We start from the raw sequence: 72089 nt of genomic DNA, 5'->3' as shown, positions 1-72089 counted from the left end.
CAGTGTTAGCACATACCTGCTGCCCTCTGCTTAGGCTGAGTGAAGAGTTGGTTCCTCTGCCCCATCTCTCCATGTCCTTGTCACATCTTCCAAATATAGTTATAGGACAATGTTATCTGATAGGGGCAGTGTGTTTGTCCAGCATGCATAAGGACCTGGGTTCAGTCTCCAGCAGTACAGGACAAATCAATGTCCAGTGTTCCCCTTGCGGGCCGGGGCTACTGCGTGTCAATTGTCTCCTTCCCCTCTACCACCTGTTTTCATCTCGCTTCAGAAGAGTGATTGGTCATTTTCTAGCACCAACCACAGTACTTTCCCAAAAATTGTGTAATAATTTTGGCCACTTTTTTCCCCCTTCCAAATGCTCGATCACGTCAAGTAACTTGTCCGCATCTCCCTTTCCCCCAGGGACTTGATGTTTATCTGGTGACTCTTTCCTTTGGAAGCTTTGCTCTAATATTTGAGGTTCTTGGCTGTTTATATTAAAAGTCCAGGAGCAGTGGGAAATCCAGACTTGGGGTGAGAGGTGACATCAGCCAATGAGAGCCTCTGTGGAGTGAGTGGGAGAAAAGCTTGCCCTTTCTTGGGGTGCTCCTTGGACCGTGTGAGTTTGAGTCCTGCTCTGCTCAGAGTCTCCAGAAACGAGGGCAGCCAACCTCTTCATGGGTGCACATCTGACTTCTGGCTTTCTCGAGGGACAGAAGCCCATCATCCCACCAGGGCTACCTCTGTAGATTTTGGAGCCCAGCACAAAATGAAAATGTGGGTTCAGTGTTCCAAAGGCAGAGGAAGTGCCACTAACATGTCACCAACACCTCCCTTCTCCTTCCCAGCCTTGGTCTTTTTTGAATTAAGCGTGGTTTTGTTATTGTTTGTTTTTGTTTTTACTACTTAAAGTTATTCTGAATAAAGTCATGCACAGTGACACATGTCTACAATCCTAGTTCTTAGGAGATACAGGAAGATAGAAAGTTCAAGCCAGCCTGAAAACCAGAGAATAAAAATTGTGTGATCCTAAGTGAATTTAAAATAATTAAACTCTTAGCATGAATTTTGGTGCACTAAATGAAAACAGAGAGGCATTTGGCTTTTTCTACAGACTCACTGAAATTATACTATCACTTTTCAGAGTCTGTATATTACCCTGCTCTTACAGGAAACTGTCTGCAGTGTCTCACAGGAAGAGCCTCAGGGAGCCCCAAAGTTAGAAAGAACCATGCGCCACACAGTCTTACCACACAATGAGTCTTTGATTTGTCCCTTGTCTTTTGTGCTAATGCAGTTCAAGAGCTGGGGGTAGAGTGGAAGTGTTGGACTCTTCCCCAGAACACACGAGAAAGCCTGTTTTCCTCTGGTCCACTTCCATCAGCTCTGCAGGAAAGTGAAGCCCTTGGTTCTGCCTCAGCCTTCGAAAAGGAATAGGAGGACAGAGGCAATGCTTGTCCAGGCGTCCTTGAGATGGCATGGACGCCTTCTTCACGCCCACTCCCAGAGATGGGCATTGCAGGCACCTCTCCCCCTCCCCCGGGAGAGAACACTTTGAACTCTGAGCTCGCTCAGGGCATCTGCAGAAAACACCACACTCCGCAGTGACTCCATTTTCCAGCAGCTTTGCGCAGGCCCGCAGCTACCGCTCACTTAGCAGACCAAAAACTGGCCTTAAACAGCCCTCAGACAGCATGGGACCTCAGAAACAGGGATGTCTCCAGGCCACCAGACAAGAGTCTTCCCAGGCACACAAGGGTCAGAATCACCCTCCAACTCCATTATCACTTCTTGCTTTCCTGGGACACTGGGCTATGGAGAAGCATGGCTCTTACTGAGTGTGAGTGTGGGAGGGTCCTGTGAATGAACTTCCTGTCTGTGAGTGTGGGAGGGACGTGGGAGGGTCCTGTGAGTGGTCTTCCTGTCTGTGAGCGTGGGAGGGTCCTGCGAGCGAACTTCCAGTCTGTGAGCATGGGAGAGGAGTGGGAGGGTCCTGTGGGCGGTCTTCCTGTCTGTGAGCGTGGGAGGGTCCTGCGACCCTCATCATCTTCATGATGAGCAAAACAGCTATGCTTTTCATTGCCCTCTGGATCTGCCCTTAGAAATCACCATCTATTAACAGTAGTTTAGTAATTTGTGTGTAAGTGTGCTTATATATGTGTGTATGTTTGCATATTTGCACGGGCATGTATTGAGCGTATGTGTATATATGTATATATGTGTGTTATGTGTATATGTGTATGATATGTGTGTATGCGTGCTTATTACATGTTTATGTATCTATACGTGTGTGGTGTGTTATGTACATGCACATACATGTGAATTTTCACATGTAGTCTTGTATTTGACTCCCTGGAACAAACAGCTTGTTTTCCTTGGTTGAAGACCAGATAGGAAATTGTGGTTGGTTTCTCAGACGCAGGGGGCTCTATTTTCAGGAAGAATTCAGTACTAGGGAAAAGAACACTGTTTTCTTAGACAAACCTGAGTCAGAAATACCTTTATTTTAAATCCCAAAATTCATCCTAAAATAAAAATTCTCTGAAAGGTTAAGTCAGTGTAACTGGTAGGACCGCCCCTTCCGGTCTTCCCTGTACGTGAGGAGGCCGGAAGGCAGCTAGTGAAGGTGTACCTGTCTGAGGAAACTCATGAAAGCCAGGAGAACGGAAAGCAACACCTGCAGGCGGATGAAGGGAATTATGATTCTTAGAACACAAATAGCCCCCACCCAAAGTGAGTTAGTCTTCCAGCTCCCGCAGAGACAGTGGCTGAGAGACATCACCCATTTTTTCTGCAATGAAGGCAAGGCACAAATGACGACAACTGGATTTCTGTCGCGATAATGAAATTGCAGAGAGAGGGGTGTGGAGCGGTGCTAAACCAGAATTCACTTTGCCTCTTTCAACCAGTGTTCCAGTACGCCTGGTAATAGATACGCTAAAGGATATGAGTCAGATCTCCACATGGAGAGTTTCAAACACACCAGAAGAGTGTCGCTGTGATTCCTGCACCCTCCCACTTATCGTGAAAACACGAAAGGATGGGCTGAGGAAGACAGGAGCAGGGGGCAGGCAGACAGCAGCTGTGCTGCTGCTGTGCTTGCAATGTATCCCCCAAAGCCCATCTGTTGGAAGCTCAAGCCCCCTGTCTGTGTCGTTCTTCTTTGCGGAGCTATCAGAACTAGATGAGATCACTGGGAAGGGCAGGCAGTCCATGATGGCACCCGTGGCTTTAGAAGAAAAGAGCCAGACACCAGTGCCAGCCTGCTTGTTCACCAAGCTATGTCCTCCACCATTTTATGATGCAGCATGAAGTTCTAACTGGATGTTGGAAGCAGGTTCTTGGGCTTCCCAACCTCCAGAACCACGAACTAAATATACTTGTAATTTTTAAATAAATTACCCAGTCTCAAGCATTTGGTTACCACAATGGTAAATAGACTAAGATCTATCTTACACCTGCCCACCTGGAAGAGAGTGGAGGAAGAAAGGTCTTGGCCACCTCAAAATTGGATAAGAGCTTTAGGGCTCTCTCAACGGCTAGGGATGGGTTTCTCTTGATGAGATGATACAGAGGCTGCTCCTGCTCCGCCATCCAGAGAGTTGAAGTGATCTCTGGCGGCAGGATCACTATTGAGAGGACCCTTTTCATTCTCCATCAAGGCCTATAGAAAAGTCTTCTATGGACCAGTTATAAGCTAAAGAAGTTGTCATTGAGCCCGCACATCAGACTGGACCGCGGAGCAAGATTCTGGAGGTTAAACCTATCAGAGCCACGTCCTCGTTTCTCTGCTATGAAGACTGCACACACACGCACACACATACACAGATCAGCAAGAAAGGAAATGCTGGTCGAAAACAGCAAAAGCAACCCTTAAAAGAAAAGGAGGCTCAGATAAGACTGGAGGGAGAGGAAACGGCTGACTTCTTCTCGGGGATGCTCGGGGCTAAACAACATGGGAAAAACAACAGTTGCCAGTTTTGAGGGAAGGTGCCATCCACTGCTAGATACAGAGAGAAATGAAGAGTTTTGAGGCGAGACCCAGCTGTCAGACAGGTAGAAAAAATGACATAGCTCTTGAGAGGAGACAACGCTCCCAGAACAGATGGGCACACCTCTGAGCTTTAGAAAGCATTAACTAGCTGTTTAAATAAGTCCTTAGCAGATGTTTTCAAGGCAATTTTGGAGGTGAAATGAAAGGGAAAACAAAAACCAAAATCCAAGGCATGAGCATATCACCGGGAGCTGCAGCCCTGTAATTCAGAGGGCAAGCATCCGACACGTTTTCTTTTCTTAAAAAGAGAAAACAAAATGAGAAACTAGCCACAGTGTTTGTAAAAAGGAAAGAAGAAAAAGGGAGCACACTAATGACTAATGACATTTGCAAATTGAAGTGCCATACATTGCAAAACCAGTATTTAAAAAAGAACCTTACTTAATGATATAAAGTAAAAAATAGTTTGCAATGGGATATATATATATATATATATATATATATATATATATTACAGTTGTTCATCTGAGACCAAAAGGCAAGCCAACATTCTTGTCTATGTGGCCAATAGGGAATTGTGTACTTTGTGGTAGTATCCTGCTGATAATAAGTCAATTCTTAAATAACTATTTTTCTTTTGTGTGTGTGAGTGTTTGGCTGTGTGTGTGGAGTCATATGTCTGCAGCATGTGTAGTACCTCTGGAGGCCAGAAGGTGCTTTGGATCCCCTGGAACTAGAATTACAGATGGTTCTGAGATGCCCTGTGGGTTCTGGAAACCAAACTCAGGTCCTCTGCAAGAGCAGCAGGTGATCTGAACTGCTGAGCCACCTCTCCAGTACCAGTAATGCAAAAAGGAAGGAGATATTAATAAATTATAAAGGACAAAATTTTGTTTCAGTCCTTTGAAATTTGTGTTGGAAGCATTGGTATCAATACTGTGTTTAAATACATGTTCAAAGAACAGGTTCATGCCATCAAAAATAAAGAAAATAGAGTTCTCTTATCCCGGAGTACACATGCACATATGTAATTAGAAATAGTATACATATATAATTAGAGCATGGAATGTTTATCAAGTGTCTCTTGGTGCCAGCTAAGGACCAGATCATCCAGGAAGGGAGATCAATGAACACCCATTCCCTGCTCTCATTAAGTTGGTGTTTCTTGAAATCTGTGGGAATAAGAAGGAAACAAATGAACCTGGAACATTACAACCAGAGAGAGAATGATATGTGTGTCAGACACGGATGCTTCCCATTAATTTAATTCTATCCCCTCCATTTCTCTGCCACTTTCTCTTCTCCTGACCTTCCCTGTCAGGCTTCTGATTCCTATCTTCCAGGAATATGTACTCCTGCTGGAAGGCTCCTTACTGAGAGCCCCATCACTTGCCTCTAAAGCTGACCCTGACAGAGACGCATCCAAACATCTCCTTTTTCAAACTGTGCAACATCCACTTGGTACCCAGAGGGTCCAACCCAATGGCTTCTCATTGCGGACAGAGCTGTCTGAGAATTACTCTTCTGATGCACCCGGCACGAGTACCAGTTCTTCTGCCAAAATTTTCTTAGTTTCAACTACTGAAAAATGTCAGAACTAGCATGTTGTTTCTCCCCTCTCTTGCCTTAGGCTAACCCCTCTGCAGAAAATGCCTTGACCCCGCCCCTTGCAGCCCTTTCTTTCGTTATCACTAATGCTGTTTAGATCTTGATTCTTTGAATGTTAGTGTTTTGTCGCTTTTGCATTGATTTTTGTGTCTATTACTCCAGTAAGTCCTCTGAGACTGAGTTTCACATTGCACGTTTTGAGATCTTTGTATCTGTGGTACTGTATAAACGCAAATCAGATGTGTGGCATCGATCTTTTGCAAAGATTTTTCATATGCATTATCTTATCTGATAATCATAGAAATTGTGTTTTTGGCCGGGCGGTGGTGGCACACGCCTTTAATCCCAGCACTCGGGAGGCAGAGGCAGGCGGATCTCTGAGTTCGAGGCCAGCCTGGTCTACAAGAGCTAGCTCCAGGACAGGCTCTAGAAACTACAGGGAAACCCTGTCTCGAAAAACCAAAAAAAAAATAAATAAAAAAATAAATTGTGTTTTTGGAAGTGTGTGGAAAGGTTTAAGAGTTTGGTTGCTTATCTATGGTTTGCACAAATAGAAATAGGCCCAGTTTCTACGCAAGTTCTCACATCTACTTTCTTCCAGCTGAATAAGACCTCTGAGGAATAAAAAGACAAACAAAAGAAACTAGTTGAAAAAATGAGAGTAGCAAGAAAAAGAAGCAAGCAAGCGGAAGGGTATGGTGGTTCATGTCTACAAGCCTAGCACTAAGTAAGCTGAGGTAGGTGGATTGCGATGTGTTTGAGGTCAGTCTAGGCTACATAGTGAATTCCCTGCCAGCCTGGGATACATAGTGTGAAACTCAGAAGGGAGGAACAGTGTGGGGGAGGGGAGAGGAGAAGGAGAGGGAGGAAGAGGAGAGGAAAGAAGGGAGGGAGGCAGAGGAGGGTTCAAATGGAACACAGTAATTGTTGCCTCTTCAAGGCCTCTGGTCATTAGTAACCCCAACCATTGACTTCAGCCAAATCATTTTCTAAATTTTACCCTCAGGCCAAACAAAATACCTCTCATTACTTAGGATCTGCTTATTATCTTACTATTTACAACCCTTAACTTCAAATTTACAAAATTGCATCAAGGATTAAATTTAATTCCATAAGAAACCCACATCCTCTCTGGGAGGTCCTTGAGAAACAATGCCTCCCTGAGGAGTCACTGTGGTTGATGACGCTGGAGGAAGGGCATCCCTTTCTTCAGTGGTGTAACCACAGGTAAGTGGCCATCCTCCCCACCCATGCTCATGCAAATGACCTTAATTAAACCCAATGGGTCCTACAGTCCATAACAGCACCAACAATGAAAATGAGAACACCTTGTGGAGGAACAAGAGGGGTTTAGTGGGTATAGGGGTGATAAAATGAAGGTAATGGGGGGACTGTGAATGTGCCTAGAATACATTATCTACATGAATGCAATGGCCAAGAAATACTACATGAAATAAAGAGGAAGAAACCCACCTCTTAGGGGGTCTTTATTCCCGTGGGCTCATGCTTGGTGATTCCTGGAAGCTGCCTTAGCTCTCTCTACTGTCACTGTCTGTGGTCAGAAAGGCACTTGGATAGTGTCGCAGTGGGAGCTAAGGAAGGGCTGTCCAGATGGCACCTGTCGGGAAGTGTTGACTCTTCCGACACCAGAGTTTCCTGGGAATGAAAGAGAGGCTCAGTAGCAGCACCCTGTATCACAGCCACATGGGAGTCAGACACCCTGCTAGTGAAAATAATCACACAGCCAGGCGTAGTTTTCCTCCTTTGATTTTGTTTGTTTTATCTAGAAAACGTAGTGGAGAGTCTTGCTGGAGATACAGTGATCATATTAAACTGCAGTGGACCAGTAGGAAAATACAGAAAGTGTCTATTGGGGTGCAGGGGGATGGCTCAGTAGGGAATAAGCTTGCCTTACTAGTGGGGGGAATTTAAACTCAATCCCCAGAATCCACATAAAAGAGTCATTTCTGGTGGTAGGAGCTTATAATCTCAGAGATGGGATTCTTGGGGCTCATGGGCCACAAGTCTAGTATACTTCATGAGCCAGAGGGCAATGAGAGACCCCCGTCTCAAAAATAAGGTGGACAGGCCGGGCGGTGGTGGCACACGCCTTTAATCCCAGCACTCGGGAGGCAGAGGCAGGCGGATCTCTGAGTTCGAGGCCAGCCTGGTCTACAAGAGCTAGTTCCAGGACAGGCTCTAGAAACTACAGGGAAACCCTGTCTCGAAAAACCAAAAAAAAAAAAAAAAAAGAAAAGAAAAAAAAAATAAGGTGGACAGCATTCCTGAGGAACTGTACCCAATGTTGGCCTCTGAGCTCCATCACATGTACATGTACATGTACATGCACCTGCACACATATGAACAAGTATGCACACACATGGAAGAGAATGTCAGTTAGTATTCTTAATTAGAATAGTGAATAGAATAAGATAAATGATGGGCAATAACGATAAATGATATAGCTAATAAGGGGAGGGGGCTTTAGTTGCTACACTCTGAACTAGAAGAAAAATAAAGGTTGAAATGCAATAGCAATCTGTAGAAGTTTTTGGAAGTCTTTTAAATTGGTCGTAGATTCTGGTAAGGCTATCTTGGTGTTCTCCCAAGCCCACGCCAGTGCCAGGAATTGGAGCTAGGGTCTCCTACATGGTAGACAAGTATTCTACCATTGGGCTATGTCCCTAGCTTTTGGCTTTTGAGGTGGAGTCTCAGTGTGTAGCTATGGTTGACCTTCAACGTCATGTATTTGAGGCTGGCCTCTGTCTCCCCACGTACCCCAGAATGACCTTGAACATCTGATCTTCCTGCCTGCACCTCCCAAGTACTGAAAGTGTAGGCACATACTTACCACTGCAGCCCCTTTAGTCAGTGCTGTGGATCAAGCGTGTGATTTCACACATGCAAGGCAAGCCCTCTACCAACTAAGCTACAGCCCCAACCCTGTTTCTCTGTCTTGACCGCAAAAAGCACTGTCTAGCCCATTCCACTAATCCCTTCTGACTTTTCCACCCCCGAGTTTGGACATTCTAGATTTGCCTTTAACCTTACATTAAGAGGGATTCTTTTTTTTTTTCATGGTTTATTTTTTTATATTTAAAAATTTCCATCTCCTCCTCTCCTCCTCCCTCTTCCCTCCCCTCCCCTCCACCCATACCCCCCTCCCTCCCTCTCCAGGCCAAGTAGCCATCAGGGTTCCCTACTCTATGTTAAGACCAAGATCCTTCCAGCTCCCCCCAGGTCCAGGAAGGTGATCAACCAAGCTGAGAAGGCTCCCACAGAGCCTGTCCATGCAGAAGAATCAGAGCCCAGCGCCATTGTCCTTTGTTTCTCAGTCAGCCCCCACTGTCGGCCACATTCAGAGAGTCCGGTTTGGTAGCATGTTCCATCAGTCCCATTCCAACTGGAGTTGGTGATCTCCCGTTAGTTCTGTCCCACCGTCTCCATGGGTGAACGCACCCCTCATGGTCCTGACTTTCTTTCTCATGTTCTCTCTCCTTCTGCTTTAAGAGGGATTCTTAATGAAGGAATAATTAACACCCTAAACACCCTTCTAGAAACGCAGAGAAACAGGGGTTTATCTTCCTCCTACCTGTCACGGGCCAACCACAGCATGAGTGCGGTGACAGACACCGACCCTGCATCCAAGCAAAGGGGCACGGAATGGATTTTTCCATCAGATTCCTCTATGCTCCAAGAATGTTGTGAAGGCAGAGTTTAAAGGACGCATTCGAGAGAAAGGCGTTCCATATTCCCAGGACTGACCATAATGTGTTATTTCTTTCTCTCTCAAATGTGATTTTTTTTTGATGTGTTTGGTTGTGAGATGTACATCAGATCACCTACACATTCTTCTTCGCACAAAGTCAGGCATTCATTCTGCCTCTGGCTCCTAAATTAGAGATGAGACAACTAGCAAGATGTGAAACAGGCTTTATTTTGTCCTTTTGTTCATGATAACGTTTTTTTTTCCCCCACAATAGATTCGCTGCAGTGGGATAAGCAAAAGAATGAGATATAGTTTCGATTCTATGTGTATAATAAAGGAAAGGAAGGCAGAAAGAATGGTGAAGTCAGGAGAGAATATTAAAGCTGATAAGCACACTCTGGCACCACAGTGGAAGACAATGAGGAGGGGAGATGCTGCCATTGTGCAACAGTAGGTTCAGCCCATCTGGAGCACAATGGGCAGTGGCCACTATTAACCACAGACTCTAAAAACTCACTGTGTCAATTGCAAAAAAAAAATTCTCTGGCTTTTAAAATTTGAGGGGTTTTTTGATTTGGATTTTGTTTGGTTCTACTTTTTGGCTTTTGGTTTTTTTTTTGAGATAATGTTTCTCTGTGTAACTCTGTCTGTCCTGGAACTCACTCTATAGACCAGGTTGGCCTTGAACTAAGAGATCCACCTGCCTCTGCCTCCTGAGTTCTGGAAATAAAGGCATGTGCCACCACCACCCAGCTTAAACTTGCCTAATTTTTGACTTAAGATATTCAGCCATGAGACAAACTATCCTTAATGTTGATGCTTTTTATTTCTGTGTGTGCAAATGTCCATGTGTCTGTACTGTCATGTATATGCATGTGTGTGCATGTCTATGTGTGTGTGCATATGTATGTTGAGGTACCAGGGATACTCTTGGTGTCTTCTTTATTAGCTCTCATTTATATTATTTTTTAAATATTTATTTATTATGCATACAATATTCTGTCTGTGTGTATGTCTGCAGGCCAGAAGAGGGCACCAGACCTCATTTACAGATGGTTGTGAGCTACCATGTGGTTGCCGGGAATTGAACTCAGGACCTTTGGAAGAGCAGGCTATGCTCTTAAGCACTGAGCCATCTCTCCAGCCCCCTCTCATTTATATTATTAATATAATTAATATAATTAAAAATATTAGTTTTCAAGTCAGGGTCCCTCACTGTACCTGGAGCTCACTAATATAGATAGACTGGCTGCTCAGCAAGCCCCAGCCATCTTCTGGTCTCTGCCTCCCTAGCACTGAGAGTACAAACATACATTGGCACACTGACTTTCTTACGTCAACTGAACTCAGGTCCTCCCTGTTCTGCAGCAAGCTGTTCACTGACGGGGCTATTTCCCAGTTCCTTTAACTCTGATACTACAAACTTAAAGTTCTCCTGAAACTATTGTGACGTTGCATTAGGGATCTTAAAAGAAAATGGTCTCTGAGCAAAACGACATAATATCAAATAGCCATGCTGGTGACCACTCGTCTTCCTCAGTACTGCCCTCTTATCTGTCACAGCATCCTCGGTGCAAGGCACAGGTGGTATTGAGTTCCAAGCAGGCTCAGCAGGCTTGGTCAGTGCCGTGCGGAAAGCAGGGTGTGGTTACCTGCAAACCAGCTGGCCTCCTAATTCTAACCCATTAGGTTTTTTTTTTTTTTTTTTTTTTTTTTTTTTTTTTTTTTTTTTTGGTTTTTCGAGACAGGGTTTCTCTGCAGCTTTTTTAGAGCCTGTCCTGGAACTAGCTCTTGTAGACCAGGCTGGCCTCGAACTGACAGAGATCCACCTGCCTTTGCCTCCCGAGTGCTGGGATTAAAGGCGTGCGCCACCACCGCCCGGCCCCATTAGGTTTGTCTGTATCCAGTAGTTGCCATTTTATGGAATTCAAAGAGCTTCCCCCCCTCAAAAAAAAAACCTTTGCAGATGATCTTCACCCAAACGTTTAGTTGGGGAAAACGTTTAGTTGCTTATTACGTATGATATGGCCACACAAACATAGACGGCACAGTGGCCCACACATTGTCAAACACAAATTGAAGTCTGGAAGCTCTTTCGTTACTTCCCGGACAACATTATACAATACATTTTGATCACATTCCCCCCATACCTTTTTCTACCTCCTCCCAGATCTCCCCCTTGCCTCTCTTCTCCCACCAGCTCCGTGCTCTTTGTTCTAAAATGCCTTCAGTCTGCTTTGTGCCTACTCATACACCCTGGGTGTGGGGTGACCTGCTGGGGCATGGTCAGCCTACCAGAGACCACACCCTTGGAAAGACACCTGACTCTCCTTTCCCTAGAAGCCATCAACTGTCTGAGACTCCTCACTCACTGCCCGTGGCTCCTCAGTTAGAGGGAGGGGTGCACAAACCTCTCCCCACTCCATCTCGGTGGTGATGGGCAGGACTTTGTGGGGGTCCTCGTGCAGACAGCTACAGCTGTCATGAGGTCATGAGGGCAGCTGTGCAGTCAGATCCAGAGGTCACTGCTTTGCTCCAGTCCTTCCTGGCCTCCAGCCTTTATAACCCTTCTGTTCCCTTCCTATATAAGGGGCCTGAGCCTTAGTGGGTGATGGTCATTTAAATAGCCCCTCTGTGGCTGAACACGCTGCTGACACTTGTTTTCTGCACCCTGAGTTTCTGCTTTAGCCACCGTCCACCGTCCACCACATGAAGAACCTTCACTGATGAGGCCTGAGAGCCGCACTGAACGACGGGTAGAGAGATAAGAATTTGGAGGGCAGTGTGATGCTATGTCCATTTAACAGAATAATAGTCATGAGTCCACCCATGGGGCCTGTGAACCCGGCAACCCTAAATTCTTGGCTAGATTCACAACACCAGGCGTATGTTTCTTCTTGCAGAGCAATCCTGAAATCCAACCAGAAAGCTGTTGGCTACATTTAAAGATGTTCTTAGCCCCTAATGGTCCATCCTCTCACACTGACACAAAACTACGATTTACTTGATCTTGAATTCCAGCTTTTCTTTGGGGAAACAACTTTTCTCCAGCTGGCTCCAACACCATGTTGAGAAGAGAAGAGTGAGAACCAAGATAGGAGCCGGGACCTTTGAGATCTAAATCCATGTCAGCTGCACGTTCGTCTTCCTCACAGCCCCTCTGCCTCAGGTGGCTCACTTGCCTTTTACAGACTCGGGTGAAGAAGAGCAAGAGAACCAGGAGATAATGAAGTTCGGGGGGTGGGGGGAACCTCAGGTCAACTGTAAAAATACATCATTAGCTGCGCGAGAAAAAACTAGTGTGCACGATTCACCATGGCCCATTAACCAGGCAATTTAAAAATGGGAAGTCATGCTTCACTATGATGGAGCCACTTACACTCAGGTAAAGTAAATGTTTAACTTCTGAGCCCAGCGACCTTGAGTAAATGTCCCTGCCCCCTCAAGCCTGTTTCCACCAACCTTCCCACTAAACCTCCGACTGTCAGAGATTCTAAATGCTTTTTTCCTCATGAAACAAAATTTGCTCTTGCAAAATGCCACTAAGAAAAGGGATTCATTGACTTAATCTTACATTAAGGAATAGGTTTCCTTACAGCCCCCTGCTTAGTGAAGCTTGCTCATTCATTCAGTTTCAGCACTGGACAGGGGTCTCCTAATGAGGGTGGGGAACAGGCCAGGACAAGGATCTTGATCACACTATTCTTTTTTTTTTTTTTTATGGTATAATAAAGGGTTCTTTATTAAAGGAAACTCACAGATCACAATATCCAGGTGAAATGAAACTACAACTAACAAGAACATCAAGCAAGAAACACATACTAAGTTTCCAGACTATATGTAATTTACAAATAACAGAGATTATTTTAATAGCTGTCTTATCCTGGGGAGTCTAAGTCATGTACCTAAAATGCCTTAGCTAAGATATGAGTGGATAGTAACTGTGACTACCTAGTCCTCAACCCATCAAAGACCTGAGAAGGAAAATAATATTACTGGAGTAAGCAGAAAGTGCAAGCAAGTGTCTTTGAAAAGATGTAAGAAATGACAGAAATAGATGGTTACCTGGATAATCACCAAAAGTCTATCTATGGTGTTGGGACAACCAACTTTGGCTATAGGCCTAGAGTATCTGACAGACAACTTTTAGAAGCAAGAACTTTTGAAAGACTGTCCTACCTTGTCTTGACAAGGTTCAGCAGTCACTTTTCCATATATCTTGCTTGTCCAGACTGGACAGGATCACACTATTCTTTACCAGAACTTTACCTCTTTGGGGGCAGGAGGTACAACCCTTGGTTACCATAACTACCTCCATGCTAACCATCAGTTAATATTCTGGATGCCTTTTATCATAGTTAATACCTACTGGAATGTTTATTTAGGTCCTGATTACTACAAACAAGAGCACAAAACACCAGTACCTCAGGGTCTCATGGCCCCTGCTGTGGCCTCCTCACAGTGTGGTGATACAAGAGAAGTCTCTGAAGATGGCTGTATCTTCTCCTTCCCTGAGGAGCATGTTGGGTCCATAAAGGAAGAGGAATACAGTGGAAACCATGGAAACCTGCAGGTTAAAGAAGGGGCAGGTTGGCTCTAGTCAAAGTCAGTCCCTGTCCCCTCTCTCCATTGAGATCATACTCCTGAGGTTCAGCAAAGACTCCCCAACTTCATGAAGCTTCTCCACCATCTTGTTAGAATCCAAATTTATACACTTTCTAACCCCACACTGCCTTCTTTATGCCTATTTATTACCCTGGAATTAGCCCATCTGACAGTATATTTGGTTCCCACCCTCAAGCCAGGTGACAGCCCTTATTAGCAAGGACCAGGCTACATAGCATGCAGATTGGGAGCCATACTGGAGACAAGAGCAATAGCAATATCAGCAGACACAGCTGCTTGCATAATACAAGGTATCCTAGCTGCTTTTTAGAAAAATGGAAACCAAAGTTTAAAAGTGTTGTGCAACATTCCCAGAGCTACACAGCCTACACATGGCTTCCATCCCACATCTGACTAATTCCCCGAGGAGTCCCCAGTAACCACTAAATAAGTATTTACCGAAGAAAAAAGGGACAGGCGAACTTCACCTGCTCCTGCTTACTTATTTTGTTCCCAAACAGTCCAAACTAAGTCAAACAGGCAGATGAGATTTTCTGGTTTTGCCATTGCTACTGTCTGACAGTATGTAGCCTGAGCAAAGCCAACGTCATAGGCTCAGCTCCAAAACAAGTATGTATATTGAGAATAAATATACTGAAATTTTTTTTTTTGGTTTTTTCGAGACAGGGTTTCTCTGCAGCTTTAGAGCCTGTCCTGGAGCTAGCTCTTGTAGACCAGGCTGGTCTCGAACTCACAGAGATCCGCCTGCCTCTGCCTCCCGAGTGCTGGGATTAAAGGCGTGCACCACCATTGCCCGGCTCCTGAAATTTTTTTAAAAAATAAATAAATAAGGGTCAGTGAGATGGCTCAGGAGATAAAGGTGCTTCCCATCAAGCCTGAAGACCTAGGTTCAATCCCTGGATCCATATGGAAACAGGAACACCTAACTCCCACGGGTCATCCTCATACTACATACTACACATACACACACACACACACACACACACACAGAGAGAGAGAGAGAGAGAGAGAGAGAGTAAGCAAATGTAATTTTAAAACTATTTTAGAAGAATATATTTCTACAGGTTCCCCTCTTTTTTTATTTGCTGGTATGTAGACAATCCCCTTGGAATAGAGATATTCTCACCAAGCAAGTCCACTGGCCCCACCACCAGTCTCTGATGGCCTGTTCCCCAGCTGTGTCTATTCTTGCCCTGTGGGAGCTCACAGCCTATGTATGAAAAGGGGAAAGAAAGCTGGAGAATTTTCAGATCTATTAATATGTATTAAGCAACCTGAATTTGGTATTGTCATTTTTTTAATTAACTGAGAAGCTTATAAGGGAACTAAATAGCCCTCAGAGTCTACTCCGTGAAGACGTCGTAATTCTTCATTCCTCAATGAATCAAACCACGTGACATTGCACACAAAATCTGCCTGCCAGAGGCCACCACTGTGAAGACAAAACAATGTTTGTGCTAGGACAGTTGGACGTAGATGCCAACATTTCTCTACTCCACCGGGTCATAGAAAAGCCTTCTTTGTGGTAATACTGATCGGATAGATGTGAGCAGGTGAGCAAGAAGGGAAACGAGGTGACTACCATTGCTGCAGAGGAAATTAGTAAAAAAGAAAGAGAGGAAAGCCACACCAACATGTGCAGCTACTGCTGATAGCCACTTCGTTCCAGAGGGCAATCGGGGGTCAATTAATCACCAAGTGGACGGGGGGGGGGGGGGGGGGGGGGGGGGAGGGTGACAACAGCATCAATATCCACCAATGCCCCTAGGTTCTTTGCAAGTTTAGCTAATCAAGCAATAAAACTGGTTTAACTGAAAGACTCTTTTAGGCTTCAGAGTGTTGGAAGGCAGGGGAAGTAGGAAAAGATGGCTCGTTCTTCCAGGTATCTCAGTCTATTTAACTAAACACTTAACTGTATGTTTGCCTTGCAGCTTCTGCTCCCAGGTCTACCTGTTTGCAGCAGATAGGAACCCTCTGGCGTCAGAACATACAAGCATGTTAGAAAACCGCTGTGATGATGGTGCTTGGCCATGGCTACCTTCAGGAACCTTCTATAAGATAACCGTGAGTGACAAGTAAGCTCTGCCTCTGGAACCAAGGCAACACGGGCAGCGGGAGGGCCAGCTTCCCGGGACATATGGGGATGTGGAAGTGGAGACGGCTGGAGGGGAGAACTGGACCAAGATGGAGGTTCTCAGACACCTCTATTGGAAACTTGAACTTTATCCCGTCAGTGGGGGACAAACGCTAAGCAAACTAAACACATGGGAAAACACAACCAATAAAGTAAGGAGGAAATCTTAAGAACTAACGGATAGGCACTGGAAATTCTGAGCCCCTGTCTAGGAAACTGAATAAATAAAGAAACAAGAAGTTAATTTGTGGCGGAATGACCACCATCCTTTATTCATCTTTCTCTTGCTTGGCTATTTTCTTTCTGTGTCTGTGATATAACATGACTAACACAAGTTAGGGGAGGGGAGGGTTTCTTTCAGCTTCCAGGTCACCACTGAGGGAGCTCAGGGTATGAACTTTAAGCCAGGCCCACTTGCTAATCCACACAATATTATCCCTAACACAGGACCTCGCTCACAGCCAAGAAGCACAGCAGAAACGATGAAGGAACACTGTTTGCTGGCCGGCTCGCAGGCTCGTGCTCAGCTTTCTTACACGCAGCCCAGAACCACCTACCTAGGGAATGATGCCACCCACAGTGGGCTGGGATCTCCTTTACTAATTAACAATCAAGACAATCCCTCACAGGCCAATCTGATCTAGGTAATAGCTCAATTAAGCCTCCCCTCTGGGTTGGCATTATACCATGTCAAGTTGACAGTCAACTCTAACTAGAACACCTCCCCTTCTAAAGACAAAAATTTGGGTATTGTTTTTCTAGCCTTTAGATCATGTGACCAGTCATGCGGCCATATGACCTAGACCACACCCTGAGCAGTTTGAAAGACTGCATACTGAGGTTTCGCACGTGCACGAACAAATAAATTGGACTGGTTGCTTAAGGGAGTTTTTTTGTTTTGTTTTCCACATAGAAGTAAAATTCTCACTGAGCAGGAGGCTCCAAGTCCTCAGCTGCCCTAGTTTAATGCCTCTGCAGAGGAGCTGAACTTTTTAAGTCCTGACATTTCAGTGGTTAACTTAAGGTCATGAGAAGGCTCCAGGCACTGCTCCCTAAACTGAGATCTAGCTCATTGCATAACTTCTCCCTGCCTGATGAGTCTCCCCCAGTAACCCAGCAGCAACCACCGAGTCACCATGGCTCAGTCCCCAAGGTAGGAAGTGAAATCTCACTTTGGTGCATCATCAAATTGAACAGAACAAGGAGGGGAGGGTCCCACAGGCAGATACAGTGGAATGAGCGTGGAATAGAAAGCTAGATTTGGGTACTGCCTTTGCTTTCAGTTAGATGAGCAAGTTAGACTGACTGCAAAAGAAGCCTTCTGAAGGGCAGGGCCTTGGATCCAGAGCCACTCAAGGATGGAGGTTAGTCACAACAGTGCTAGAGAATGAAGGTTCAGGGTTGGCCCAGGTAAGACACTGTGATCTCTTCCTGGGTTACCACTCCTCACTTCTGAATGTTGGTTTTGGTTCTGGTCATAGAGCTACTAGGCTCTCTCTCTTGATAAGGGTTGAGCAAAAAGGATGGTTAGTAAAGCAGGAATCTGGGCACCAGGATCTAGCCAGCCATCCACTGTGCTGTCTGAGCTCCAAGTCAGAGATGAACACAAGGGTAACTTCCGACTCCCACTGAAGATGCCACTGCAGAGCAGGGTGGCCCAGCCTGCGCAGAAAGGATGGGTACTCATCAGAAGACTAGACAGCATCTGGCAGGCTCATTTCTATCTCGGCAAAGTGAAGGCCCTGAACTCCACAAATTCACATGCTTCTGATCATTCTGCAACTATTCTAAGAGCTGATGGAGATGCTTGCTAAAGAAAAATAAATAAATAGAGCTACATAAATAGAGATTTTTCTGTACTTAAAATTTAACGAGGGAATGTTGGAAATGGGTCTAAGCCCCCAAAATGAATTGCAACATGTATCAGTCTCCTGGGAATATTAAAGTAAGACGGGCTTAGTTAAAAATAAAAACTATCACCTAACTAGTTGCCTCTCCACCGACACAATTTATACTCTTTCTGCAAGACATCCTGCTGCAGGGTGTTAACAGAAGTAACAAAGTCAGACTAACAGGCTATTTCCCTGAGTTCCAATGCATTGTGATAAACCCTGCCTAGGTCATGGGATGGTACTGTTTCCATTCTGAATGACTGCTAATTATTACATAGGTCTCTGCTGGGGTTTGAAGACCTTAATACATTTCTTAGAGATTCTTGCTTTCTCAGCTGCTGAGAAGACAACAGAGCTGAAACCGAGGGAATACAGTATCAAAGCCTTGCTGTCCCATCCATGACGCCAACTCAGAAAGGAACTGCTGCCTTTCCCCATTCACGGAGATGTTCCACCCTGTTCAGGAATCTCAATTGCCTCTGTATCTGCTCTTTTCGTTGCTTTTCTGGAAGTAAGGCAGGCCAAACTGTACGTGCTGATGAGCCACCAATCTCTCCTCCACACACAGAGAAATTAGGCTAATCATTTAACTTCAGCCTGTCTGGGAAACAGGTATTTTTTGATTAGATGATTTGAGAGCAGGTTGTAAAGTTTCCTATTAATAGAACAAATGACAAATCCATACAAGATTTTTATTTAGAACTAATTGTATTTTTAATAAGTTTATTTCGACAGGTATTTACTATGCTGTCACCACTGATTCTGATTAATGCTTTGATCATTAAAGGATGTGAGGGTGTGGAAAGCGTTGTCTCAGGCATCCGATTTCAGAGCCTTGAGCTTTTGATAGCCAAAATATAATAGTTCAAGTGCTTTGTGATTGTCAGTGTCTGGTGCGCAATACAAGGCGTACTTGCAAATGTGCATTCTTATCAGAACACAGATGGAACCTCAATGAACTAGTAGCTACTGTCTCCTGACAAAGAACCCAGCCAGAAAGGAGCACTGAAGATCGACTGAGTTGAAGGTAGGACCATGGACCTGAGATGTGAACCCATGTTCTGGGACTGCAGAGACAGCTCAGTTGGTAAAGTTCTTGCCAACACGCATATGAGGATCTTTCTTAGTTACTCTTTTTTTTTAATATTTATTTATTTATTATGTATACAATATTCTTCTTTTTGTGTGTACATTTGCAGGCCAGAAGAGGGCACCAGACCTCATTACAGATGGTTGTGAGCCACCATGTGGTTGCCGGGAACTGAACTCAGGACCTTTGGAAGAGCAGGCAATGCTCTTAACCACTGAGCCATCTCTCCAGCCCCTCTTAGTTACTTTTTATTGCTGTGAAGAGACACCATGGCCACAGCACGTCATAAAAGAAAGCATTTAATCGGGGCTTGCTACAGAGGGTTACTCCATATTCACCACGATGGGGAGCATGACAGCAGGCAGGCATAGTGTTGGAACAGTAGCTGAGAGCTCACATCTGATTTGCAAATGCAGGCAGAGACAGACACTAGGCCTGGCATGGGCTTTTTAAAACCCAAAGTCCACCCCAGCGACGCACTGCCTCCCACAAGGCCATGCCTCCTAACCCTTCTAAACTCTTCCACCACTGGAAAACAAACATGCAAAGTTATAAGCCCACGGGTGCCATTCTCGTTTAAAGCACCATAAGACCTGAGCTAAATCCCCAGAACTTACATAAAAACCCAGGTGTAGGGATGTGTATCTATAATCCTAGTTCTCGGGAGGAGGAAATAGGAGGATCCCACAGGCTTGCAATGTCTAATGTAGACTATGCTGGAAATTCTGGTGAGATCCAGGATCAGGGAGAGACCCCGCCTCAAAAAATAAGGTGGAGAGTGATTGAGACAAACAATGGACATCAACCACTGGCTTCCATGCGTATACATTCGCGTGACCTCCCGCAATACATGCACTCGAACACATGAACACACACACACGTTGACGCGGCTCTCTTTTGGATTAGCATGACAGTGGTAAGGACCAAAGGATTCCATTTAGAGGAGCCAGGCTGACAGCTGTCCCAAGGAACGCAAAGCAATCGTAAACTGTCCTCCATACTCCGTCGGTAAACGAGTACTGTGAGTATGTCAGAGTTGCAGGAACTGTGGGCTTTGCACTTCACACACAAGGACGGATCCTTTGACTACTGGTTGGGACAGTGACAAACAGAATTTGAATCTACCTTCTACTCAGAAAGCTGCAGCCCAGATTTAACACCAAGATCCTGGGTGGTTTAGAGGAGCGTTTCTAGATGTTTTGAGAGTTGTCTGCAATATCTTAGATTCTCTGCCTTAATTAGCACAAATAAACCAGATGTACTAAAGGAATAGGGGATGAGCTTTAAAGAGAAATTCTACCTCTATCCTGTTCTACTTCTGTGGGATGTATATGACGTAGCCAGAGTTCTTTACACACTCTAGATAAAATTCTTTACACACTGAGAGCTGAAGTGCTCTCTTAAGGGTGATTCATCAGTTCATTCTTCAATACACAGATATTCAAAATAGTTAGAGCAATCTAGAAAGACAATAAAGTTATAGGACCAATAATACCTAATTTCAAGATTTATATTAAGTCAGCAGTAACCAGTGTGGTGCCCCATGGAGCCAAGCCAGACATTTGTGGACAGAGGGTTTTTAAAAAGGCACACACATAGTTTTGTTGATAAACATACTGCAGTAAATTAATGGAAAAATAAAAACCTCAGCAACAGAAGATAAAAAAATGGATATCCATATAAGGTGATACTCAGATATATCTAAAAACTAACTGAAAATATATTATTGATCACAATACGAAATCTAAATTTGAGAAAAAGGCATAGGAAAAAATCTTACTGTACATGGGTTCATGTACATGTAACTAACAATTCTCTACCAAAAGCATTGATTGGACATTATCAAATTTAAAACATTTGCTACAATTTGGCAGTTTATAAACAGTGGTACTGAAATGAGTTGGCAGGCAGAGGAAAACATTTCTAAAATCTGCATCTATAAATAACTTGTACAGAGGCTGTGTTAGAAATTATTACAAATCCATTAGAAACTCAGACAATTCAATATAAACACAAACAATTTGAAAGAAGACCTAGGGAGGACAAATAAACACAAGAAAACCACTCACCATCCATTATGAATAAAAAACACTGACTGAGGCCGGAGAGACGGCTCAGCAGCTATGGACACTTACTGCTCTTCCAGAGGACCTGCATTCAGTCCCTACCACCTACAGTGGGGCACTTACAACAACTGCCTGTAACTCCTCCAGATTCATGGGATTTGATGACCTCTTCTGACCTCTGTGGGCATCTGCGCACATATGGCTAACATTCACACACACACACACACACACACACACACACACACACACACACATGCACACTCACATACACACTCACGATATTTCTCAAATAAATGCTTAGAAGTGGAATTACAGAGTCATATTACATATATTTCAAATATATGTTTACATTATTTTTATATTATAAGTAGCATATCTTTATAATATATAGTGTAATATTATATCACATGTAAGTAATATTATATAACATATTTCATGTGATAGATAATATAATATAATATAATATGTGTGTTATAATACAGCTCTGTAATTCCACTTCTAAGCACTTATCCAAGAGAAATGAAAATACAAATCCATTCAAAGCCATGCCCTTAAGTTCATTTCTTTAGTCATAAACTAATTGGAAAAGACTGGAAATAACTAAAAGCACCCATCTGCTGATGAGTATTGCTGACAATGGAGTGTCTATACAGTGGAGTTGTACTCAGCCACAAAGAAGAACAACAGAACTGGTAGCATCCAACAACATAAATGTGTTCAAGAACCCCTCTGGGGGGAGAGAGAGAGAGAGAGAGGAGAGGACCGAGAGAGAGCACCGGAGAGAGGAAGAGCGAGAGAGGAGACGAGCAGATGAGAGAGAGAGGAGAGAGGAGAGAGAGGAACGATGATGACGGGATGATGAGAGAGGAGATGAGAGAGAGACGGCGAGACGGGAGGAGGGGGAGAGAGAGATGGAGGAGAGAGAGAGAGAGCGAGGACACAAAAAAACGGCTCAAGTTTCATCTGTGGAAATTCATACTCTGCTGATAAAAAGCAAATCAGGGTTAGCAGAAGCAAGAATTAAGGACCCTCTGCAAAGAGTCACAACGCAACTTTAAGGGACTCTCTGCAAAGAGACACAAAGTAGCATTCAGACTACAATCCATCACTGAAGGAAGTCAGGGCAGGAACTCAAGCAGGAACCTGGAGCACAAACCACAGAGGAACACTGCTGCTTACTGACTTTTCCCCTGGCTCATGTTCATCTATCTTTCTTTTGAAAATAGTTTGCGATGGATTTATTTTGTGTATATGAAGGGCTTGCCTGCCTGCTTGTATGTGTATCATGTGCATGCCTGGTACCCACAAAGGTCAGAAGGGGACATCAGCTCTGTGAGTGATAGAGTTATGGGTGACTGAAAACCACTATGTGGGCGCTGCAAAATGAATCTGGGTCCTTTGCAAGAGCAACAAGTGCTCTGAACCACGGAGCATCTCTTTAGCCCTACCTACACTTCTTACACAGTCCAGGCCTACCTGCCCAGGAATGGCATTGCCCACAGTGGGCTTGGCCCTCCCATATCAATTAACAAGTAAGAAATACCCCAAAGCTACACCCTGACCAATCTGAGGGAGGCAATTCTGCAGTTGAGATTCCGTCTTCCCAAGTGTGTCAAGTTTGACAACCAAGATTAGCCGTCACAAGTCCACCCCTTGTCAACTTGACACACAAATGCATTATGGCTAAGCCATACCTTTCCTTTCTTGTCCCCAAGAACTCATGTTAATATGAATATTACACCATAAAGCACAGTCTAACTTTAAAAGTCCCACAGTCATTAAAAATTTCCAGTTGTGTGGGTCAGTATGATGTGGGATTCCCCTCTGTATGTTGTGAGTGTACTTTATTACCATTGCTTAATTTAAAAAAAAGCTGTTTCAGCCAGTGACTTAGCAGAGTAAAGCCAGGTGAGAAATCCGAACAGATATATAGAGAGAGAGTAGGTAGAGCTAGAGAGACACCATGTAGTTGCCAAAGGAGAAAGACGCCAGAACAGAACCTTACCCAGTAAGCCATGGTCTCATGGCGATATACAGAAGGGTTAAGTTAAGATGTAAAAGTTAGCTAGAAATATTGCCTGAGTCATTGGTCAAACAGTGTTGTAATTAATATAGTTTCTGTGTGATTATTCAGGTCTGGGAGGCCAGGAACAAATGATCAGTTTCCACTTGCATTAATCTTTTGTGGGGCCCCTACCAGTGGTACCAGGTCCTGTCCCTGATATATGAGCTGGCTCTTTGGAACCTATTCCCTGTGGTGGGATGCCTTGCCCAGTCTTGATGCGATGGGGAGGAGCTTGGTCCTGCTTCAACTTGATATGCCATGTTTAGTTGACTCCCATGGGAAGCCTTACCCCTTCTGAATAGAGATGGAGGAGGAGTGGATGGGGAGGTAAGTAGGAGAGGGAGGTGAGGAAATGGGAAGAGAGGAGGGAGAGGTAACTGAGATTGGTATATAAAATTAATTAATTAATTAATTTAAAAAATTCCCAATGATTTAAACATTAAAGTTCTCCTTAAAAATCCAAAGTCTCTTACCTGTGGGATCCTGTATAATCAAAAACAAGTTACATCTTTCATATTCCAAGAGAGAAGAGCCAGGACATAGTTACAACCAGGTCAAAGCAAAACCAAAATCAAACAGAATGAAAAGTTCAATGTTAGATACATAGGACTCTCATAATCTTCTGGGCTCCAAAAGGCTTGAGAACCTACTTCTCCAGCTCTGCCATCCAACAGCACGCACACCCCCTGCCTTATAATCTCAGGGCAGGCTCCACTCCATTACTTGTTGCTGTCCTTGGTAATCCCACCACGGCCTTAATATCTTGGAGTCTCCACTGTAATCAGGGTTTCACCTTTACCAGCGGCCTCTGCTGGCTTCTCTTCAGGGACTCCGACCCTACCATACGGTTACTGTTCTCCACAATCCCCTCAATGTCGTATCGTTTATGCCTTCAAAAACCAGTACCACATGCATCCCCAAGATGCAGCTGTGGCCCTACCTGGGCCACAGGTTTTATGTACTGATCCCAAAGCAATACTCCCAGAAGATCATGCCTCCATGATTCTGGTCTCTTATTAATCACAGCTTAATTTCCACCTTCAGCTAACCAGGGCCCATTGTCCGAGTAAAGCACAGAATGCTTCATTTCCACAGATTCTTGATTCATACACAGCGCACAAATGTCTCTACTATAGTCTCCACTTCCCTCAGAAACTTCTTCACAAGCCAGACGTGCAAAGTCTGCGCTTCCTCCAGCACTCTTATCTTCCAAGCTCTCACGGGATCATCCATGAGAACTGTGGCGCACATCTGCACTGTGGCGCACATCTGCAACTGTGGCGCACATCTGCAGCTCCGCTCACAGGCCAGCCAGCCTAGCTGCGTCAGTGAGCTCTGGGTTTAATAAGAGAGCCATGCCTCAAACAATTTGGTATTGATAAATACCAATAATAATAAATAAGTAAATAAATAAAGATAGCTATTGATCTCTGACCTCTACATACGATATGTATGTGCACCAGCATGTACACATGCACATACCTAAAGGAACATACACACATGCACACACACACACACACCATGTAGATGCAGCATATAAAAAAAAGGTAATCAACATAAACAAATGAAAAGAAAAGAAGAAGGGAATTCTTTTTTTTTTTTTTTTTTTTTTTTTTGTTGTTCTTCGAGACAGGGTTTCTCTGCAGCTTTTTTAGAAGCCAGTCCTGGACCTAGCTCTTGTAGACCTAGGCTGGCCTCGAACTCACAGAGAATCTGCCTGCCTCTGCCTTCCGAGTGCTGGGATTAAAGGCGTGCGCCACCACCGCCCGGCAGAAGAAAGGGAATTCTTGCAGCACGCAGCAACCGTCTTACGGTAACACTCGGTAAATCTCTACTGTATATGACTCAGATGCTTCCAGTTACTAGCACTTTCTCAGCGGGTAAAGGCCCTTGCCATCCAGTCTAATTACCTGACTTCAAACCCACACCGTGAAAAAGTGGAACTGACCCCCTGCAATCGGTCCTCTGAATTGAACTTGCTCTTGTACATCTCCCCAAATAAATAAGCATACATAGCAAAACTATTTTAAGAGAAAACTCATGTGCAGGTAGTTTGTACACTGTCAAACTAAAACTCCAGGAAACCTGCTTATGAGCTTTTGTGTGGTCAGTTATGACTATAAAAATTTATAACAAATGATCACCTTGGGAAATATTTTTAAAGGGCACAAAATGTTATGTACAGATCCCAGTGATTTTTTAAATGTGTGCAGGACATCATAAGATGCATAGCAATGTTGACAGTGGGGAGCCCAATAGTGGACTCTTGACTTTCCTTTTATTTTCGCCCTTCCTATAATCCCCAAGCTTTTATGTTTTTATGAGGACATTTTGTTTATGTAAGGTTGGCTTTCAGTATACAGACAGGGACACAGGGGACATGTACAAACACTCTCCCAAGAAAGGCATCCCACATGAGCTAGCTCATCAGGCCTGGAAGGCTCTCCCATGCTATCATATCAACCGTGGACTTCAAGTTTTCCTGACTGTGGAAACCCCTTCCACACCCTGCGAAGCTGTCTGACCCTCAAGTAGTTGGGCTTCCAAAAAGGGTTGAGGAAGACAATAGCCCAGGATGCTTCCTCTTCGAGCAGGTGATTCAACACGTATGTATCAGTGGTGTTCAGGAACGGAACTGTCTTCGTCCTGACAGTCCTTTGGATACCGCATTGAGTTTGACACAAAGAGAGTTTCCTGTGACAACAGGCCCATTAGAGGAGTTTTAATATGAGTTGAAAGTACAAAACCACAGAAGGTCATTTTCTTGCAAGTAATTGCAGAATAAGGCATTATCTGTTATCAAAGCATGTGAAATGTGTTGAAAATTGAACAAAGAAAACTGATGCAATAGGAAAATGTAAGTACACTTCACACTGACAGCCCGGAATAGAAGAATATACGCCCCGCGCGATGTTCAGGGAGAATGTTCATGGAAGATAACAGACTCTGACTATAAATAAGTGCCTGCAAAACATTTTGAATTACTAAAAAGGATATTTGTGCTTTTAAAAAAAATGTATGGATTTATGGGAAGGAACTGCTAGAAAATACCTGAGGAGTAATAGTTATTGATCCAACCATGCATTTCTCAACTCCAAAGACATTTTACTGATGAAAATACAAGACAGTAGAAGTCATTTTTTTGCAGTAAAGATTATGCCATACCATACCTAACTCCACTTGAGTTGTGTACATTATATAACATATTCACTGAACCATTCCCTAGAATGCAAGTGACTATTTCATCAATTAGTAATAGCAGCGTTGGGTATCCTCAGACATAATATCTAATATTTGATAGATTTGGTACATGACAGTGAATATTCCTAGAACAACATTCCTGTTCCTTCGTGGGACACTTACCATGGTAAACAGTATCTTTCACGTGACTTTATCTAGATTTTTTTTTTTTTTTTTTTTTTTTTTTTTTTTTTTTTTTTTTTTTTTTTGGTTTTTCGAGACAGGGTTTCTCTGCAAGCTTTAGAGCCTGTTCTGGAGCTAGCTCTTGTAGACCAGGCTGGTCTCGGACTCACAGAGATCTGCCTGGCTCTGCCTCCCGAGTGCTGGGATTAAAGGTGTGCGCCACCACGGCTTTTATCTAGAGTTTTTAATCTGTATGGTAAGTTCCCCTTGACTAACTCCCCCCACGAGTCCAGACCAAAATGATTTAAAGTAGCTGATATATGAGCACATTGTAAACATGTCTTTCAATGTTTCCATTAATCACAGAACAAATGCCCTGGTCAGATATTCATTGCAGTTACTCAAGTCTTACCTGATACTTTTCTGACCATGACTCTATAATTATATAGCATATTTTGTTAAAGTTTTTTTTGTAACTATCTATCACATATCTATAGTATCTTGTATTATACACTATATGCATTTGCTGTCAGCTATCAGTATCGGTCAAGAAAAAAACGTTCAACTGCTTCACTTGAATGTGATGTTTTCCCCAAAGCCAAAACCTCAGCTTTTATTGCCCTCTTCTTTGGGTAGACCCACAACAGCCCAAGGTCACTGTAGGTCCAGTTGTTCTGAGTTGAAGTCCCTTAAACACTAAACTTGAAAAGGGCTTTTGATAATGGCACTGGGATTTGTCTCTACTGCATGTACTGGCTTTTGGGGATCTTATTCTATTTGGATGCACACCTCGCTAAGCCTGGATGGAGAGGGGAGCGCCTTGGACTTCCCACAGGGCAGGGTACCCTGCCCTCTCTTAGGACTGGAGTGGGAGGGGGGAGCGGAGGGAAGTAGGAGGAGGGAAGGAAGTGGAAATTTTGATTGGTATTATTTATAATGTAATAAAAATTTTTTTAAAAAGAAAGAAAAGGGCTTTTGTTGCCTTAGGATAGATACCTTGAGAAAACCTTAGTGTGAGGCAGGCTTCCTGCAAGGATAATTCATAGAAAGAAGCAAGACTCAGCCTCCTCCCTAGGAAAGTTCAGTGATGGCATTATCCATGGTTTGGAAACAGTGTCCAAGTTCGGGTGTTAAGTGTCTCTCTCTCTTGCTTTAGCTGAAAGGAAACGGAATGAGCAGGTGTCAAACATCGGCATGCCCACAGCCTGTGCAGGCTCTGCTCAGGCTCATTACTATATAGAAGACTTGGGGCTCTTTCATTTGTTCCGTCTGGCCTCATTCTCCCCTTCTGTCATCCTGACACAGCTTCAGAAGTCCCAAAGAGACAGTAGAGACCTGAGACTTCCTCTCTGGGCCAGCACTCAATCAACAATAGCTGTGACCATAACCTCTTTGTTCCCCATAGGTAAGGAAAAGAAGGAAGATGCTTAAGAACAGTGTGTTCGGCAGGTAACTTTATCTCTGGAAAAAAGACAGAGCCTCTCAGACTGAGAAATGTCTGTGCTGAAGCTGGGAGCTGGGTTCCTTTCATCTGGGGAATCTAACCAGACTTAACCTTACATGCAAATGTAATTTCTCTGCCTGCCAGGAAGAGAGTGACTTATTTTAGCAATGTCCAGCAAGCCGCTCCTTCAGCCGTCCTAGGTGCATGTGAGCCCTACAGATGCAGCCCAACTCCAGCTGTGCTGACCTTGAGAACAGAGCTCCCAAACCCCCAGAAGCCTGACAGCTGGGCTCAGAAGGCAGAGTTAGAAACATGTAGTCGTCACTTGTTAGCAGAAAAATACAATCAATGGTTTAGACAAATAGATGGTTGATTTATTAATTGATATGTAATAGATGATAGGTTAATACATAGAAATAGAGGTACATAGATGATATATAGATTATACAAGATAGATAGATAGATGTAGATAGATAGATAGATAGGTAGATAGATAGATAGATGGTAGATGATGGAAAATTATCCATAGAACACATAGAAAAATAGATGATACATGATACACAGGCAGATGATACACAAAGATACACAGACAGGTGGATATCAGATAATAGATTCAATAACACATAAATATATGGTTAATGGATAATATATAGAGAGATAATTAATAGATATAGATAGAAATAGATAACACAGACTACATAGAAAGATAGATGACACAAAGGTGTGTAGATAACAAGATTATAGGTAGGAAGGTGCATAATTATATGATTAGTAGATAACACATAGGCAGACAGATGATAAATCAAAGTCTTGTCATGGGAACTGACTCACACGATGACAGAGGATGTCAAACCCTACAACCTGCCATATGCAATTTATAGGACCAAAGAAGCTGGAGCTGTGAGTCCTTGAGAAACAGATTTTACCTACACATGTCTTCCCCAGACTGACAATCCAGAAACTATGGGAAGAGAGACTGTGCAAAGATAAGGTGAAGTGTGCCGTGTGCAGGTGATTCTGCATTGGCAGAAGCATCCGTGTCTAGTACCCAGAGCTTCTGGCTGCTGTGTCTAAACAGTGATGAAATTCAACCTTAAACCTGTTTCCTCACTCGGGCACATTTACCATCACAACACTGTCCTGTCTACCTCAAAATATTATTCGATAATCACATAAGAAAAAAGACCTCACAAAATATGTTTTGGAAATATACACATTTATTATTCCCCCAAAATATAAACTTGAAGAAATAGTCAAGACATACACCTCTCAGCCTCCATGGGCATCTTGGGCTTAGATAGTTTATCTGAAAAATGTGGATAGCAGCCCCACTTCTCTAGATTACTCTGTGCCCAAAACAATACAAACGCAGGCCTTCTACCAGGGTCAACATCAGCAAAAATATACGTAAACTAAGTTCAATGTTTCTCCCAGAAAACGCCTCATGTTTTAAGACACATTGACAGAGTCCGAATTCTTCCTTCCACACACAAAGGCAGAGTTGGTGCTTCTGTGTTCCCACCAGCCTCATCCTCTCTCTACCAGGACAGTTTACCTAGACTGTCATTGGGTTGGTGAGTTCAAGGTTTCTTATGTCTTGATCCTTCCTTCTTTGTTTAACTAAAAGTTTTATTGCATTTTCGTTTATTTGTTTTGTTGTGTGTATTATGTGTTTATCAGAGAGCTCATGCCAGGAATCACATGAGGCAGAGGATGACTTGCAGAAGTCAGTTCTCTCCCCTTCCACAGTGGGCTCTGGGGACTGGACTCAGGTCTTCAGGCTTGGAGACTTTCCATCTACTCCTCCATGGTGAACTCCCTTATGGAAGATACAGGAATGAGAGGCTCTCCTGTGCAAAACACCTTCCCAGAAAGACCTAGATGCACGTATGATTGAATAGCTAGTGCTTGGTTTCAAGCAGTCTATATAGCCTTCTTACAAAGGATTTTCCACGTTCATACTAAGGAACGGTTATAAAGAACCATGGGGAAAATGCCTTATAGAACTCGCCCGGCTTGGCACCAAACTCAAGTTACGGTAAAATCATGTACAATACAATCAGTTAAGAAACGTTCTCTGGACTGGGTGCAATGCTCTGGAAGAACGCTGGTCTGGCATATGCAAAGCCCTGGGTCACATCCTCAACCGTGCACAAACGACATATGATGGTGCACACCTGTGATCCCAGCGCTGGGCCAGCTGCCACAGCAAGTTCAAGGCCAAACGCGCCACATAATACTTTGTCCCAAAGAAAAAGATTCTCATCTTCTTGTTTGCAAGGCTAGCCAAGTTGTTATATCAAAACATCATCAAAAACAATATTCTGAAAATTAATACCTAAGTATGACATCACAAAAATCTGTAAGACCTCTTCACAGAAAATCACATAATATTTTGAGGAAAATATTAAAAGACATAAATAAATAGTTATACCATGATCATGAACTAAAAAGCTCAATATCATAAAACTAATAGTGTTCGCAAATTTAACTATAGGCAAACACAATCCTAATTCAACCTCTTTCAAATTTTGTGTGTCTTGAAATTCACAGATGAATTTCTGAGATGTATATGAAAATGTAAAAGATCAAAGTTAAATAAAATAATCTGTTGTTCCATGGTGCAAAAAGCTAGTGCTCCAGATAGCAGGACATGGCAAGACTATATTAACTCACAGAAATATAATATCAGAGAAACGGAGCAATAGGTCAATGGATGGGAATAGAATCCAGAAATACAATGAGATCGTTTGGTTCATGACAGACCTTGTACTCCAGTAAGTCGGGAAGAAGTATTTTCTACAAACGGTTCTTTGTCACCTGGGTAGTCAATAAGACACAGTTTTTGTTCTTACCTCACCTAGTGCACACACAGGAAAATCTGCCCAGAGGAGATGTAGTTCTAAGCATGAAAAGTGAGATGAAACTTTGAAGAAGAAAAGATAGAGCGTCTTCATGACGTGGGCATTAGCAAATATTTTCCATTAAAGGGCAGTATTAAAATACCAGCTGTGAAGAGATAAAATCTCTCTCTCTCTACATACATATATGCACATACCTACACAAATAAATACGTCTTCATGAATGTATGTCTCAGAGTGTACGAGAGAGGGAGAGCCCGCATGGCAAGAATGGAGCAGAGAGACTGATAGAGGTATCATGGGGTCTTGTGGTAAGAAAGATTCTTTGGTCACTGTGGGTCTCAGTTGGTCAGAATGCTATAAGCAATAAATAATGCAAAAGGGACAATTAATATACATGCTATAGACTCACCCGCCCATTTCCCATATACTTCACTTTAATGCCAAAAAGTGAAAATTGAGGGGAAAAATTATGTTTTTCTTTCATTCTTTCTGCTATTCATTCAAGACATGACCAGGCCACATTGGTGCTAACAGATAAGAAGAGAGAATCAGTTAAACTCGGGAGTAACATTTGATCTTAGGTTCATTATTAATATATTTTTAATTAAGAACGTCATCCATGCAAACAATGTACTTTGATCGTATTCATCCCCTAACCCCCACCCCCACAGCTTCCTGTTCTCTTTTGATGTGTTTATAATCCCGTGTCCAGGTTGTGCTTCCCATACACTCCTGGGTGTGGGATCGCTCCCTGGAACATGGCGCACCTACCAAGGACCACGCTCTTAGGGAAACCGACTACATCTCCAGAACCAGTAACTGCCAACAGTTCCTCAATTAGAGGTGGGGCTTTGTGAGCCTCCTCCATCCCTGCCAGACAAAGCAGGTGTTGCCCTCAGGAACAGTCTTACCACAGGTCCTGTGGAATGAATATTATTTTAGTAATTTATAGCATCAATTTATGATGGTAGTTTGGTTTTCTCATAGTGCTTTGTTTTGTTAAAGAGATTACTGTCCTAAAATTACTGTTTTTCTCTACAAAGTGTAGTGAGTCTTTCTCTGTACCACTAGCTCCCTAATAAAAGTATAAGGATATAGAGACTTTTATTAATTATGAAAGCTCAGCCTGTAGCTTAGGCCTGTCTTGTGTCAACCAACTCTTATAACTTAATTCAACCCATTTATATTAATCTGTGTTTTGCCACATGGCGTTACCTCTCTCCCATCTGGCACCTCCTGTTTCCTCCCAGGTGTCTCCTCTCTCTCCCCAGAAGCTCCGCCTTTCTCTCCTGCCTAGCTAGTGGCCATTCAGGCTTTTTGTTTGTTTTTTGTTTGTTTTGTTTGTTTGTATTTGGTTTTTTCGAGACAGGATTTTCTCTGTTGCTTTGGAGCCAGTCCTGGAACTAGTTCTTGTAGACCAGGCTGGCCTCGAACTCACAGAGATCCGCCTGCTTCTACCTCCAAGTGCTGGGACTAAAGACGTGCACCACCACCACCCAGCTGGCCATTCAGTCTTTTACTACACGAATCACAACAATACTTCTTCACAGTGCACAAATATCCCACAACAATAAAGTATTGTTGCATACATTGCAGAGGACATAGCTATCTGTGTACCTATTTTATACATAAAAAACTGAAGTATGGGGCTAGAGAGATGGCTCAACAGCTTTTGCTGCTTTTCCAGAGGACCAGAATTCAGTACCCAGCACAGGGCAGCTAACTACCACCTATATATCTATACAACACACACACACACACACACACACACGTAAATAAACAATAATAAATCTTTTGTTTTTCTAAGGGAAAGAAACTGGGACATAACAGAGCATAGTGCAGCAAAACAAGCTTCTCCAGCCATAAAACATTAGATATGAAAATACATCTGGCAACCATTCCAGATCTGCACAGTGGTATTGGTCTCTGAGACAGTACAGAGACACTCTCTTTCTGACTGCCTAGCATGCTCGCTGTGCATCTTATCTCTGCTGATTACGGAAGGGCAACACTCACAGGTTGGCAAGGACAAAATATAAATAAAATTGAGAGACTGGCACCATAATTGCAATTTAGAAATGCAAGGCTCAGGTAGCTGTGATGAGTGAGTGTGTGTGTGTGTGTGTGTGTGTGTGTGTGTGTGTGTGTGTTCTTTTCAGCCTCTTAAGTTGAGTTTGCACTTGATGCAGGTGCCCGATGAGCATGCAAATTTGAAATGCATATATATGTGTATGTATATATATAATATTTAAAGTCTTTGTTGCTTATTACTCCAAGTATCTCAAATTAGAACAACACAAAAGAGAGAAAAGTGTGAGAGAGCAGCAGAAAGAGTTGGGAGAAGTGAGAGTCTGATAAGAAGCCTTACATGGAAACCCATCAGAGGGTGGCTTGGGGTGCCACTTTCTTTGCCTCACCTAGCAGCCAGGGGACATCAGGCACAGCGCGAGTGAGGGACTGCAGCCCTAGGTCAGACAACAACCCAGGCTGGTAAGGAAAAAACTGAATATTAGCCAATTTTTATTTATTATTAGTTGATTTTGGAAAACCTGGTACATTGTATCAGTTTGAGAATCAGTTACCATTTTTTGAAACTAAACATTTCCTAATTCTATTTTCCACACAGCTTCCCACAGATAATAAATGATAAGAAAACTATTCTGGGGCTCTGCTAGGCTCTCGGAGTGAATGAATATTTGGCAAAATTTCATATGAACCTGTGAATTTCAGGGTTCCAAATTTCTCAGGTCCCCAGATTCACTCTTTTCAACAATATCCCTTCTTTCAAGTTGTTTTTAAGCATGCAATTTTTTTTTTTTTTTTTTAGTGAAACATCATCATGTCCCTAAGTGTTTCTTACAGAATGGGTTAACTTTTCATGTAAATGCATGAATACTTGCATGGGTTCGTGTGCACCGCATGCATGCAGATACCCACAGAGGCCAAAGAGCCGCAGATCCTCAGACATGAAGCTACAGGTGATTGTGAGCTGCTTGACGTGAGTGCTGGAAACTGAATCAGGGTCCTTTGCAAGAACAGTAATGTTCTCACCTGCTAAGCCATCTCTTCAGCCCAAGAATTGGCTAGCTCCTGAAATCAGTTCCCCATGGTATCAATGTTTATAGATTCCCCAGAGAATTTTTAGGAAAATAGTTTTGCAAAGGTGGAAAATATTTTAATAATATATGTAAGTATGGATAAAGACTGTGATGGAAACAAAAATAATAAGCATCTTTAGCATCAAACATTTGTGAATGTAATTAACTCGTTTTTTTATTTCATAGGTGTGTTATATCACACGTACAAATTATAATGTACAGATCTATTTCCTGGCAGGGAGCAGCCTGTGCTTAGCACTGCCGTCTATTACATCATGCACATATTATTCATTAGCACTAATATGTGGACTAATGGACACTAGGAGCACAAACCCCCCACTCATTAAACTTGAAAATTATACCCTCCTGGGTATATATGTAAATTATAACCCCGGGCTATAGAAACACATTCATTTTTAGTTTTAGATTTTCATTTTAGTGCTTATTTAATACATGCAATTGGCTTCTTTAAATATCTTTCAATGTAAAACAAGTTGGCTATGCTGAGAATATTTCCATATCCTGAAGTCTGCCCTTCAACTGATAGCAAATATCCAATGCTAAGCCATTTGGTTAGAGAGAAGCTAGGCTTTGTGGGGCCATAAGAAAAGGTGGGTCCCATTAGTCAGGAAAACTTTGGGCTAAGTTTCAGGGGACAGCTTTCTCGGACACAAAGCACCATCCTAGACTGTTTGGTGAGGAGTCCCTCACAAGCCGGGGCTCTTCTTCCCTTGGATGTAAGATAGGATTGATAACAAGGGGGCCAACTTTCTCCAGCTGTTGAAAATGATTAAGTAGAACAACCCACACGAATTGATTGCCATAGGATCTGCCATGTCAGGACAACTTGATCAGATGAAAAGGTCCCCCGACGCACTGAGCTGCTCAGTCAGGATGATGAAGCCCTCCTGTATCTCTCGGTGACTATCTCAAATGGCCTGTCACCTTATCTCAAACCATGTTCTTGGTCCCAGCAGCAGCCATCAACTGTTCCTCGCATGCGTGTTGGATACTGTCACAGTTTATAGTACTCCAGCTGAGAGGTGACACTTGTCCTGCAGTCATGCAGACCGTTCTTCAAAGATTCCACGTCACTGTGGTCTGGGATTTAATGACTCTAAATAACTACAACATAAAGACAAAAGTGGAGAATTTCTGGCTATAGAAAACTATCCATGGCCTGGAAGTTGCATGGTATCTATTTTTGTAGCTTCCTGGAGAATTTTTTAAGGTAATAGTTTTATAAAGATGGAAAATAATTTAATATGTAGCATGCACAAAATTCCATAGGAATGAAAATGCCAAATGTCATTTAAAGTTCTTTTTAACCTCTATTTATTATTGTGTGTGACTGTGTATACATTGAACAACAGGCTGGACTCGGTTCTCTCCCACCACGTGGGTCCAGGGAGTGGAACTCGGGCCATCAGACTTGGGAGCAATGATGGCTGTGCCATCTCACCAACCCCGATACTAAAGATTTACCATCAAAGAAAGACATCTTTGCATAACTGTAGCCTTGAAAGTCTCCCAGCTCAGTCTCACTCTCATTCACATGTGCAGGAAAAGAAATCTAGCCAATTTTAAAAAAATCATTTGTCAAAATTTCTGGTAAAACTGCGCAGTGGCGGTATTCTTAATTTTAAAAAGGAACAAAGAAAACAATGGCTTTCTAGTAACTATTGAAGCAAGGATATTTTCACCCACCATTTCTACAGATTTTTATGATGTTTATCCCTAACATTGTTAGTGTTTGAAAAGACTTGTCTAGTATAAAAATGGTTTGAAAATTGTAAAAAAAATGTTTTAAATAAATAAGAGGCTCTGAGAACCATCTAGCATTTACAACATTGTTAAGTACTGATTGAAGTGCCATTTCAGCAACGGTTCTAAAATCTCCTGCATAAGCTAGTGCCCTTATATGTCACTATAAACAGCTCCTCAGCTGCAAACGGTATGTGTTCCCGCTCTAAACAAAGGCACGCTCCTCCAACAAAGAACGAGCCCTGATGCCTCCTCAACCAATGGCAGAAATGCTCTAGAACTTCTCGTTCCTTTATGTCTTTGCATAATCTACTTTACGTTGGGAGCCAATAAAAACATGTATAATTTCCCATAGCAAAAGCAGCAAGTTCATTGTAAGCTTGAGAGATTTTCCCCTACCTGCCCGGCTGTTCTTCTCATCTAAATAAACGGTATCCAGAACTTAAAGGTTTCTTAAAGTACAAATTTCCAACTACAATATATAGAAGACATCAATAATGTTTTCGTTTTCTCTCAGATTCAATGTGTACTCTTTGACCTATAAGTTTCCTCATTTGTCACTGTTTGGTGTCCCTAAGATTCTACACCGCCGGCATTCTGAAACATAACCATTAGGACAGTTGCTACATATTTAATTTCATGCTCCACTCAGCATAAAGCAGTTGAGGGACCACAGACCAAAGCGAATTAAGGGGCTTCTTAGATAATTTCCTGCTTAATTGAAAGCAGGTAGCTTTTTAAAAGTAATAATTGGCTTTGTTTCAAATAATGGCAAGGTTATTTCTCCCCCCCCCCCCATACCTAATTATAGAATCACTTTCTCCATAGCCCAAACAGTGGGTTGGGAATGTCCCACTGAGTCGAAGGAACACGAATTGCAACCCCATGCCAACAGCGAATGAGCAGGACACTCCACGAGTAAGGCAGGTAGGGATAGGGACATGAATGAGAGAGCAGTGTGGGTATTTGAACTGGCACGCACACACAGACATGCAACCCAGGAACGCGCAGACATAGGGTGTGTACAGATACACAGAGCCAGCACTATTAACGGAAGTAACTTAAGCAAGCAGGGTTGCTTTGCTCACAATACAAGGGTGCAGTCCATTAGGCGGGAAGGTAGGGAGGCAGCTGCTGGGTGCCTTAGTCCCATTGCAGTCAGGAAGCAGAGGCCAATGGCAGCTCTTGCGCCTTAGCTTCCTTTGATGTGTTTAATCATGGGCTTCAGTCCGGTGACGGTGGGTCTTCCCTCCTCAGTTAAACCCTCATGGAGACATCCAGAGATATGTCTCCCAGGTGATTCCAAATCCAAATAACTCAAAAATGAAGATTAACGACCACACACACCCATGTCTGTGGGTTCTCCATCCACAAATTCCGCAGAACAGGAATTAGAAACATTTGGGGAAAATATTGTATCCACACTTAATATAGTCATACTTTTTCCTAGCCGTTACTTCCTGAATGGTACAGAATAACAACAAATTACATATAGTTTACATTGTAAGTGATTTTATAGGTAATCTAGTCATAACTTAAAATATGCCAGATGAAATTCATAGGTTATGTGCAAACCCCATGCCAAGTACTTAAAGCATCTTTAGAGTTTGCTATTAGAGAAGGAATCCTAGATCCTGCCCCTGAGGGACAGGTCTCTGCATGCTGGTGTATATATGGATTTGCTACTAACATGTACCCTGCACTGTATTACACTCCTGTCCCTGTCTTAGTTACTCTTTAATTGCTATGATAAAACACCAAAACCAAAACAATTTATAAAATAAAGCATTCAGTTTATTAACTCACAGTTCCAGAGAGTTAGAGTCCATGACCATCATGGTAGGGAGCATGGCAGAAAGCAGGCAGGCATGGAGCTGGAGCAGAGACAGTGAACTCACATCTGTAGCCACAGCAGGAGGCAGAGAAAGCCAATTGGGAATGGCACAACTTTTGAAACCTCAAAGACCGGCCTCCAGTGACACACCTCCTCCAAAAGGCCTCACCTTCTAATCCTTCCCAAACAGTTCTGCCAACTGGGAAACCAAGCATTGACATACTTGAGCCTATGGGGGCCATTCTCATTCAAACCACCACATTTGTGCCAGCATTTAGCATTAGTCATATGCTAGAGCCTGCTATTGCCTGTCCATAGCTAATAGACAATTCTTCCATATTTAAAAATGTGCAGGACTATGTTGTGATTATTCTGTTCCAAAACACATTCTTGGAAATATATGAAAGGAGCACACTCAAACAAAAATAAAAATGCTGTCATATATAAATGCTATATAATAGGTGGACTAGGGAACTCCCTTGTGTCAGGAGTCAATAGTCAAACATTTTTAAAATGAATATTTTTAAGTTTCAGAAGAGAATGTCTTCTTGCTGCCTAGATTTAACCGAGTAAGAGAGAATCAGACGTGAAGAATTTTTTAAACTATAAGCAAATGATCCATACTGAATTTTTACATTCATCAATTGCCAGGGTGACTCATCCAATGACAAAGCTTAGCCAAAACACCCCACAGCTATGGAGCAAATGCTAAAGGGTGGTCTCTTCGCTTATGGGAATTCTCCCTGGCCTACAGTCCCTAGGCTTCAGATCCTATTGTCTGTGCGACTTTGGACCACTACTGTCAATCACACTACACTTAGAGCAGACCACTATGCCATTAAAGAGCAGCCTGGTAGAGAGTAGATTTTCATTTTCAATATCCGTAACCATCCTGTGGCACTAAATGCTTGGCTCCCAAATTCTGTGGCATTCCTTGGCATGACTCCCAGTCATTTTTTAAAGGTTCAAAGGAAAAGGATAAGGAAGAAAGAAAGCAAAACAGAAAAAGAGAGAGGGAGTAGAGAAAAGAAAGATGCAAGGCATCTTCCTTCCTTCCTTCCTTCCTTCCTTCCTTCCTTCCTTCCTTCCTTCCTTCCTTCCTTCCTCCCTCCTTCTTTCTGGTTTGGTTTGTTTGGTTTTTCAAGATAGGGGTTCTCTGTCCTAGTACTCTCTCTGTAGGCCAGGCTGGCTTCGAACTCACAGAGCTCCACCTGCCCCTGCCTCCCAATTGCTGGGATTAAAGGCGTGCACTGCCACTACCCGGCTCAAGGTTGTTTCTTCGTGGGACATGATTTTCTTCTGTTTTTCTTTTAATTTGACACAATGTTGCACTGTGCAGCCCTGGAGGGCCTGGAATTTACTATGTAGACCACCTGTTTCTGCCTCCTGAGTGCTAGGATTAAAAATGTGTACCATCACCACCAGCCTGGGATCACTTTTTGCCTCAGATATTCCAGAGTAGGAGCTATAAAAACCTGCAACGCAGAAGAAGAACGCTAATAAAACCTGATAGAGGGGTGGGGAGACACCTCGACATTCACAAAAGCCCACTCTTCTAAACACAGGAGAAGAAAATAACAGCCTAGCCAGGTAGAAAATACTTAGACAATAACAAATAGATACATATTATCCCAACCAAACCCTATGGAGGAAAACCTGTTGCCTTATCCCTGCCTTGCCCTAAGCAAGAAGCAAACAAACAAAAATAACAAAGCAGAGCTTGGCTTTAGGTAATTCATACATCTGTCTAAGTGGTATCGGAGAAGGAAAGCAGAGAGCCAAGATTTCTTACCAACCTAGGATGCCCCCTTTGCTCTGGAGACCATAGGGGAGAGCTCAGACTTACATACCCCAGTAGTGATAAAACATTCTTTCTCTTCTCCTGGAGCGGGGCCAGAAATGGTTTTCAGGGAGAGGTGAGAAGAATTTCCCTGCTATACGGGAATAAAGGCCATTCAACTGCACAATATCAGGAGTGACCTCACCAGGAGCAGTAAGGAGCCTTGCAGTAAGGGCGGCATCACGGGAGGCCCAGCAGAAGATCAGCGCTCCCACCCCTGTCCAGCAGTTACCCAAGGTCCCTGCCCCCCCCCCTCCAGCTCAACAGAAGAATGGGTTCCCACCTGCCTCTGTCAGCAACAGGTCAGTAGCTTTGTAAAAAGTCTCAGTAAGCGATTACAGTCACGTGTGCAGCAAATTGAAAACCGGAAGACCAAACAAAGAACGCTAAGATTAAACAAGCAAACAAAGGGAACTACCAAACTAGACACATACAATAACCAAAAGCAGAATCTCAATGGGCGACCCCCACAGCAGGATGGAGATGGAGACGAAAAGAAACCAGTACACTTCAAGACAAACAGTAGAAATTACTCCGAAAGCTAGGAAAAATAGAGTATTTCAGAACAAGCAGAGCCTCCAGGATCATTACTGGACTGTGGTTCGGATGGATCCCTGAAAGGTCTGGATGATAAAGGTTCGGTCGCCAGCCCACGGCTCCCGAGAGGTGATGGACCTGTTAGGATGCAAGCCTGAGTAGGAAGACGTCTCAGTGCAGGGAGTTTTTGACATTAAATCCCAGCCTATTGGTCTTTCCTTTGGGTTTCTGGCAACCGTGAAGCCAGCAGCCTACCCTGGCCTGCACTCCTGCCTCACTACGCACCCTGAGCAATGGATGGGACTAGCAGACTTCTAAAGCTGGAACCAGAACGGTCCCTTTTCTCACGCAAGTGGATTGTCCTGGGTTGTTGTGCCACAGTGATACAAATTGCCTAATACAGACCACAGTGTGAAACATCCCGCTAGAGTCTTCACAGACCAGAAAGAGATGAAAAAGGAAGCCAGCAGGAAGTGTTTGAAACAATAATGGTGGAAACTCCTCCAAATATGGTTGAAGCCATCAACTAACAGGTTCCAAATCGTACCTGAACAACCAAGCAGCACAAACAGGAGCTCCTTCCTCCACAGTAGCTTGGCTCCCAGCAACAGAACCGTCGAAGAAAAACCGTTCGAGAAAGAAAACTGAAACATGCAGTTTCTAAACTCCTGAAACGGAAATTTTCAGGCCAGCGGCTTGTTTTGCTTTATTGGAATTCTACCAGCATTTATGAAAAAAAAACAAAACTAATACTATCTCTATATACAGTCTCCCCAAATAAAAGAAATGGGACACTTTTCAACTAATTTTTTTTCAAATCAAATTATTTTCTATTATCAATTCCAGACAAGACAGCACAGCAGTGTGTGAGAGAGAGGAGGGAAGAGAGAGGAGGGAGAGAGACTAGACCAATATCCCTCATGAATATAACATATAACAATCCCTTAACCAAATATTAGCAATAGATTTCAACACAGAATTATATACCATGACCTAGTGGTATTTATCCTGGGATAAAGAGCTGGTTCCACATTCAAAAATCAATCAATATAATCCACCATATTAACTGGCTAATTTAAAATTCACATATCTTATTAACTGAGCAGGAAAAATCACTTGACAAAATGCAACATATATTATAAAAATTCTTAGAAAATTAAGAATAAGGTTAACTTCCTCAAATGGATTAAAGTAAAAAACTAGTATGCATTATATAGCATGTAATATTCTATAATGCTTGATTGTGGAATGACTGGATGCTGTTCTCCTGAGATCCGGAGTGAAGCAAAGATGTTCTCTCTTTTACTCCACTTGGCGATTGCCCTAGGCCTAGCAGGCAGCAGTGACACCCTCTCCCATAGCCCACTTGGTGATGCCCTGGTAGCCTGGCAGAGTGCTGCAGCCTGCAGCCCCCAAACTGCTCAGGGGATGGAAACAGAAAGAAAATTTGAAATTCGATGTTCAAGAGCAACCTGGGCAAGGTAGAGAGGTTCCAACTGAAACAAGCAGCATGGATCAAATTGACCAAAATGCCATGCCACCGAAGGTTATTAGCCAGTACAAGAAGGTTCACTAAGAGGAGGAAAGCACCACCCTCCTTTAGAGACAACATGAGTCAGCAAGATGGCTGAGTTGGTGAAGACAACTTAATACCAAACATGACTATCCAGGACCACATGGAAGAAGGAGAGGACCTGATTCCCACAAGTTATCTCCTGACCTCAAGTATGCATGTGCCCCCCCCAAACACACACACACACACACACACACACACACACACACTAAATAATGTAAAGGAGAATTCACATTGCTAATCCTATTTTGACTATGGTTGAGACCAGCTAGAAGCTAGTGTTAGCACTCAAAACACCGTGCAAATAGAGCACTAGTAAATGGAGCTGAAGGTAACAAGGAAGAAAACCCTTAAACATACAAATCTATTTTCAAGGGGTCTTAAGGAGGCCAACCCCCAATCTGAAGCCTGGCATTAAGGAAATCTAACTGATACAGATGCGTTAATCAGTCATCTATTTACTATATATATTTTATACAAAAATGCCAGCCCCAATAAATTTCTTGGGATTCTTAAGCCTTTTGAGAACAATGTTTTAATTTAAAAGGGTTAAGGATTCAATTAAAATCACATTAAAACATGAAGCAATGTAAACGGGAATACTGACTTGGGTCTATAAACATAACATTCTGGAGAATGAGGCGGAAGGATTGTCATGAGTGTGAGGTCAAATTGGGCTGAGTTCAGAACTAACCTGGGCTACAGGAATGGGACCTTGTCTTAAAAATCAGGCAACAACTCAAGAAAAATAAATGACTGAGTCCTCATTTCAGACAGCTAGAACTCAGATGAGGTTGGATTTTACTTTTTAAAATAAAACCTTGTCGCCAGCAGTAACTCTGGAAAACCTATGTGTGACAAGTTTTCCCCTCCTGACTACAAATTCTAATTCACCAATTCTTGCATGGTACTCTTTGGATGGAACTGTTGGGAACACACAGGTTGAAAACAATCATCCTTTTCTTCAGGTGGACCTACATCGGCATAGTCAGAGAGTTCAGTGAGAGCATCTACTCATCCAGGACGCTAAGGGTCCTTCCCTGCCTTCAAAGGGTTTAAAAAAAAATCTAAGGGTGAGACTGAAAGAGACCGAACACATAAAAGCATTTACAGCAAAGCAGAGACTGAAATGTTGTCTAGAGGAGAGGAGGGCAGCGGCTTGTTCTCACTGGAGTGTGTGTGCACATGCCGGGAAGGCAGTTTCCAGCCTGGTCCCTAAGTCCTGCAGATGAGCCACTTCAGTACTGCAGTTGAGTTCTTCAACAGAAGCCGTTCACTCTGTTCCCAGCTCTCTCTCTCTCTCTCTCTCTCTCTCTCTCTCTCTCTCTCTCTCTCTCTTCTTCTCTTCTTCTTCTTCTTCTTCTTCTTCTTCTTCTTCTTCTTCTTCTTCTCTCCCCCCCCCACTCGCCTTCCATGCACAACTACGCCCCTTTTCCAGACCTGACCTACAAGATCAAACGGTCCACGCGGGGCTGGGGATGGAGTGATGACAGGAGGAAAACTTGCCTTGCCCCGACACCAGCCCTCTCCTTCCAAGGACAACTCTCAACTGTTCATTCGCTGCCCAGAGATTCTCAGATTCATTTTCTGTTCTGGGAAGACTTGTACATTTTGGAGAACTCTTTACATTCCTAACTTCAACTCCAGTCGTGGTGTTCAACTTGGCAAAATAAAAAGCATGTCTTTTCAGGTTTTTTATTTTATTTTATTTTTAAGAATGAATGCAAACATCTCTCAGAGAACGTTGTTTTGCGGTTGAGCCAGGGGTCAACACTCAGGCATTGTTCCCTAAGAAAGCTGACTGCTATCATTTCCACTATAATGACCATTTATTTTTTTCTCTTTGTTTCTTGGCTAGATCCACCACTCTGCAGGTGTCATCACGCGAGCTCCAGAACCCAACCACTAGTAAGTCTGTGGGGTCTAGCATGAGACAGTGCCCAATAAGACAACAGCGAGCCTAGGGATGGCCGCAACTGAGGAATCAAGTCTCCCAGCTCCCGTAAGAACACTGGTACCTGAGCCCTGAGCCCGAGAGAAAAGCCAAGGAAATGCATTCGCCAGCTGAGGGGACCACAGGAGCCTGGAGGCTGTGGGGTGAGGAGGATGCACAAGTTAGCGCCGTTCGTTTTTTTAGCCGGTGGAGACACTTTGTGCCGTGATTATATGACCGCTAATAAAGCAACACACATTGAAAAAGAAGGAAGCCTGTCCCAAAGGACTGAAGAAGAAATCAGAAATCAGGCCCGCTGGTATGATGTTGAAATGTTTCACAACCTATCTTATAATTGATGCCTGGTAAACGTAGTATGGATCCATCAAAATGTGGCAATTTGTGGGGAGGGTATTTAGGGAAGGAGGAGGAGGAAGATGAAGAAGAACAAAAGGAATGTAGGAAAGCTAGAGAGAAAGAAAACCCAGCCGGCTTTCCCAAGCCTTGCGGCCTGTGAGCGCGCGGGCTGCTCCAGCTGGAAGTCATTGTGAAGGCTGGCGCTACGTTGTCAAGGCGACCCCGCCGGCCGGCGCCAGCGGAGGGAGGGGGAGGCGGGTGCGGGGTGGGTGAATGGATGACGTCACTCGGACGGCGCCAGGCATGTCTAGGCGGCCGAGCCAATGAATCAGCTGTCGCGGGAGGGAGGCTGCGCGCGAGGAGCGATGTAGGAATGCAGCCGGAAGCCGCTCCGGCCCGAACCACTGCCCGGCTCCCTCCAGCCGGTGCCGCCCTCTCCCTGGCCCGCCGCAGGATGGGAGTTACCGCAGCCCTGGTTTCCCGCAGGGCCAAAGCCAAGAGCCCGGTGGGGGTCTGTCCCTGAGGTTCTGTGCTCCACCCCACTGCCACACAGCTACTGGTTTAAATGGCAGAAAGAAAATTAAGTAAACCTTGCCCCTGGTTAGATTAAGATGGACTTTGAAAATGTTGTGAATTCTCTTGTGGCTTGCTTTGGGGTTTTACAACTGCCTGAGTGCTGGGCATCATGGAAAATAAAAGAATCAGAGTGCCCAAAAGAGCTCAAAACTAAACTGGAAAGAAAGGACCAGCCAGGGGCATTTCCCTTCCACTGCTGAGTGCTGCCGGACAGTGCTGTAGGACTCTGGCTCAGGAGACAACTGGCGCAAAGGAATAGATTTTTCAGGGTCCTACATCCTCTTTGGGGTCCATTAAAGAGTGTCCTCCAGGAGGCTAAAAATGAGGTGCACTCCTTTCGGTATCCTAGCCTTCAGTATCCCCTCAGAAGTTATTAAGGACCGGAGAGCGGTCCGTACAGTAATAACGGCGCCGGAGGAAACAGGGTTGGAGAGAGGTCTGAGTGGAAAATAGAATGTCCTTGAATTCACGAACTCACGTTGGTGGTGTACAAGGAAAGGACACTATGTTCTGAGGTTGCTTAACTGTTAAGAAGATGTCCTTTAAAAGTGCCTTTCGGCCACCCTGGGGACCTTTTATTCCTGTGATTATGACAATGAGGAGGCTTGGAGAGATAGTTCTTCAAGACTTCTGAGGTTTTATGAGCCTATCTAAATTGGCTAGGCTCATCATCTTTTTCTGTGGCGTGATGCAGTGGCGCACGCCTTTAATCCCAGCAATCAGGAGGCAGAGGCAGGCAGATCTCTGAGTTGAGGCCAGCCTGGTCTACAAGAGCTAGTTTCAGGACTGGCTCCAACGATACAGAGAAACCTCTGTCTCCAAACAAAAACCCTGAAATTTGTATTTGCCATGTGTGACATTCATTCACTGCACAAGCAGTTCATGAGTGCCCACTCCCTACCCCCAACCCCCTGAATAGTGTACATTAGAGCTTTGGATTTAAAGGTCCTTTTAAAAAAACTGAATTATCAAATCACACGTATTAGTCATGTCTCTGTTGCTGTGATAAAAACACTATGACCAAGGCAGCTTACAAAAGGAAGGGTTTGTTTGGGCTTATGGTTTGAGAGAGGTAGGAGCCCATCACGGGGTTGGGGGGGGGGGAGGAACAAGGCAACAAACACTCATAGTGACTGGAACAAAAAGCTGAAGCTCACATCTCTGTGCAAAGCAGAGAGAGCAAACTGGAAATGGTTCAGGTCTTTAAATCTCATAACCCACCACCAGTGGCATACTTCCTCCAATAAAGCCACACCTCCTAAACCTCCTGAAACAGTGTCACCAACTGAGGACCATGTGTTCAAACACATGAACCTAAGAGGGACATTCTTTTCTTTTCTTTCTGTTTTTGGTTTTTCGAGACAGAGTTTCTCTGTGTAGCCCTTCCTGTCCTGCAACTTGCTCTGTACACCATGTTTGCCTCGAACTCACAGAGATCCACCTGACTCTGCCTCCCAAGTGCTGGGATTTTAAAGGCTCTGTTGCCACCATGCCTGACTCAGCCAGACCACTTCTTATTCTAAGGATCACACCATATTGGGGGGGGGGACTCAGTTACACCATTCCCAAATGTCTACCCAAAAGAATTCAGCATGCCACAGAGATGCTCACATCATGTTTACTGCTGTACCCTAGTTACATTGCTAAATAATTTAAATGGAACCAGCTAGATGTTCACCAACAGATGAATAAATAGTGGGAAACATTGTAATATTGTACCATGGAATTTTATTCAGGCTGTAGGAATGAATGAAATTAGGACATTCGAATCCAGGGCTGTAAGAAAACTGGACCAATGCTGGAGATTCACATGTTAACATGAACTAACCTAGACCCAGAAGAACAATGTTACATGTTCTTTTTGGTTTTTCAGGAGTACATTTAAGCCAAGTGGTCTGTGTTCCCTGTGCATGTGTGTTGTCTGCGGTGTGCATGCGTGTGTAGGATATTGAATGTCGTAAGACATACCCTGAAGGAAAGAATAGACATAAGCAAAGGAGAAGGAGAGATAGTAGAGTATGGTAAGGAAAGACATGAAAGCAGAGTGGGGCTACCAACCAGGTGGGAGAAGGGGATAACCGAGACAGGGTGAAGGGGGGGAACAATGGAGAAGAGTGGAGGAGGGGAACGAAAAATAACAAATATGATCTCATGTATGTTGGAAAATGTCATACTAAAACAACATTTTGGATACTTAATTTAAAAACTTCAAAGAGTTATATAATATATCTGAACTATTCTAATTTTAAAGATATTCATGTAGAAAATAATTTAGAAAGCAAAAAAATAAATCCTTTACCGTCCTGTTTCATCTAAAAAGTTGAAAACAACCTGGGTTACCAACTCACCCAAGCGTCTGGTCGAGAGCAGAGCTTGGGATTTGCATCTCTGGACCACAGTTTGGGAAAAGAGGATTCCTAACATCAAAATCCAAGGATAAGGCAGATGGGAAGTGAACGCCCTGTGGAGAAAGAAAGCTGGAGCCAGAGAAAGAGCCTGGGGAAGGGGGAACCCAACAGGATGAACAAGCTTTGGGGAAGCAGAAATGACATGCAGCATGACTATATTTGTTTTACTTGATCAATGACTATCTGGAAATTACAAGGGATGGCATTAGATATCTACTGGTGCTAGCAAGGCAGTGAGCCAGAGGACTGAAGAGTTTCAGAAGAAAAATGTAAAATCTGCCAGTCCCAACCAAAACTAGTGTGAGTAAGGAAAAGAGCAGGCGTGTCATTTCTTTAGATGATGGCCGTGTTCACAGAAAAGTCAAATCTGAGAGTGTTTGATTGATTGAACAAATCTTCCTGTGGCTTGGACGTGAAATATCCCAACAGGCTCATGGTATGAGCTTGTGGTCCACAGCTGAGCACTATTTGAAACGCTGTGAGACCCTTAAAGGGAGGGGCCTCCTCCGGAGGAAGTGGGGAAGTGGTTCCATAGAAGCGGAGCCTCAAGGTTTTTTCTAGCCCTGCATCACTTCCTGCCCAATCCCTGATTTTTGAGAATACACACAGTCTGACCATCTGCCTCATGCTCCTGTCTCGGTGCCCCTACTGCCTCCCGCCCCCCCCCCCCCCCCACACACACACCATGATGGACTGTTTTCACCTGGAACAGTAAACCAAAGTAATCCTATTCTCATTTTAATTGCGTTTGTGAGATTATATACAATGGTAGCAGTGAGAACTGTAACTACTACATCCCTTAGAGGTGTTAGTCCAGCTTTGGAATTTTTTGTAACAAAATGACTGATACTTTTCATTTATAAAGAGGTACACCTTTGTTTTGCCTCACAGTAGGAAGATTTCAGCCCCATGGTACATTCACCTCCTTGCATTGGGGCTTGTGTGAAGCACCATAGCACAATGAAGTCCAAACTGTGGAGCCAAGAATGCTCACCTCATGGTTGGGGGACAAGACAAAAAGAAGAGATAAGGGTTCTCCCAACCTTAATTCAGATCATGCCCCGATGACCCAAACCCACCAGAAGGCCTCACCTTTAAAGGTCAGCCTACTCCTAGGAATGCTGGGTACCTTTAACAGAAAAGCTTTAGGGCAAACATTGCAGATCAAAACTACAGCCAGAGCAAAAACAGTGTCCTTGATGGAAAAGGGTTGAATGAACCTCATGGAACCCTTGGTGCAACTGCAGGATGCTTTGCTGTTGTTCAACTTGATTTTATCTCTGCTTTTATAATCTAATTCAAAAGGTTAAGTTTTGATTATGTTGGATAATGTTCTTGTACCCTGTAAAGATTTTGTCACTCATATTGGTTTGATAAAATGCTGATTGGCCAGTAGTCAATCAGGAAGTATAGGCAGGGCAACCAGACTAGGAGAATTCTGGGAAGAGGAAAGGCAGAGAGTCCTCTTGCCAGCCAGATACAAAGGAAGCAAGGTAAGAATGCCTTATTGAGAAAAGGTACCAGGTCATGTGGCTACACATAGACAATTTAAGTCGTACATGCTAGTTAATAATAAGCCTGAGCAATAAGCCAAACCGTTTATAATGAATATAAGTATCTGTTGTGTTTCTTTGGTGTTAAATGGCTGCAAGACTGGTGGGACAAAAACTTCTATTTACAAATACAAGTGAAAATTAGGGGAGAATGAAACAGAGAGAAAGAAGGGAAGAGAAGCAAACAGAAAGAAAGGATTCTGTAGGAAGCATATTAAGAGTTCAAGTGTGGAATTTGTGGTATGGTCTGGACTAGGGAAATGAGGAAATAAAAGAGTTTAATCTGAAAAAAGTTATATTCACACCAATTATAATAGCCAGAACCAGCTGATTAAGAGATCTTTTCTCGTAAAGCAGTAAAGAACAACTTTTCTCCATCTTTATGGCCTAGCCCATGGTTTTCTAGCCTTAGCTTCATCTGTAGCCGCATCCCTATGGTTTATAAACAGGAATGCCAAGTTCAACCCTGCAAGCGTTTCCCCAGCATCTCTGAGAGTGGAGCCCTAGCATCAGTATGTTTAAAGGCTCCCCGGGTGAATCTAATGTGCAGGCGATGCTAAGAAGCCACTGAGCTCATATACTGTATCCAGCTCATTTCATGGCTTCATTTCTGCCCCTCTAAACGCTCTCCCCCTTGTTAGCTATTATAGGAGGACTGGGTCATTTAAATCTTGGTGCATTTTATGCTGAATTTTGATGGAGGTCTAGCACATTCTTGTGAGTTCACTATCTTCCACCCCTTAACTGTCATAGCTTAGTCATGGCATATCCAGTTTATTGTCCTATCTCTCAATAAAAAAAGAAAAATAGTGATTTTGGTTACATATGGGTGGAAATGATAGACCTGGTTTTATGAACTAATGTAACCCTGTGTGACCGCATAATGGCTTGCCATTGTTTGACTTGATTTTTTTTCATGGTAACTCAGGCCTGTAATCTCAACCCAATAGAAGGGAGCAAGAGGAGAATGGTTAAGAGTTCCAGGTCAGCCTGGGTACACAGTGAGACCTGTGTCAAACATTCAAAGTAATAGTGATATCAATAATAATAACCTACTTGAACAACCATTTGGGGATTTTAAATCTGAAGGAAGAGGCAAGTACTTAAACAGGCATTGCTCCCAGAACTTTTCATAGGAGCTATCTTTCAGAAGTCAAGTTAGTCACTTGTCACTAACAGAATAAAGAATTCTGAAAGTGAGTTGTACTGCTTGAGTTTTCTTTAACAATTGTACTTTTGAAACCTTGTCGATTTCTTCATTTCTATGAAATTGATTGAATAGCTATGGCGTGTAGATACTTTTTCAGATGTGAAGATGCTGGCGGGTGTGGGTGGGGAGGGCTTTTCTTTACTCCAAAGAGAGAAAGGTAAGTGCAGTGAAGTTCAGTGGTTTCCGAGTTTTAGTTAGGTTGTGGGAAAGGCCCCTTGTCTTTCCCCATCTTCGGTACAGTTGCGTTTCATGGGTACTGTTTCAAAGTCCAGTCATGGATTGCATTTTTTAATAACTAATGACTTCAAGTGATACAAGACTAAATAAAACCCATTCACCTTTCATTCTTCCTTTCCATCTGCCTAATTTCCACTCCCACCCACAGAAGTCACTGTGGTTTCTTTCTTGAATATCTTCCTGGATTACTTTTTTTTAAAAAGATATTTATTTATTAGGTATACCCATATTCTGTCTGTGTGTATGCCGCAGGCCAGAAGAGGGCACCAGCACCCATTACAGATGGTTGTGAGCCACCATGTGGTTGCTGGGAATTGAACTCAGGACTCCTTTGGAAAAGCAGGCAATGCTCTTAACCTCTGAGCCATCTCTCCAGCCCCCTGGATTACTTTTGTGGCTACTCAAATCCAACTACAAATAAATTCTTATTTCTCCCATTCTTTTGGCATTATTCTCCGTTCTGTTTTTCATTCAGAAATATTGGAGGAGCGTCTTCTTTCTCAATACACCTGAAAACTCTAGAAGAGCAGCCAGTAACATCTCGACCATCTCTCCATCCCCTTCCAATATTTTATTGCAAAACTGCCTGGTTAATCTCAGATGTGTCCACTTTGACACATACACATTCAGTTTATCTGAAAGCTAGCCTCTGTGGGTGTGGTTCAGTTACTGCACCTTCTAAAGATCTTGTGATGATGCTTTCAGTGATATCCTTCAAATGTACTTCCAGGCATAGACCATTCCTAGGTTGAACTACAGAAATATTTTAAGGTCTTTTTAGGTATTTACTGGACTCATTACTGACTTAAGCAAGTACGGTCTTAGTTAGGGTTTCTATTCTGGTGAGAGATTCAGGGCACGGCAAACGTCCTATAAAGGGACAATATTTACAATTGGGGCTTGGCTTATATGGCTTCAGAGGGTCTAGTCCATAATCTTCATGATGGTGGGTAGAACAGGACCTGGCACCTGGGAGAGGAGCTGAGAGTTCTACTCTGGATCCACAGGCAACAGGAGTAGTAAACTGTGTCCCAAAGCTGGGTGCCACTTGAGCATGTTGGAGACATCAAAGCCTTCCCCCACAGAGAAGTGGGTATGGAACACACTTCCAACAACCAAGGCCACACACCCAACTCCAGTAAAGCCACACCGTCCTAATAGCACCAGGCTCTATAGGCCAAGCATTCAAAGTAAGAGTCTTCGGGGCCGTACCTATTCAAACCACCACAATTCCCAATTCATCTTCTCTCTTGTATAGATATATATTATCCATTCACTGATGATTGTAAGTGCTGGAAAACATACCATCCTGCTGTCAAATAACCTATGTTCACACTAATGTTATAGATGCATTTTATAGTCTGAACTTTACCATGTATTTATTAGAAATTGTATAATTATGGACTTGCTTATTCATTTCTTGTACAATTTTGAAGAGTTTTAATTTTTCTATTCGATTTATAACAAATTAATATTTTTAACAATAATATTGACTTATGCTTATTAAGCTTTTATGTGTTACAGATGCTGGGCCATATATTCTTTTTTTTTTTTTTTTTTTTTTTTTTTTTTTTTTTTTTTGTTTTTCGAGACAGGGTTTCTCTGCAGCTTTTTTAGAGCCTGTCCTGGAACTAGCTCTTGTAGACCAGGCTGGCCTCGAACTCACAGAGATCCGTCTGCCTCTGCCTCCCGAGTGCTGGGATTAAAGGCATGTGCCACCACTGCTCGGCTTGGGCCATACATTCTTAATGGATCCTGTGCATTGTGAAATGTTTATGTGAGTTTGGTATGTGTCTTTAATTCTGTTTTAAGGTCATTTCCTTTAAAAAAAAATAAAGAAACTTTTAAGATTATATAACAAATTAATACAGTTTTGTTTGATTTCATGTACAAAAACTATCTAAGTCACCCTAAAATTAGATTAGCATGCTAGTTCCCATAGACATTCTAATAACTTTTTAAACCGAAATTAATCACTTAGTATTTCTAAATAGCCACCTACAGTGTGACATTTACAGAAACAGTTGGAGCTGGAGACGTAGTTTGACGTGGGAAGCCTTTCTGTATATGTGTTTGTAGGCAGAGACTGCTTGTTCGTTCCTGGCTGCCCAGACCTGAATAATCACACAGAAACTATATTAATTACAAAACTGCTTGGTTGATATCTCTTAGGCACATCCCTAGCTACCTCTTACATCTTAAATCAATCTATGTATCGGCACGAGGCTGTGGCTTATTGGTAGGATCCAGTGTCTGTCTCCATTGGCCGCGACATGACGTCCCTTCGACTCTGTCTACTCTCTCTGCAAATCTCTCTTCGGGTTTTCTGCCTGGCTTTACTCTGTTAAACCATTGGCTGAAAGCAGCTTCTTTATGAACTAATAACAATAAAATATTCACAGTATACAGAGGGGTATCCCACATCATGTTTGCTTTTATTGGTTAATGAATAAAACTATTTTGACCAATGGCTTTCTGTGGGATTATTCGGGTCTAGGCAGCTGGGAAACGAAAGTGCAATCTCTGGCTACAGTAGTTCAGTCATGGAGCAGTTGCCTAGGATGTATAGGGCCCTGGGTTCTAGCCCCAACGTCACAGAAGAAAAGGAATGAGAAGGACGGAGGAAACGAGAAACAGAAAATCAACTGTACCCTTGTGTTGCGCTGTGTAGACCAGGATGACCTGAAACTCACTATGTAGTCCAGGCTGGCTTTGAACTCACAGCAGCCTCCCAAGCACTGGAACTACAGGCATGAGCCACCATACTAGCTCATGTCTTCATTATAAAACTACTTTTATAAATATAGATAACTAGCAATGGAGAAAATTAAGGTTACCCACAATTCCCTCAACCTGAGACAATCTCTGCCAGCATCTAGAGCAAATCTCTGTGAGTTTGCTATATATAATTACATCAGTACACACATGATATTGTGGGGTTTTGTTTTTTTTTACAAAAATATCATTATTATACCATGCATATATTTGTAACCTGCTTTTTGTTCCTTGATAGCTACATAGAGTGACTGGCTCTCTCTTTTGTCAGTAACTCTGTGCCCACTTCCTCGTGGCCGGCCATGAAAGGAAAAAATTCTATTGATGTCACTTCCCCTCTTATTGGTGTGCAGAAGCTTTCCAGTAGAGTCCTCACCTGCCCCTGTTCGTCAGCTCAGTTTCCTGAAGCAGCGTAATCCCATTGTTCCTCAGAGACATCATTTCTTCAAGGGCACACCTGCCCATGAGGAGAGACTAGCAAGGGTGCCAATGACTTTCCTGCCTTAAGGGAGACAACTCAAAAGAAAACAGACCACTTTCTGTGCCAGGCATGGTTTAAAATAGTCTGCTGGCCTGGGTATCTCCACAGCTTGCTTTCCGAGCTCCTGTCTTCCCACTAACCCAGCCTTCTGTACTCCACCCTTGGCAGCATTTTTAACTTAGCCTCATATTTGTTTCTTAACAAGATTGAGAACATAATTGGCTCTTCTGCAGAGCTAACCTTACGTTTATTCTAGCTGCTACACAGGGATAGACGGGTCTATCAATTATGAATGCCTTCATGTGTGCAGAGGCAATGGTAGAGCAGTGGTAAGCGTACCTTCTTCTGGAGACTTACCCTTATAAATAAATAATGAGATGTTTCTCTGAGATGCCTTCAGCAAAGGTGGGAGGGGTGGGGGAGGGTATTCCTTCTAGATATTAAGTGTAAAATCTAAATGAACAGCTCAGAACCTATCAGAGTTTCTGAGGAACACAGGGAAGCAGACAACGTGATTCCAAATCTATTTCCAGACTGTGTGCATGAAATAAAATACTTCACTTAAAAAATATTAAAGATATTATCATATGATGTCTCTTATGATATGATGTTCCATTCCATCATCACCTGTCTAGTGTTACATCACAAAGCTGTGCTAAATTTAGTGACTTCATCATCAGAGCTATCAAAACCAATGTAATATAGGATACATCATGAAAATGTACCATTTTCCTCTTGCTTCAGATAATTGATATTAACCTTGCATATATTAAGCCTTGATACTAAATCAAAGAGCTCCCTGAAATAGTGGCCAGTAGGCTCCTGAGCTGGCCATTTTCTGGATAAGGATTCCAGTCTCTTGCAAGGGTAGAAAATGCTTTGTGGTTACCACTAGGGGGCAAATAGCCTCTTGGACTTCACTTTGACCAAAGAATATCTCTGCCCAGCTAGCCAGTTTCCATGTCTCAAGTGACATGCTTTTAAATCTTGCATTACCAACTCTCTATCAACCCACAGGCGTAGCAAGCAAGACCTTTGTGCTAACGCAACATCTAAATGTCTCTCCTTTCCCTCCTCTTTTGGAAGACAGATTTCTTTCCTGAGTATATGGACTGCAGACCTCCCCTGCCCAATCTGTTCTCTTGTAGCAATTGAGCCCTCGGCCTGCAGCAAGGTGGCCTTCGAACATTGCTATTCTCAGTCCTTTTAGACCTTATAATGACACACAAACGCCTTCCTTCCTCCTTCATTTCTGAATACCTTTCAGGGCTTCCTGCTACTCCAAGCTCAGACTTCCAGGCTGTTCCTTGAGCACACTGTTAGTTCATATGTTCCCATCTTTACTAAGGCTGTGGTTTCTCCCTCGAATTGAAAACTCAGTTCAAAGTCTAGTCTCTGCTGCTCCCTTTCCCCTCTCCACCGCTTTCCTTTTCTGAAACAGTACATTTAACTGTTGTGCCTTCACCTTCCTCTATGATAACTCTGCCGTTACCGTTACAGCCACCAGAATATGAGCATTCACTGTACTTTGAAATACATGCTCAACTACTGTTTCTTTGCTATAGAGCCATGGAGACTCAGCCAAGAGTTCTAGAAACAGAATAGAAGACAAGATGACCCTCTCCTCCCTGGGAATCAGTGACTGAGAGCTATGAACCTTAAAAACAGTCTTTCCGCCTTTCAGAAAGAAGGTAGGAGGTGTCTCTGAATAAAAATGTGGGTTTTGTTGCTGGTTAAAAAAAGCAATTGGGGCTGGGCAGTGATTGCCTATGCCTTTAATCCCAGCACTCAGGAGGCAGAGGCAGCCAAATGTCTGAGTTCGAGGTCAGGCTGCTTTACAGAGTTCCAGGACAGCCAGAGCTACACAGAGAAAACCTTTCTCAAAAAAAAAAAAAAAAAAAAAAAGCATTTGGAATTTTGATCCAAAGGAGGTGTTTGAAAGTTGTATACCTTTGAAGGGGAAATCATGACTCAAAGATGGGCAAGCGGTACCAAGTGGCAGCTGCCAGGCAGGAAGCCTTGGAGAAAAGCCACAACGCAGGCACTGTTGTTGGAAGTGGCCTCACCAGTGGGCTCTCTGCTTGAGTGGGTGTTTCTATTTGAGCTCATGTTCTGAATTTTTCATCCCCAGCTTCTAGTTCCATTTTGGTAGGTTCTGGAAACCTTCCAGGTTGGACTACCAAACTTGATGAAGTACATCACCAGAAACACATCCTAGAGAATTTTTTTGTATCTGGCTCTTACCCCCTCCTCTCCCTCTTCTGCTTCCTATTATGGTCAGGTGAATAACGGTACTCCTGCCACCATGATATTCTTCCTACATACCCTGGGGCCAAGACCATGAACAAAACCCTCCAAAACTATGAGCCAAAACATGAGCGTCTCCTTCATGTTCCTTCAGACACTGTAGTTAGAGCAGCAAGATGTCTAATAAAATGGGAATTCCACCTCCACAAGAAAAACAACCACCAAATCAGGTTCAAGGCCCATGATCAAGTTCTTTATTCCATTTTTTTTTCAGGGAAAACCAAACTCTCCAGGGGCGTTAGGGGGAGACTAAGGGAAGCTCAATGAGGCAGAGCCTTCAGTTCCTAACACTGCTAGTTCATTAGCACTAATTACATATACCACGCTAAAGAAAGATGTTGGTAGTCATGGTCAAGTAGGTGCAGAGTGCATGGGATCTTTGTCTTTACTGCATCTCCACAAGTTGAAAGCTGTGTTTAAAAAGAGGAGGATGGGCCGGGCGGTGGTGGCGCACGCCTTTAATCCCAGCACTCGGGAGGCAGAGGCAGGCGGATCTCTGTGAGTTCGAGGCCAGCCTGGTCTACAAGAGCTAGTTCCAGGACAGGCTCTAAAAAAGCTACAGAGAAACCCTGTCTCGAAAAACCAAAAAAAAAAAAAAAAAAAAAAAAAAAAAAAAAAGAGGAGGATGAGGAGAGGGTGAGAAGGAAGGAGGGAAGAACAAAGAGAATGGAAAGGATAAGGACATGGAGCGGCCTGGAAGACATCTCCTTCAAACACCTTAGGGCACTGGAAGGGCTCAGGACACCTCACCCCAAACCCTTCTCCAGCTTAGGGACTGAGGCACTCTCACAACTGGATCTCCAGTCCCAAGAGCTTGTTTTAGCATTTGAAAATTATATTTTGGGCTGGGGAGCTTGGTAAAATGTTCACCCTACAAGCATGAGTGTTGGAGGAGGGCCCACTTGTTCATCCTGGCCACCTGGCTAGCTTAACCCCAAAATAACCACACAGAAACTATATTAATTAAATCACTGCTTGGCCGATTAGCTCTACCTTCATATTGGCTAACTCTTACATCTTATTTAACCCATTTCTATTAATCTGTGCATCACCACGAAATAAAGGTATTTTTACAGCAGTGGGTTTGTCACAGAAATATTGGGTGGCCCTAAAGCACAGCCCCCTCTTGAAGTTTGCCTCCTCCACGTGTGGCCATGTGGCCTGTGTTTGATCATGAGCTCAAAGTGACACCCAGTCTTCACTGGAAGATTTACAGCTGCCAGCACGATGCTTTCTAACTTTCCAGCTTCCAGAGCTTGAACCTAACTAAATTTTTATAATTATAAATCTCCAGTCTTAGATAGTGTGGTATAGCCACAGAAAACCAAGACAACCTGCGTGGATATTTATCAGGCACATAACAGCATTTCTCCCGGCTGTCTTCGTGGCTTTGCAACAGTGTTTAATTTGGAGGCTGTTTCTGCTCCTATTATTATTGCGGTTTAATATTTAATTATCTCCTCTAGCTATTCACCATGGTCTAAAAGCACAGTATTTCATTGGTGGAAAAGATTATGCCCACACGATATCCATTACTTTTATTTACTGTCAATAAAAACCCCTGGTAATTTGAACAACAACCAAGCCCAAGATACATTTTTATGTCATAAAACTTAGATAACCCAGGCTGGGCTGAGGTTTTGCCTGTGAAATTCTCACCTTGAAAACATGAGGACCTGAGTTTGATGCCCCAGACCCCACTTTTACAAACCAGACATGGAGGTTTGTGCTTGCTGAGAAAGTGGAGTTCACTGGCCAGCCAGACGAGCCTGTTTGTAAGTTCCAGGCCTACAAGACACCCAGTCTCAAAAAATTAAGGTGAATAGTGTCTGAGAAGACCTGAGGTTGACCTCGGGCTTCCATCTTCACACACACACACACACACCACACACACACCACGTCACACACATTCACACACATGTGCACACGTACATGTATATAAACACACACATACATGCACAGAGAGACAGAAACACACATCTATCAACATTAGATCACCTTAGAACTGAAGAAATTTCTGTTTAGATACTGCAATTGGAGAATATTCCATAATTTGACCTTTGCAATACACTATGAAATAAGTTCGCATCCACAAACACTTCTTTTTCAAAGTCACACATTCTAGCAGCAGGCCGACTAAACAATTGCAATGCACATTGATCACATAAAGACTTGCGACCTCTACTTTAACCGAAGCGCGTTTCTGTATTCACGTAATCAAAAATAACACATGGAATCTTACAGAACTTGGCTTGGCAATCACAGTTCTCCAGTCTGAGGAAAAGCAAACATTCTCATGCTATCTATGACCAGCTCGTCACTCTGTTTCCCATTATGGACTGTTTGAGCAGACGCCCTTAGCAGCCACTGCCCTAACTGAATGAAGATGCCAAGATGCGATGCAGCCCTCAGCTGGAGAAAAAGAGATAAGAAGCTGCACGCCTGCAAGAAGCTGATACAGGTTACAATTGCTCAGTCTTATTGTAAATAATCAAAAATTTTGATTTCATCAAAAATTTTTGATTTAGTTAAAAAGAGATGTATCGCTGGGTGAGGGTGGCGCATGCCTTTAATCCCAGGGGGGCATTTGCTACAGCCAGACAGGAACCCCCCTTCTCTCACCGCTCCCCAAAGCAACCCCTGCCTCCACGACTTCTGACCAGTGTTCTCGACCCTGTGTAGGAGCCCTGTGCTTCTTTTCTCGGCAGTCAAAGAAAGCCTAAGTTAGCAGCTGTCAGTTAAACGTGGTGATCACGGATGGACCAGACCGTGGGGCCCTAGAGCTCCGAGGCCAGCGCCCAGCACGTAACTGGTTCTCAGTGATTTGGTTGCATTACTGAATAAAAGGAAGATATTGATATTAACGTGGCCACGGTTGAAGGGTAATGGAATGATCTGGTACCACCTATGAATGAAGGGTATCTATCTCTCAGAATTTTACATAATCACTCTCTCTGACACATTGCTGCCAAATCTCTCGAGATACTGCCCATCGTTTGAGACTAGGAGTTCATCACAGTTAATAGTTTTGTTGATATAAATTGGCTTGCTGGATCATGTGATATTCTGACCGAAGTACTGGAAGCTTCTATGCAGTTATACAAAGGGAAATGTAATAAATAATAGCTCTAGCCTTTAAAGATCATTTAAGGCTTACATTCGTGATGTTTTCACTTATTCCTTCGGGCTGTAAAACTCAGTTACTATATCATGAACCTTCACAGATTTAAGTGTGGTTCTACTTTTTAAAAAAAATCGGAAATGAAAAATATAGAAACAATTTCTTTATTTGGAGAAATGTACCAGTCAAAAAATGTCTGACTGTGATGGTGCACGCCTATAAATCCCAGCAACTTTTGAAGCTGAGGCAGGAGGATTGCTGGGCATTAAAGACCAGCCTGGGCTACAGAGTAAGGCTCTGTCTAAAAAATACAAAAACAAAAACAAAACAAAACAAAAAAACAAAAAAGAAAGGAAGAAGAAAGAACTTTTGAGTTCTGGTTTAGCTAGCACCCACACAATAACTACAGTACATTGTAGTTGTGGATAATGTTGACACCTGGAAACACCAGACAGAGCATGAGGAAGTCTTTGTGGTCTCTTTGTAATTTCTCTGTACAACAAAAAAAAAAAATTTCAAACAATTATTTTTAAAAGAACGTTGAAGGATGATGAGAACTATGCTTAAAGCAAATGCTACCCACAGAAAGGTCCAGTTCCCTGGTGGCACACCCACTGCACCTACAGCATGGCCTGTTCTGTGGGCAGAGACATCTCTCTGCCCGGTGGGCTTCCTCACCTTCGCTATGAGCTCTTCTCACCTTTCTTACTGGGACTTTCATTTGTGTATCTGTTATGGGAGCCATTTGGACATTGCTCTTCTTTTATGTGCACTGTCCTTACCTAGAGCTGAGAGTCTCCACACCCCTCGTTAAGCTGGAAAGTCGAGGGAGGGTCACTCGGAGTCCCCACGTGACAGTGCTCAACAGAACAGCAACAAATAAAAGTGGCCTCTGATATAAATTAGCATTAACATTATAATAAAATAAGCACACAGGCTTACCAAAGTATGGCCTTACAGCTAATCATTAGCACAACTGATGAACAAAGACATTTAAATAAATACCCAGTGATGTGAAATATCAGGTCGTTTGCCCAAGTGCCTGCATGTCTATGCTATAGGGAATCTAAACTTATAGGAAAATCATAAAGTGTTCCCTTCTTCTCCAAGACCACCACCTACTAAGTGAGACCTTTTTCCCTCCGGAGCCGACAAGAAGAGCCTTATTTGTAAGAGTGTACAAAATATTCTTGCAACTCAGAAGCTGGAATCCACAGTCAGAAGGACCCATGAGAGGAAAGACCAGCAGGAACAACCTAGCTGAGAAGTGTTTTGTGTGACCTAGACGTAGGAACAATTCAGACCCATGCCCAGTTTCTGGGTGGCTGTCAGAACTGTTTTCTGCTTATCACTAGGGAGTGTGGAGGGGTGGATTCCAGGTGACCTCACAGACCACCTGGCAAGCAGGTAAATATTCTCTGGGTAAAGCAGAGGAGATGAAAGAGGGCAGCTGATAGGAGGAGTTTTAAATTACAGCTCTCAGGTCTCAGTGTGGCAGGGCTAAGGGATGCTTCCCAGCACCCCAGCCACAAAGCACAAGCCACTCTGCCAGACCTACTGGCTCTACAGTGTGTCCTTAATCAGAGCTCCGTTGGGCAGTCCATCCATTGACCCTGTTTTACAAGGGAATCCCAGGAAACATACACAAGCTCCAGACAACGTGGGAGGGCTTTTACTTCCAAACTTTGGTTTGGGGCTTTTGTTTTTATTGTTTTTATCTGTTTCTGTGGTTGTTATTGTGTTTGAGACAAGGTCTCAGAATGTAACCCAGACTGGCTGTTAAACTAGTTAGCCCAAGCTGACCTTGAACTCACATCCTCCCACAAGCTATGTTTGCAACCATGCCCCATCCTGCCAGACTGTACTTGAAGCCTTTGGAAGGACCCTTTTCCACGTGTTTCTGTGTGGGGCACAGACACATTGGGTTAAGCTGTTTCAACTCTCAGGTCACTGAAAACAGAAAGACTTGAAGAAATGACTAGATGATTGTCGCCAAATTTGCCAGGTTCCCTCCCTATTTGACTGCATCAAATTAAAATGCTTCTTTCTGCCACATAGAAGTACAGAGGTACTTTTTTTTTTTTTCCCATTTCTGATGAGGTCTTTTCCTAGAGAGTGAAGGCTTCCAGCCTGCATCGTAACATCAGCTGACCTGATTGCTCCACCTATAGCCTTCTCCCTTGGCTTTCTTTCTTTTTCTTGGTGGCCACTCTTTCAAACACATCTTGGATGTTCTTCTTTTCTCTCAATGTATGGACATGTGCATACGTATTGTAGAGCTCCTTCTTTGAACAGGGAGCCTTCTCTCTAGCTAAGGTCGTTTTTCTAGAACATGCATAGCGAGTCAGTTATCGTTCCTGTTGCTGTAACAAAGTACTTAACAAAAAGTCATCTAAGGAAGGAAAGATTTATTCTGGCTCACAGTTTGAGGGTACAGTGTGTCATGGGAAAGATGGCGCAGCAGTGGGAGCACAAAGCAGCTGGTCACACTGTGTCCACAGTCAGGAAACAGAGAGAATGCTGGGACTCACTTTCCCTTTGTATCTATTGATGGTTCTACCTGTCTTCAAGGCGGGTCTTCCTGCTTGAATTAAGTCTCTGGAAATGCTCTCACAGGCATGCTCAGAAGTTGGTCTCCTAGGTGATCCTGAAATTTGTCAGTTGACAATCCGATGAACCAGACATACAATTCACTCGGAGATGATGGCCCCAAGTGTGTACCTCCAGCACAAACAGTGACTTGGCCTCTAGAGTGACATGTCCAGGTGCCTCCCCAGTGCTACTGTTTGCATGCTCTGTGAGCATCTTTATCTGATAAGTGGCAGAACATTGTCATTCCTGCATTTAATCCTGTTCCTTTCATGGAAATTCCCATCAGCAAGTATCAACACCAATTCCAGTGGTTTAAAACCAATTCTACAGCATTGTCTTTGATCTCTGATTTCTCTTCCTTCCTTTCCTTTTCTCTTCTTCTTCTTCTCTCTCCTTCCTTCAGTTCCTCTCTCTGCTCTCTCTCTCCTCTCCTCTCTCTCCTCTCTCTCTCTCTCTCTCTCTCTCTTCTCTCTCTCTCTCTTTCTTCTTTCTTTCTTTCTTTCTTTCTTTCTTTCCAAGAAGGAAGCTTTATTAGGGGGAGTGAAGTTCTGCCCTGGCCCTTACCCAGTAGTTACTACCCGGCCCCCATCCCAACAAACTGACTTTACTTCTTCCAGATCTTCAGGCCTGTCTTCTTCCTCATTTCCTCTGCCAGTTCTGCAGTCTGTCCTCAGCGCTCACTGAACTCAGCTTCCGAGTCCCTGGTTCCCATCCAAGCCCTTCATCTTCTCATCTAGAAAGCACACACCTTTAGCAAACGAGTCAACCTCTGGTGGCCAATTCCTTTAAATTCATTGATGCTCAGGCTGCCTTTCCATCCTCCCCAGCCTGCAAAGGTGTAGAAAACTCTCTGCATCCCTCTCCCCTCCTGGTCAGTTTTTGAGGATGTCAGCTCCTACTTTGTGAATACTAATGGCAGCAGAGCGCTGACTGAACTGAGGCAGCCATTGAGGCTGGGATCTCTGGTTTCTTATAACCCACAGTTTCCACAGTTTGCTTCGTATGCATCCAATGGCCATATCCTTTAAGTGAATCTGATGACTTTTTCTTAAATTGTGTTTATCACATACACAGACACACACAGACACACACACACCACACAAGCACGCTCATGTGTACATACACACAGAATTTTTTTAAATTAGTTTCCATTCCACTATGTAGGCTCTGGCAATGAACTCAGGTTGTCAGGCGTGGTGGAAAGCGCCTTGAACATTATAAACTGTCCTCCAGCCCCCAATGACCGTTACAAGATGAATCACTGTGGTAGAAGTTCAGTAATCACATTCTTCTTCTGCTTCTGTCCGTTCTCTATGGAGCATCTACACTCGGGCATCAGAAGGTCTCCCTTGCCTCTCAGCCTCTTACCGACCACCAACCCTTGGTTGAAGAACAAGCCTGGAAAGTGTGGAAGCAAGTTCAAATGGCCGGCAACCTAACCTGTTCAAACTAAGACCCATTACCGACAAGTGAATTAACTCACTGGGTCATTAGCTATCAGAAGCAGGCAGAACCTCACAAACCGTTTAGTTCTAAGGGTCTGCTTGTCACCCTGTTGCTGACCAGAAGGCAGAAGCAGAGGGCAGGAAGTGCCACCTGCGGACGGTCGAGGCTCCCACTCCCACTACTTCCCCAGAAACTAGGATTTGCGAGTTTTCTCTTTCCCCCAGAAGCAGATTTTCTCCCAAGTCATTTGTTCCATTTCAGATAGCTGATTAATTACAGAAGCTATGTGATTCTCCTTCAAAAAAAAAGGACGTGTTGTTTATAACCTAGTTTTAAAATGAAGTATGAGAGATGACCTGCTTTCCCAACTTATCATTCTGCTGAATTTCAGGTTCTCTTTAGGGCGTGAGTTCATGTTCTCATCAAAGTCCATCATCAGAACCAGGGCTCTCCCCTCACTGCAGTGAAGCTCTCCCCTCACTGTGGCTGGATCAGATCAGCTACCATGCCATGGCTGGGCAGAGATTGCTTTGTCCCAAGAGCTTTCCAAGAGAAACTCAGTTGGGAAATCCCCTTTTCCCTTCTCAGACACTGTATTTGGAGGGCCAGCTACCCTGCTGGCCTAAGCATTTCGGTATTTATTTATTTATTTATTTGGTTTTTCGAGACAGGGTTTCTCTGCAGCTTAGAGCCTGTCCTGGAGCTAGCGCTTGTAGACCAGGCTGGTCTCGAAACTCACAGAGATCCGCCTGCCTCTGCCTCCCGAGTGCTGGGATTAAAGGTGTGCGCCACCACTGCCCGGCATTCGGTATTTATTTTTTAAAATAATTTCTAACTTTAGGTTTGAAAGATGGCTTACAGTTAAGAGCACTCTTACAGAGGACATGGTGTTGTTCCTAGCACCAGCATGGTGGTTCACTACAACCTGAGTCCAGTTCTAGGGGATCTGACACCCTCTTCAACAACTGTGAGCACGGTGTACTCTTGGCGCCCATTTGTTCATGCAGGCAAAACACCAAACACATTAAAAATCTGCCCACTTTGACGTTGTCCTGAAAATACACCATGTACTTGAATAGTCCATTTAAATGATAAACAAGTTACTATTTACAAGAGGGTATAGGTACGTGTGTATCTTTGTGTCTAGATAATCTCTCTGAATTGTGTTTGTATCATATCTATATGTAAAGCTACTTCTAGTAATAATACATAGTCAACCAGTAGTCAATAAATAAATGAATTTATTGACCCTATCACCATTCAGTAACCAAAAGGCACTATGAGCGTTTTCACCATGCCCATCATGCCTTCGTCACTCCTCTCCCCTTGTTCCCTCCAGTTGCATTGCCACACACAATATTTTGACTCGTGAACTTTTGCCTAAAAATTCTGTCATGAATTATCCACATGTTATATCTTAATAAACCCCTTGTGTAGGCCAGGCAGTGGTGGCGCACACCTTTAATCCAAGGCAGAAGCAGGCAGATCTTTGTGAGTTCAAGGCCAGCCAGCCTGGTCTACAGAGGCAAGTTCCAGGACAAGCTCCAAAGCTACAGAGCAGAAAACCTTGTCTCAAAAAACAAAACAACAAACAAACAAAAACCAACAAAAACTATGTACAATATTTAAAAATATTTACTGCTAAACTTAGCTGTTGATTTTTTTTAATGCTATCCTAATTCACTGTATCTTAGTCACATGTAACATCACAACTGGAGACGGTACCCAGATGCTTGCATTTAAAGCCACAACGACTCAGGAGATTGTGCACAACACTTGGGGACCATGTAGCCCATTCTCAACTCAACTCCTGCATTTTGCCAAGGCCATCGCTGCACCAATGGTTTGTTAAGATGATGTAAGAGAACTTCATCATGTTGTTAAAGTAACCCATGTTCGTTACAGTGTAATTCCTAGGGTCTATTTTAAAACAGATTCGTGTTTGTTGAGTGTATGTGCATACACATATGTGTGTGACATGTATGGAGGTCAAAAGACAGCTGTGGAAGTTGGTTTTCTGCCTTCCACTATGTGGGTCCTGGGGGTCAAACTGAGGCTACCAGGCTTGGTGGAGAGTTTCTTTACCTGCTGATCATCTGTCTCACCAGGCCCTTTGGATTTATTGACAGAATAAAACATATATTTGCTGTTGTTTGACTGAGTCTCCCAAAGTCAATAAATTGGATACTAAAGCCCTGAAAATGCAGCAGTCCAAGAGCTGGGACCTTTAAGGGCTGTTTGAGTCAGGGGATGACACTCTTATAATAGACTGAGTATTGAGGGAGTGGGCTGGTTCATTTGGAAGTGGTTTCTTTAAGGAAGGACTATTCTATCCACTCTTGGGTGTTCTGTCTTTGTCTTTCTGCCATGGGACATGGCACGGACACAGCAGCAAAACCTTCACCTGATGTTGGCACCTTCATATTGAACTTCCAGAGGTATGAGCCAATAGGTGTCTTCTTCTCATTATAAATTACTAAGCCCATGCTATTATAGTATTGCAACACAAAGCAAACCAAATCATTATAATAATAATGCTATCATCATCATCATTTGCTATTATAGAAGTTTCTGTTTCCAGGGGAAATGGAAGGGCTAGGTTAATGAATGAATGATAATTCTAAGAAGTCAAACCTCCTCAGGAATTAAGTACTTGTGTGTCTGAAAAGATGCAGGAGGGAACAAAGCAGGCTCTAGACTGTGGTCATATGTATCCACGGTTTCTAGGGGAGCTGCTTGTTTCCCTGACTTAATAGAAGACCGACCCTGGTCATACAACACCCTTGTCTATGAAGCAAGTTGTGGCAGATCCTGTTAGGGCTGTATAAGCTGACTTTTTAGTGTCTAGTGTCAGTAAAAAAAATTGTCAGATGTCCAGAAACTCATCTGTACAACAGGGCCCTGGGGTGGTGGCTCTAATTTTCTTCTGCAGGTTATGGCTCTTTTGGATCCATACCCCGTGTCCGAGACTGCCGTTAGACGGGGCCTAATCGGGGCTTATTTATGTTTCCTTCTCAGAGGACAACCGAGGGAACTAATAAGGAGCCATGCAGGCGGCACAGCAGTGGCAGGACTTTGCTTTTTCAGTGACTTTTACCTTCTCACTCCTTTCCTTTATATTGTTTGTTTGTTTGTTTGTTGTTTAATAGAGCATCCTGGCCATCTCTTTAAATTTATTGAAATGACTCAAAAGCCCAGAGAAAGTGCTGCTGTTACTGATAATAGCATACTGGTTTTGTAATAATATAATCATATTTTTACATATGTAATAATTTGAATTTTTAAAAAACTTTGGCTGCTTGTCAATTTCTAGGGAAAAAAGCCCCACTTTATCATGTGGGTCTGAAGAGGTGACTCCTTTTTCCTATTTGTTCACTGGTAAGCACTGTATTAAAAATATACGGTCTTAGTTACATGGGTTTGGTGACAGAAACTAAGACTCTCTAAAGAAAACAAAATGATGCAGCCACTATCGTGCGCGGTGCAGACGAGGCCAGGGCTGGACAGCTCAAGGCACAGGCATCCTGCGGATGCTTTAAAAATAAACACTGAACATTCTGCAACATGAAATATTAGTATCACTGATCCTGGGCAACCATCTTATCACCAGTGTGCTCATTTATCTCGTGACTGCTGACCTAAGTGACCTTAGGTATTTAAAAGTACACGTGAGGGCTGACGAGATGGCCCAGCTGGTTAAGAGCACTTGCTGTTCTTGCAGAGGAGCTGGGTTTGGTTCTCAACACATACATGAAACTCACAAACTGTCTGTAACTCCAATCCCCGGGGCTCAGACACCTGCTGGCTTCTGTGGGCGGTGGGCATGCATGTGCTACACAGGTATATATGCAGGCCAATATCCGTACATATAAAATAAAAATAAAACTTTAAAAGTATAAACTAGGGAAGCGTTTTACTACAACTAAAATTTCAGAAGCCACTGAAGTCTTCAGATGAAGAGAAAACACTGTGCGAGGTGAGGTAAGAAGATGGTGAGGTCATAGAACCCTGCATCTGGAAAGTGACCTAGATAATTTCCAGTCCAAACTCCCAAGCATACATATCGGAATGCAGAGCAAATCCTGTGTTCACCTAGGAAATGTACCACATCTAGAAGCTGCTGTTACACTAACTCTTTAGTTCAGATACAAATGCATTTGGCTCTTTGGACATGCTCTCCGAGTGTCAGCCCTGGATCCTTGCTTCTGCCCCTGGCGTTTTCCTCTTCTGTGTTATTCTTTGAAAAGCTAAGGCATTTATCAGTTAGTGTAGTGCACAGTTACTTGACAATCGCTAATCTGAATTTTCCTTCCTGGGCTAAAAAATAGTCTTGTTCAGAGTGCATGGTAGTTCTTGGTAGAAGAGTTTTCAAAAAAAAAATAGGAAAAGAAAAGCCATATAGCATCCTGGATCTGGAGGAACAAGGAGAGATAGAGACTGTGACCCTGAGCCACGCCCCTCCTCCGCCAGGTGCTGACCCCACCAATGAAAGTTCTTGGGAAGCGTCTTCTAGCTGGACGTCACCTTGCACTACTTTCTTCTCCGACCCTCAAATCCGGAATTGTACAAATTCAGATAGTAACCATGGCTTCATGGAGGACTGGGCACATGCAAGCCCAACTTTTAAACCAGTTTAGGGACTGTTTTCTGGGCCAGCTGTGGGGTCGAGGGCTTAAAGAAAACTGCTGGCCAAGCTCGATGAGCTTGAGTTTGATCCCTGGAAACCACACAGTGGGAGGAGAGAAACTGACGGGTTATGCACCACTTGGCATGTGCACGCACACACCACACAGAGAGAGAGAGAGAGAGAGAAAGAGAGAGAGGAGAGAGAGAGATAGAGAGAGGATGAGGACTCGAATGAGAGACTTGAGAGCGCAGGCACGATTGGAAGACGCTGGAGGACGGCAAGAGAGAGGCAGCGGAGATTCGCAGAGATGTCGAGATAGAGGAGTTTGAAGGGCGATTGAGAAGATGATGAGTGAGAGAGAGAGGATGAGAGAGAGGATGAGGAAGAGAGAGGAGCGAGAGGGAGGGAAGGGAGGAGAGGAGAGGAGAGAGAGAGAGAGGAGAGAGAGAGGGGAGAGAAAGAGAGAGAGGGGAGAGAGAGAGGGGGGAGAGAGAGAGGAGAGAGAGAGAGGGGAGAGAGAGAGGAGAGAGAGAGAGAGAGGGAGAGAGAGAGAGAGAGATTATTTACAGTTGGTATAATATAAATATCTGAGATGAGATCATGTATCAAGAATAGACTTTGGTTTCCTACAGTTCTGGGACCTTGCAAATCCAAGGTCTAGGGCCTGTGCCAGGCGGGACACTGTCACTGGAAGGTTCTCTGTAAAGTTCCAAGCCGTGTTTCATATAAGACACTGATGGAAACTGGCCAGTCTGTCTGGCTTTTCGTACAACCCTTGTCTCAGGATAGCTAATTCACTGTCATTGTCTCAGGACTCTCTCAGTCCATGAATGGGTTGTTCCATTCAGAAAGGCTGGGCTCTCACGATTCAGTCACCTCCCAGAGGCCTCGCTCCCATCATTAACATATGACAGAGGACGAAGTTTCCGACACATGAGTTCCAGGGGCACACCCAAACCCAGAAGAACAGCTTGGCTCGAAAATAATTGCACAGTAGCACATCAAAAAATGCAAACCATTATGTAATATGCAATATTGAGAGGGAATGCGCACATCAGACTTGATAAGAACACGCAGCAAGAATGGAAACAATAGGAATATTTGCAATGCTATGTTTGTTAAATAAATTGTGGTTATCCATATGAGAGTATGACGCAACCATAAAAATTAGGACACAGTCAAGTAACAATCAAACAGGAAACATTTCTACATTATATGAAGTGAAAAAGTGGATTTGCAAGTACTGTACACTACAGCTTTCATTCCATAAATAAGAGTCACTTGCATAGTATTTATGCATAGGCTGGAAACTGAACACGTATGTTATAAAATAACAAAGGCTAGTGACAGATGTGGTTTGTGGGTGGGCTTTATTTGAATTTGTATGTTGGTCTGTATTTCCTTTTTTTTTTTACTTTATTATGTAATAGAAAACCAGTGACATTGTTTTTAAATACGCATATTTGGGAGTGACTGAGAGGCAGGCAAGCATCTTCTTGGATGAAGAGGCTGCGTCTCACTAGGTCCTATGGTGTGTTTGCAGCCGAGGGTGACCCCACTGGAAGAAGAGTGAGTGGAAAAGCCTTTCAGTGGGAAGGACCGTCATAAGATGAGGAAGAAGAGTGCTGATTAATTGTAAGGAAACCGGTGCTGAAGCTCAAACTGAGCAGAGGATGAGAACTCTGATGGTTGTCACCCTCTGAGCGCCTGCACGTGCTGATCCCACAGCTTAGAGCAACGTCCACTGATGAAGTCACCCTTCGACATTCAGTTGCGGTTATTTGAATCTGTTTAAATATTTTTTAAAATAGCAAGATTCACCAGGGTAAGTAAATCTTGAAACTAAGCAATCACTTGCTTTGTCTTTAAGTTCAACTCTGTCTTATAATAGAAGAACAGGACAAGTGTGTATCCTATTAACTAAATTTAATTCAGTTGAAACAGTTTTGGGAATCAGTTAATCTCAATGCGGTTGGGGCTGGGGAGTGGTTCAGTCAGTGGATTGCTGGCTGCACAAGCGTGAGGACTTGACTTGGGTCCCCAGCACATACATTAACAGGCAGGTATGATGACTCACACCTGTAATCCCAGCTTTAGGAAGACAGACAGTGAGATGAAGCTCACTGATCAACCAGTCTTGCTGAATCTGAGAGGTCCAGGATCAGAGAGAGACCCTGCCTCAAACAGACAAGTGAAGAGCATCAGAAGACAGCATCCTCTGGTCTCCACATACTTGTACACACACATTCACGCATGCACACAAACCTGTACACATGAAGTAGGGCCGAAGAGTTAGGTTTGGCAGAACGTATAATTGGAGGTTTAAGCACATATATCATTGGTTTTCACAATTAAATAAAGCAGGTTATTCCTGCCCAGGAGCTTGTGGGTGTCCTTTGTTTCCAGGTGAGTCTGTGAGGCTTCTGAGAAGCTGGATAAAGAAAGGGTTACCATTCTTCCAACTCTGTTCCCAGAGAAAAGATGACAGTTTGGGAGAAATATTAGTGGGCAATACTGGCCACATGTATCATGTACTTGATCTTTGGCCAAGAAGCAAAAACATCTTGTGTGTTGCAGGTTGTAGGTTACTGATAAAAAAAAAAAAATAGAACAGATTCATGACTGATATTGACAGAAGAAACTTTCAGTAATTTTTTTTAATATCAAAATGTTAGTGCTCGCAAGACTTCATGAAAACACACATTGCATGTTTGCCCTGCTGTCACGGTAATTGCCCTGTTTTTCCTAGTAACACTCATTTTACTTTTAAAACCATGTAATAGAGTTATGCATTGGTAGTTCAGAAGGAAATGGGAAGTGGGAGAGAAGATAGACTCCCAAAGCCAGCTCCTAGTGATGGGCTTTCTCCAGCAAGGCTGCAGCTCTCCACACAGCGCCACCAACTGGGCACCAAGTCTTCAAATGCCTGAGCCTGTAGGAGACATTTTCCATTCAAATCACCTCACAAAACCACACACTTTATCTGTTCCTACTGAAGGAGAAACAGTCGCGCGGCACTACTCTGAAGATGTAGTTTGCAGAGCCTGGACTGTTTAATAGAGAGCCACCGATGCCGGTGATGACCAGAGTCAAGCCAGTCCCTTGTCCTCCAGCTCTGCACCTGGAATTTCTTCAAGGATTTGTTGCACATGGGCTTTGCTAGTAGGAAAAAAACACTTTGACGATTTCACAATCAAGTGAGTTTTCATACCTTCTATTGACTGTACACAGTAATTCCTACCATGAGGATGAAGCTCATTGGTACTACAGTCTCCCCTACACCCAGTGATAACCAATTGGAGCGGGATGGAGGGGGCAGTCTAGAAAAATGTTCCTCTCCAGGGGAAAAAAAAATGCAACTCTCTTGAACATTGCATCTGCTCCCATCAACCGTGACCTAGATATCAACAAAACAGAAAAGTGTTTTCTCTCTGTCAAGGAAGGTGTGGGCAGAGGAACTTCCCTGCTCAGTTACACGCTATGAAACTCTGTTTATCTTGGTTTTTCTCTGAGTATCTAAAATGCATTTAAGTATAAATTTCTCCAGCATGAAATTATTCTAGATTCTCTTTTGAGGAGAGGAAAATAGAGTTAACAGCCTTTCGCTCTTGGTGATGGCTTTCCAAGCATTAATAACTGGGTCAAGAAAGAAAGCAGCACCAGGATCTGCTGGGATGAGTTGAATTGTAATAATAATTCGGGTCTCCAATTTCTCTGCTAAAGGACAATAAAGAATTAACACAAGTGTTTATCTCTTTGGGGTCTTCATAACCATTTCCCTAGTATGAGCTCCTTTCATTGACGGCATAGACATGAGGGGGTATTGAGTATCTCATGTGTACAAACATCCCACCATATTCTCCCCATTGTTTATTGACCGACCTTTTCCTGGGGCTTCCAGAGCAGTAAATCTTCAGTCTGTCCTGTGATTTTTCTTGTTGTTACATGGGGACACTGAGCTTACACAGATGATACCATAACATTTTAGTGGAAAAAAAAATATGGTATCTGTTGAAAACTTTTGCCATGGAAGGGTATAAAAGAGGCATTTCATTGTGCTTCCTGCCAAGAAAAATGTGTAGAAGGAAAAACATGGTAAGATACCTTTTCTATGAAATGATGGAACTTCTTTTTCAATTTTTATTTGTTTGTGTGTGTGTGTGTGTGTGTGTGTGTGTGTGTGTGTGTGTGTGTGTGTGTGTTTCCTTCCACTGTAGGTTCCAGGGATCAATCTCGGGTCATCAAGCTTGCTGGACAAACTCTCTTATCACCTGATTCCTCCCAGGGAAGCTCCTTATCTTTCCCCACCCACTGGGTGTTTCCCCAAAGCAGCTGCAAATTTGAGGTAAGTTAGATAGCAGAGGCTCCAGCTAGGGTGGATCACAGAAGCAGAAACGTGGATCTAGCAATTGCACAAAGGAAAAGGCTTTTCAAATGATCAGGTTGGGTCCTCGGGGCCTTGAATCATGTCATTGCAGAACAGTGAGAGACCTTAGGAGAAGATGTGGGGTTTAGCATAATGCATTTACAGCAAGTGATGGGATAGCCATGTGAGCTGTTACAGGCAGACAATAGCCGCCTTGCACCTGCCTGGGAGTGCAGCTTCCCAGCATTTAGTTATTGCTCTGATGCCCAACTCATAGCAACATGGTACAGAGTGAGGGAAATGATCGATGCATCATCCATCCTTCCCCAACCATTTCTTCATGGCCACTCACACTACCATGAAGTAGCTGATAGTTCTGGGTTCTCTGCATAATCCCAAAATTTAGCAGGTTCTTAGTATTGAATTTTGAAAGCACTTTTTCTGGTGTGGTGTGTGTGTGTGTGTGTGTGTCTATATGTCTGTGTGTGTGTCTATATGTCTGTGTGGGTATGTGTGTGTCTATATGTCTGTGCTTGTGCGTGTGTGTGTGTGTGTGTGTGTGTGTTATTCATGAGAGGCAAATGTTCTACCTACCTCTTCTTTTTATATAACTC

Source organism: Arvicola amphibius, chromosome 6 (assembly GCF_903992535.2).
Source record: "Arvicola amphibius chromosome 6, mArvAmp1.2, whole genome shotgun sequence".
NCBI lineage: Eukaryota > Metazoa > Chordata > Mammalia > Rodentia > Cricetidae > Arvicola > Arvicola amphibius.
The sequence above is the reverse complement of the archived record's forward strand: the minus strand, read 5'-3'. Positions refer to the sequence as shown.